This window comes from Triticum aestivum, chromosome 4B (assembly GCF_018294505.1).
Source record: "Triticum aestivum cultivar Chinese Spring chromosome 4B, IWGSC CS RefSeq v2.1, whole genome shotgun sequence".
Taxonomy (NCBI): Eukaryota; Viridiplantae; Streptophyta; class Magnoliopsida; order Poales; family Poaceae; genus Triticum; species Triticum aestivum.
Genome location: NC_057804.1, coordinates 392,592,113 through 392,664,201, shown reverse-complemented (window position 1 = coordinate 392,664,201; position 72,089 = coordinate 392,592,113). Strand labels below are relative to the sequence as shown.

At 46.4% G+C, this 72,089-nt stretch overlaps 2 protein-coding genes across 2 annotated transcripts; both read right to left on the bottom strand.

Annotated features, from left to right (window-relative positions):
* Positions 1-24,755: 24,755 nt before the first annotated feature.
* On the bottom strand, positions 24,756-26,838 carry LOC123094869 (transcription factor MYB2). The gene is made up of 2 exons (XM_044516745.1): positions 26,509-26,838; positions 24,756-26,005 (listed from the first exon to the last, which is right to left on the bottom strand). The coding sequence occupies exons 1-2, from the start codon at positions 26,663-26,665 to the stop codon at positions 25,206-25,208; spliced, it is 957 nt and encodes a 318-aa protein (XP_044372680.1). The 5' UTR covers positions 26,666-26,838; the 3' UTR covers positions 24,756-25,205.
* A 7,228-nt stretch (positions 26,839-34,066) lies between these two features.
* LOC123090125 (uncharacterized) lies at positions 34,067-36,589 on the bottom strand. Its single transcript, XM_044511568.1, has 3 exons — positions 35,195-36,589; positions 34,744-34,840; positions 34,067-34,413 (listed from the first exon to the last, which is right to left on the bottom strand). Exons 1-3 carry the CDS (start codon positions 36,587-36,589, stop codon positions 34,067-34,069), a joined length of 1,839 nt encoding a protein of 612 aa, XP_044367503.1.
* Between the last annotated feature and the right edge of the window lie 35,500 nt (positions 36,590-72,089).

Genomic DNA, 72,089 nt, shown 5'->3' with positions numbered 1-72,089 from the left:
GAAGCTTGTGACGGACCCGCCACCGCAGGGCAAGGAGCACCGCACGCCCGAGATGTATTATAAGAGTGTCCTGAAGGGTGCCCGCACTATTGCGGGTGAGTGCTCCAAAGATGTAATATTTGAGTAGACTCGCATTTTGTTATCCTGTGCGCTGAAAACTTAGTTCATATGCGCTAAGCAACGCTTGTTAATTTAAAATATTACCTTCTGTGCGGCCGTTTATCAAATCTGAGAGATGGCAAGTCGTCGGCTTCGGCCCCCATGCCACGAGTGCTGGGGTGTTCGGGATAAACTTGAGCACTCTTGTTCCCATTTTTGGGTCCATCTAGGGAGGCGCTCAACACGACGAACAAGGCAACCGGACTTATAATGCTTGAACACTCTCACTTAGCCATACAATTCTATAATTTTAAATTCCGGCGAAGCCCCTAGTCTTCGGAAGGCCGAATTTGGGGCGCTATCCACGCCTGGGCCGGACAAAAACCGGCTCCTTGCTCTAAGCGGCATAAGTCTTTAGGGACTCGCAAAAAACCTCTCGAACAGCGACCAGCTCTCGCCTCATCATGACGGTCAGTTTTAGCTTTCTCCACTGAGGCGCTCGCCCAGCTCAACTGGGGCGCAATCGCAGTGGTTCTCCCTGTGCTACCTTAGCCGATACAAGGGAACGTAAGCTACCAAAACATGGGAGCCAGGCAAACCCAACTATTGACCCAAGACATGATTCGGAGCCGATGCATATAATGCTATAAGTTCGGGGTGCCGCACTTATGAAAGTGTTCGGACTTATCACACCATGATGCGGGAAACATAAGCCCCTGGTGTATTTAGCCGTACCAAAATGTACGGATGCAACATGTCATAAATGAACATATGTATAAGAAAGAAATGCAATTGGAAGCAAGAAGGTGCTGCATTACTTATTTAATAAAAACTGTTGTAAATGCAGAACGATACAAATGGTGCGATAAGCAAGGGGTGGTACTATTAAACACGTCCCCCTCCAGGGGTAGGCTGCGGAATGGTGCATAAAACAGATTTAATGCTCGTAATGGAGACCACCTGGATATTCGTTGTAGCTTTTATCCTTCCCTGGTTGTTGCATCGTGAGTTCGGCAGGTCTGCTGCCGGACAGGACCTCTGATGAACGGAGTCCTGTGGGTAAAAAATAAATAAAAAGAGATAAAAAAGAACGACACACTTGAGAGCCCCTGGTGTGGTTGAGCCGCATTCTGGGCCTATCGTGGTCGTGCCCCTCTCCCCATGCCCATGGTATCTTCAGAGCGTAATGGTGTACGTGAAGGATCTGTCTTGACTTTTTACAGGGGCTGGGGTTGGGGCCGCACTGCTACGCGTGCTCGGAACGTGCCAGGTGGTCTTGTTGTAGGTTACTCCGGGCGCGTTTAGCCGTGTCCGGTCGCTTAACGGCTGGACTCGAGAATTGCCTTAAGAGGTTGCATTGTACTTCTGCCGCGAGAGCCGCTGTGTGTTCCTCCGTTCGGAGAGAGCGTTCAGTGTTTCCGTTGACCGTAATGACTCCTCGAGGGCCTAGCATCTTGAGCTTGAGGTATGCGTAGTGCGGCACCGCGTTGAACTTTGCGAACGCGGTACGTCTGAGCAGAGCATGATAGCCGCTGCGAACGGAACTATGTCGAAGGTTAACTCCTCACTTCGGAAGTTATCCGGGGATCCGAAGACCACTTCTAGTGTAACTGAGCCTCTACAATTGGCTTCTACACCTGGTATGACGCCTTTAAAGGTCGTCTTGGTAGGTTTAATCCTTGAGGGGTCTATGCCCATTTTGCACACTGTATCCTGATAAAGCAGGTTCAGGCTGCTGCCGCCGTCCATCAGGACTCTGGTGAGGTGAAATCCATCGACGATTGGGTCTAAGACCAATGCGGCGAATCCGCCATGGCGGATGCTGGTGGGGTGGTCCCTTCGGTCAAAAGTGATCAGGCAGGAGGACCATGGATTGAACTTCGGGGCAACTGGCTCCATCGCGTATACATCCCTGAGTGCACGCTTCCGCTCCCTTTTGGGTATGTGCGTTGCGTATATCATGTTCACCGTCCGCACCTGTGGGGGGAAACCCTTCTGTCCTCTATTGTTCGGCGGTCAGGTCTCTTCCTCGTCATCGCTATGCAGCCCCTCGTCATTGTTTTCGGCAATTAACTTGCCTGCCTGCTTGAATACCCAACAGTCCCTGTTGGTGTGGTTGGCTGGTTTTTCGGGGGTGTCGTGTATCTGGCACGAGCAGTCGAGTATTCGGTCCAAATTGGACGGACCCGGAGTAGTTCTTTTGAATGGCTTTTTCCGCTGACCGGGTTTAGAGCCTCTGAATCCGGCATTGACTGCCGTATCCTCACTATTGTCACCGTTAATGCGGCGTTTGTTTTTGTTACGACGCGACCTGCCATTACAGTCCTTGATATCCGGACTACCAGAATTTTTGCTTAGGTTGTTGCTGCGTGCTAGCCAGCTGTCCTCACCCGCGCAGAAGCGGGTCATGAGTGATGTGAGGGCTGCCATGGATTTCGGCTTTTCCTGTCCCAGGTGCCGGGCAAGCCACTCATCGCGGATGTTATGCTTGAAGGCCGCGAGGGCCTCCGCATCCGGACAGTCGACGATTTGGTTTTTCTTGGTTAAGAACCGTGTCCAGAATTGTCTGGCCGATTCGTCTGGCTGCTGAATTATGTGGCTTAGGTCATCAGCGTCTGGTGGTCGCACATACGTGCCTTGGAAGTTATCGAGGAATGCGGCTTTCAGGTCTTCCCAACTCCCAAGTGACTCTGCTGGCAAGCTGTTAAGCCAATGCCGGGCTGGTCCTTTAAGCTTGAGTGGGAGATATTTGATGGCGTGAAGATCATCACCGCGGGCCATGTGGATGTGAAGGAGATAGTCTTCGATCCAAACCGCGGGGTCTGTTGTGCCATCGTAAGATTCAATATTCACGGGTTTAAACCCTTCAGGGATTTGATGATCCATTACTTCATCTGTGAAGCATAGTGGGTGTGCGGCGCCTCTATACTGGGCGATATCACGACGGAGCTCAAAAGAGCTTTGTCTATTTTGTTCGGCCCTGCCGGACTTACTATGTCCGGTGCGACAGTTGTCGTCATGTATCATGGGGCGCCCACGCGATCCATGGATCGATCTTGATTGTCTTGCCTTATCCTCCAATATATCTCGCAAGTCCGGAGCGTTCCCCTGTGGCCTTGTGCTTTTCGAGCGATGCCGGGGTACGGTTCTAGTGAAGGGCCTAGAGGCCTCTCTGTCGCGACCACGGGGTGGTCGGTCAGCTTTATTGTCTGCTGGTGATGCAGGTTCATATGCCTCCTCCTCTAATCGGGGGAGCAACTTGCGTTTGGGGTAGCTTTTGGAGGGGCGTTCGAGCTCATGCTCTTCGGCCGCCAGGACTTCCGTCCATCTGTCGGCTAGCAGATCCTGATCAGCTCTAAGCTATTGCTGCTTTTTCTTGAGGCTGTTTGCCGTGGCCATAAGCCTGCGTTTAAAACGCTCTTGTTCGACGGGATCCTGAGGCACGACAAATTCGTCGTCGTCGAGGCTTGCCTCGTCTCCGGAGGGAGGCATGTAAATATCTTCCTCTACCTCATCGTCTGCCGCCCTCTTGTGAGGGCTAGCATCCCCGTCCTCCTGCGCTGAATCTTGCTAGAGGGGGTTGTCTTCGGCACTGTCTGGGGTATTATTGTCTCCGGTGCCGGAATCGCCATTCTTGCTGTGGCGGGATTTAGAGCGGCGCCGCTGACGCCGACGCTTGGGATGTTTCTTGGAGGGGTCTTCCTCCGCTGTTCCTTCGCCATTCCCATCCTTTGGGATATCCACCATGTATATGTTGTATGACGAGGTGGCTTTCCAGTGCCCAGTAGGCGCTGGTTCTTGGTCGTCTCCGGCATCGTCGTCCATACCGTCGATGTCGTCGGAGTCAATGTCTAGCATGTCGGTTAGATCATCGACAGCGACTACTAAGTGGGTGGTGGGTGGGTCTTGAATTTCTTCGTCGTTCGCATCCCAGCCATCCTGACCGCAGTCCGGCCAGGGCTCTCCTGATAACGAGAGATATTTAGCGAGCTCAAAACATCGCCAAAAGGTGAGTGTTGAAAGATGTCCGCAGCGGCGAACTCCATGATCGGCGCCCAGTCGGATTCGATTGGTGGGGGCGCGGGAGGTTCGGAGTCCGGCAAGGAGTCCGGCACCTTGGAGTCACGACCTTCAGAAGGGATAAAGTCAGTATTCTGCTCTATCGCCGTAGAGGTTGCAGCCCCCAAGGCGGTGTCTAACCATCCATCCTCGATCTGCGCAGCCGGCTCCGAATCGAAGGTCGGAGCAGACTCTTGTGCGGCCTCCAGGGCACTGTCCGGCAGCAGAGCTAAATCATGCCCATCATGACAGTGCGGCACGCTCGGCTGTGGCTCGAATCCATTGAAGATCAAGTCTCCGCAGATGTCAGCCGTGAAGTTCAGACTTCCAAATCTGACCTGACGGCCAGGGGCGTAGCTTTCGATCTGCTCCAGATGGCCAGCCGAATTGGCCTGAAGTGCAAAGCCGCCGAATACGAAGATCTGTCCGGGGAGAAAAGTCTCACCCTGGACCGCGTCGTTGTTGATGATCGAAGGAGCCATCGAGCCTATCGGGGACGACACAGAGGAACTCTCAATGAAAGCACCAATGTCGGTGTCAAAACCGGCGGATCTCGGGTAGGGGGTCCCGAACTGTGCGTCTAGGCGGATGGTAACAGGAGACAAGGGACACGATGTTTTACCAGGTTCGGGCCCTCTTGACGGAGGTAAAACCCTACGTCCTGCTTGATTAATATTGATGATGTGCGTTACAAGAGTAGATCTACCACGAGATCAAGGAGGCTAAACCCTAGAAGCTAGCCTATGGTATGATTGTTGTTCGTCCTACAGACTAAAGCCATCCGGTTTATATAGACACCGGAGAGAGCTAGGGTTACACAGAGTCGGTTACAATGATAGGAGATCTACATATCCGTATCGCCAAGCTTGCCTTCCACGCCAAGGAAAGTCCCATCCGGACACGGGACGAAGTCTTCAATCTTGTATCTTCATAGTCTTGGAGTTCGGCCGATAATGATAGTTCGGCTATCCGGACACCCCCCTAGTCTGGGACTCCCTCACACGCAGTAACCAACAACGGCATCAAGCACTACCTTGACAACAGACGGGCTGCGAGAAAGTTCTCCAAAAGCAACGCCTTCAGGATAAGGACACGCCAGTTTCATCATTGTCGATTCAGTCAAAGACTAAATCCCGAGTTTTCACCCAGAGAGAAGAACTGAGCAAAATTATGCATTGCCTTCAACAAGGTAATGATATTGAAACACCGCCATTGCCAGTTATGACCGACGAAGGACACACCATGGGTTTTCACCCTAAAACTCCAGTCCTGGTACTGAAGTAGCACCACCAAAACGCAACCTCGACATGTTGTTGCAACCGCTTGACAACCCCTTCATACCTTCAATCCTTAAGGATGCCGAACACAGACAAACACCCACATGCATCGTGTCCCAGACCACTCATCAACGAATATGCATAATCCTTGTGCACGAGGACCATGGAACATCACATCTCACAACGTCTTCGCCCTAAATGTTGGGCTTTCCAACCACTGTCCAGTGCTCAGACACATGGTTCTGATGTAAAAACTGTGCTTGTATGAGCTTGTTGACGGGTGACGACGTGACTGCCAAACACCGCCGGAACCCACGTTAAGGGCACCTCGACAGACCCGTGTTGTCCTCGCCATCAGCTGATGACGAACTTGGGAAAAGGATCCATTTAGTTGTCCAGCCGCAACCGTGGCCGCCCATGTCCCTAATCCGCAGACGGCAATGGCATGAAGTCGTATTATCCTGACTTAGATGGGAGCACAATTGTACCACAAGTGACCGTTGCCGCCGTGGTGGACATCTCCGTCTTTGAATTTTTATCCAATGACGCACATGTCGCCGCGGCCACCACTGCCAAGACCAAAGGCGGGCGTCGTGCTACCCTCGCAACTGCCACAGCCATGCCACCACCAAAAGATTCTAGGGTCGCCACCCCATTTCCGAGCTCCGCCGAGCGCAACGCCGTCTAGGGCCAGACCCCGCGCAAGGCCAGAGGTCCCCTCAGCAGGAGAGGACGAGAGCCCGCCACCGCCGTCCACAAAGCAGGCTTTACCCGTCGGCTTCCTCCGACGGGGGAGGGGGGGTGGATGGTGGAGAGGGGAGATGGGGATGGCGGCGGCTAGGGGTGGATGGCTCTGAGTATAGGTTGGTTCCTATTTGGAATAATAAAAGATAGGACAAGTATAGGTACCATATGGTCATATGGATAAAAAGCTGATCTACATAAGTATAATTTTGATAAAAATAAAGTGGGATGCATAGGCTAGGTTCTACTCTAATTTTTTAAGTTAGAAAAAAGTGAACTTACCAATCGAGGCGCAACGTTATATATAGAAATAGTGAAATACCATAGGTTCAACGGAAGGATTGAAATAACGAAAATCTTATCTGACTGACATCAGACTTTTTAGACTTTTCAGCGGGCGCCCTTTCCGCAGTTTGATCTGGCGGCATGGATCTTGGCGCAAATCAGCTGCTATGTCGGCTCTCCAGAATTTTTCGCTATTCAAGCTATCCTAGCGAACGCACCTTTTCTATTACTTCAAAAAATTGGCGCCCGGGGGGACTCAACTCGCGCCCTCGCACCTGAGCACCATGCAGACTCACCACTTGGGTTGAAGCGGACTTTGTGAACACTTCGGCACAAACAGGTTTATGTATTTCAGTTTATTTGTTTTAAATTTGTTTTTCATTTAAGAAAAAATCTAAAAGTCCCAACTTTTTTCATTTTCTAAAGAAGAAAAATTCCTATTTTAGAGTTTTTTCAACTTGCTGTGTGTATATTTATTATACATAGCCTGGCATTTTTTATTAATACCATGACATTTTTACTTTCTCACATGGCATTTTAATAATTAATAACACGTCATTTTATTAATAAGAGGATGCCAATTTTATTAATAAGAGCATGTCATTTTTATTTTCAATGGCATGGCTGTTCTTTATTAGTAAGCGCATGACATTTTTATTATTAATAGGATGGCATTTTTATTAGGAATAGGATGGAGTTTTTCTTATTGAGAGGATGTCATTTTTAATGTTGAGAGGATGGCTTTTTTACTTTTAGAAGCATGACAATTTTTCTTACTAAGCGTATAGTACTTTTATTAATTATAGGATGACATTTTTATTATTGCAAGGATGGCATCTATCATTGAGAGGATGAAATTTTTATTTTCAATGGAATGATAATTTTTATTCGGATTATATAGATAAAAGAAATTCTAGAGGATGACAGTTTTATAAAATTAGCATGGCAATTTTCAAATTTTTGGAGCATGGCATTTTATAAATTTATGTGTTATTTTCTTCATGGCATATTCTATCCAGAGGTTGGCAGTTTTTAATTATGTATTTTTGTTTCCTTTTTTTAGTTGAGCAAGGTAATTTTTCATGTAGAAACATCTAGCTCGAGATGAAATATATTTTCCGTGGCCCGTTAATATGTTTCTGGGTAGATGAGGTCACACTGGGAACCCATACAACGAACGTATGAGGGGAGGACTTTGCGTTCGCTGGTTTCGTGTGTCCAGAGCGAACGAAACGTTCATGTGAGGGTGGCTGTGAGCTGACGACAACTAGATATTAAGGTCCTTGAAACACACCCTTTGTTCAACTGCATGACTATACACATAATAACGATATGTATATGGAATGGCGTGCAAGTTAATACATCGATGTCTTTAATGTCTCCATGTTCCCCTTTCTCACCGGTTACTGACCTATAGTCGAGAAATATCAAAAGAGGTGACTGTAGCCCCCTCCCCCCTCCCACGCACATTGACAGGTGGCGGTGCCGTGGGTTCTTGCTCTTTGCCCGCCGCTTGGGCGACGAGAGGATTAGGGAACTCTGGTTTTCTCTAGCCTGGTAGATATGAGAATTGATAGACGTGTCACCATCATGGCAGGGACAACAAATCATCTTATAATGGCTTGATTCCCATATCGACGAGACATTAACCGACAGTGCCGATGAGCTGGTGACTAGGTTGTCTTCCCCAAGATATGTCGACATGGTCAGATTAGGGTTTTCGACGAGCTTCATGGTGGCAAAAGTGATCCCATTGCAGATCTTTTGACCTACACCTCTTTCATCAAGGTGGTGATTGATTTGGCACCATAGGGGGCTAAGGGTTTCTACAAGAACGTGGTCGGTGTCATTCACTCTCTTTTAGAGGGTATCAATGAATGGTATAAGGGGACAATATGCGATACTGGACATGATGAAAACTGGAGGCGCGTATCCGATGGTGGACGGGGGAGCAGGTGGTCTTCGGTGGCCTTCTCCGTTGCTCCAACCCTAGTGATGGCGGGGTTCATGTAGTCTTCATCGTTGCCCCCACGCCTCGTGACGGCTTCCTCCGGCGACCCTATACCCCATCAGCAACACCTCGCCATGTGGCACTTCCCTCACGACGGTGAAGGCCTAATTTCTGAGCACGCTGCCCATGGTGTACAAAGCCTCTTCCCCCGGTGTCGTCCTCTTTTTCGGTGTCTCCATGATCCTCATATGATATCGTTGATGGAAATAGTGGTGGTGGGGCTTAACTTCGCGGCATGTGACAAGGCGGCCGTCGGTATCGTGGTGGAGGCGCCATGCCGCAGCTTCGGGGGCGTCAGCCTCGATGCCCTGGTCAACTGTACTTCTCAATGTTCTGCAAGTATTGGTCACCACTATTATGCTAGTGTTGTCCCACCGAGTATTTCTTCCTAAATCCTGCTTTTTAATACTGAAATGTGTGTGATGTTTTTGGTGCATAGAAGAGTATATGATCCTACCGAGAAATTTTTCATTTTCTAATTATTGTTTTGGTTTGTAATCAACATTGATAACGCATGGCAAACTATTCACATAAATGTCTATGCCCTTTCCCCACACATTGCAAATTCCTGTTTTTGTCTTTTGTACATGTACTTGTTCAATTGGCAAAATCATATATTTACGTATTGGCTGTACTTCATGTTTTTGGCCATGGGAAAAACAAATCATGGCAAATACTCAATTTAGCTTATGGCAAACTGTTACTATTAGCGTACATGGAAAATTGTGTAAAGAAAAATTGTCGTGGCAAATTCCTGTTCTTGTCATGGGAAAAACTATGGCAAATAAGCTCAAGTTAGGGCATGGCAAATCCGTTACTTTTAGCATGACAACTTATGTCCATGGCAAATTAGTCCAGAAAAATTCATCAAAAATTGATGATGTATTTTCGTATACATACGATGGCAAACACAGGCAAGTTAATTGCACACACCGTGGCATCTATACTTTTGTTGTGTCACCAATGCATTCCTCCCAAAACTTTCCATGACATATATGGATTTTTTATCATTTTTTTGCCATTTTCACCTTTGTACTTTGTTTTCCCTATATTTGCCGTGAACCAGAGAACATTTTTTCCAAAGCATTTTATGCATTTGTCATGACCCATAGATCATTTGTTTTCTTCTAAACTTTGTCAGGTCACTGTAAGATTCCATGGCAAACTCTTTTCTTCAAAATGGCATGGCAAATTTTCTTTTACTTGCAACATGGCAAAAGAATTAATTTTTATGGGATCATGGCAATGTAGGTTCATGAAGCATGGCAAATGGAGTTTATGGATCATGACAAATTCTTTTCTTTTGCAACAATGGCAAAAAATTACTTATTTCTTTGGAACCATGACAATTTAAGTTCATGGAGCATGGTAAATTTTGTTTCTGGATCATAGCAATTTTTACTATATGAATATGTACATGACAATTTTAATTAATACTTCATCGCAAATTTTAATATGCATATGTCATGGGAATTTTGTTCATAATTTGTGTCACTTTACCACACGGCAAATTTCTCAGACAAAACATGGCAATTTTAATTCATAAAAACATATGATAAATTTTAATATGAATCTACATGGCAATTATCTTTATAACTTGTGTTTGCACTGTTCATTCTAGTTTCCCATGGAAATTTTAAATTAAACAACATGGCAAATTTCAATATGCATATCCTATGGGAGTTTTGTTCATAATTTGTGTTATTTTACATGCATGGCAAATTTCTCATACAACAAATGGAAATTTTCATTAAATACCATGGAAAATTTTAATATGAATCACGCATGACAATTTGTTGTTCATAAATTTTGTTTGTATCGTTCATTCTATTTTTTTTCCATTGTAATTTTTGCCATGTCAATTTCTGAACATCATTTTTTGCCATGCATTTCCAGAAATTTTCCATGTGAGCATTATCAGAGTTGTTGCTAAAATATATTTCCCATGCTTTTTTAGAAATAAAAATGTTGTTAAACTTTAAATTGTAAAAAAGTAACATCATGGAAAATCGTAAAATAGTTTGGTCAACTCGAATGGCAATTTTTTTTGTAATTTTCATTTGTTATAAAAAATTGGGACACTTTTTTTAGTAAAATGGGTGTAATGTAGTCACGTGGCCAAAAAAAGTTCCATTTTTTTCTTCTTACGCCTTGCATTTTGATGGCTCACCAGATTGCAAATTACCTTTTTGTACGTCATGGGCAATTTTGTTGGATTTTGTTCAGCTAGTCAAGTTGTGTTCCAAACACTAGTTCTTTAAGTCTTGATAGAAGTGTTGAGAAAAACTGTTTTTTGTCCAATTGGAGGCTATAATGGGGGATTAGAGTGGTTAATGTGGGGCCTGGGGCGAAGGGATCGTCCGTTCAACCCCACCCCAGATTTCTCTAAAAAGACGCCCTAGATTGAACATGTTCATTCGATAGGAAGAACTTTTTTAGGGGTGATTTGATAGGCAAACTGTTCCCTGCGGACTAATCGTACGTTATAAGATGGCTAGGTATCTGGCATCCTCTATTCTTATATTGTTGCAATCCATTACCTATTTTTTTCTCTTCATGCAACTATGCCACATCATCAAGTCATGCATATGGTCATAAGTTACAATTTGTGAACTACTGTATACATGCAACCATGCCACCTGAGCAACCATGCATGCTAAATAGATTTTTTTTTGAAGCCTGGACCGTAGAACAATTGTTCTACGATATTTCCAAGTATAATAATAATAATTTTTTTACAACAAATACAAAAAAGGGAAATCATCCAATGCCCTTTCTAGGAAACATGAGAAATAATTATAAGTTCTGATCTATCCAACTATCAATCTATGCTGCTTTGTGTTCCTTTGATCTGAGCCGAACTATCTGTAATCCTTCCTTGAGGTAGAACTTACATGAGTTTATGTGTGGTGCGGCATGTCTGAAAATCTTATCATTCCTAACCATCCAAGTACTCCAGCTTCCCATAATTATGATCTCCATAGCAATATCTTTAGGTAGCTCAACCATGGTCAGCACAACTTCATCATATGTAGATATCCCTCTATGCTTTGTAGGCACTATGCTAGTCCAGCAAGTCAGTGAGAAAGAGCAGTTCCAGAATAGGTGGATGAGTGTTTCATCAGATCCTTCCGCACACAAGGCACATGAATAGTAAGGAAGGAACATATTTCTGCATTGAAGGAGGTTCCTTGTGCTAACCCTGTCATGCAGTAATAGCAGAAGAAGATCTTGTGCCTGGGCCTACATGAGGTTTTCCAAATCTGCTTAAAGATGGAGTGGACTTCATTTTTTGCACAGATGTTCTTGTACATTCTCATCGAAGAGTATTGCGGCCTAGGCCAAGTGTAGCACCATTTATCTTGTTCAACAAATGGAGGGATGCTCTGAATGTGGGTCTGAAGGGATTTGAACTGGTTGAAAGCTTGGAGAGAAAGTGGTCTATGGAGGATGTGGCTGAGTTCTTGCTGCTCCATGACTTGCTTCAGTGTGATCTTTGTATTGATGACAAATGAAAAGAGCTCAGTAAATTGAAATTGCAGCGGCTCTCCCATCCATTTATCCTGCTAGAAGAGAGTAGTATCTCCTTGACCTGGTTTGCAAATGGCATGTTGCTTGTAGGTGTGCAGAGTTTTCATGATGTCGTTCCACCAAAAGGACCCAACCAGCCTATCTCCAAGCAGGGAGTCTTGATAATATGCTTCCCATATGATTTTCACCCATGGGGTGTTTTCTTTGTCAAAAATTTATGAAGGAATTTCATGAGCAAGGCTTGATTATGCAAATGGACATCTAAGACCCCAAGTCCACCTTGAGCTTTCGGTTTACACACTTGATCCCATAAAATCAACACTGATCATCTCTCCTGTGTTCCATATTTGCGCCAGAAGCAATTCATGAGATATGTGTTGATTTGCTTGATTGCTGTCTTGGGGATCCAGAGAGTGCGCATGAAGAATATAGGCATGCTGGAGAATACTGACTTGATAAGAGTAAGTTTGTCCCCAGTGGATAGGAGAGTGGAGCAACTCAACAGTCTATTTTCAATTCTCTTTACCATGGGCATATAATCTTCAACTTTGGGTTTGGTGTAGCAGAGTGGCAAGCCCAGGTATTTGTGTGGCAGAGTCCCAATGTTGCATCCTAGAAGGTGAGACAGCTCTGTCATCTTCTCTATGGGAGTGTTGATTGAAATGAGGGTTGATTTGGAATAATTGACCTTGAGTCCAGTGTATGATGCATAGTGGAGTAGCAAATTCTTAATATGCTCAAGTTACCTTCTATTAGCATTTGCTACTAAGATGGTGTCATCCGCATACTGAATGATAGGGTAATCCGGACAAGACTGGTGAACCAGAGGAGAATGGATCATGTTGTTATGCATAGCCTCATTCATCATGGTTTGTAACACATATGCAGCAATCACAAATATAAGTGGTGAAAGGGGATCACCTTGCCTGACTCCCTTCTTGCACAAAAATTGTTTGCCTAGTACCCCATTCAGTAGCACAGAGGAAAAACTAGTTCCATAAATAAATTTTATCCACTGGATCCATCTGGGCCCAAACCCCTTGGCCTGCATAATTTGGATGATGGTTTCATGATTTAACATGTCAAATGCCTTTTCAAAACCAAGTTTTAGTAGGACCAGTTCTTTTCTGCTATGGAAGCACTAATGGATGTATTCATATGACCAAGCAAGACAGTCCTGGATGCACATATTGTTAAGGAACCCATATTGATTGATATGCACCATTCTGAGGATCACTTTTTGAAGTCTGTTTGCCAAGAGCTTGGTGATAATTTTAAGAGTGCAGCGGAGTAGTGAAATGGGTCTGCAATCAGCAGGTCTTGAAGCAGCATCAACTTTGGGAATCAATGTGATGAAGGAGTAATTAATGCTCTGAATATTGACAGTGCCAGAGTGGAAATCCTGAAGGAGCTGATAGAAATCAAGAGCAATGATGTCCCAACAGTGTTTGAGGAAAGCTGCATTAAACCCATCTGGCCCAGGCGATTTCTCAGAAGGCATTTGACTAATGACCTTATCAATTTCTTCCTTGCTGAATGGGGCCTCTAGGTCAGATAGATCTCCAATAGAGTTGAGTATGCTATCCAATTGGAGAGGGTTTTCTGTTGGTGAACTGGTGCCCAATCTCTCTTTAAAAGCTCTATATAAAATAGCAGCTTTGGCCCGGTGTTCATAGTCTTCCTGTCCAGATTCATCTTGGAGCATGGGAATACTACTGAATTTAATTGTAGCTTTGGCTTGAAAGTATCTTGTGTTAGCCTCTCCCATCTGAATCTGTCTGATTGTAGCTCTTTGTTTCCAATAAATCCTTTGGTGTTCCAAAAGCAAAGCTTGTGATTCTTGAGTATTTCCCTTCCATTAGATTCTTCACTTGACAGAGCTCTGTAGTCCTCAAAGTAATCATAACATAGGATCATGAAGTTGGTATCAGCAATGATTTTCTTGAGATCAGATAATTGCTTGGACCAAATCTTAAGTCCCTTCCTAAGCCTCTTGAATTTAGCAGCAATGATCTTAGCACTGTCTCTTTCATCCACTTGTTGAGTCCAAATAGATTTGACCACATCTTTAAACTGAGAGTGCTGCAACCAGAAATCTTCAAATCTAAAGATTTCTGTTCTGGGTATGGAGGAGCCAATTTTTATATTGATGGGCACATGATCAGAAGTAGTCTTAGCCAAAGGATAGGAAAACGTGGCTGGGTATTTCAGGGTCCAAGCTTCAGATGTGAAGCACCAGTCTAGTTTCTCCAGCAGGGGTGCTTCTTGCATGTTACTCCAAGTATATTTCCTTCCTTTCAGTGGGATTTCAACCAATGCCCGCGGACTAACGGCTTCATTAAAACTGAGCATATCATCTAAATTTCCTCTAGCTCTACTTCTATTATGTGGGTATCTAATATAGTTAAAGTCTCCCAGAAGGATCCAATTGACTTCATCTTCCATATGGAAATTTTTTAGCCAGTCAATGAAAAGCTATCTTTCTTGATGCTCACAAGGTCCATAAACATTAGTGAGCACACATTGATCATTATTATGTTTGGATGTGAACTGCAAAGTGATGGCATAATTGTTTCTGTGGATAACTTGCCCATCAAAGACCTGGTCATTCCAGGCCACTAAAATACCACCTGATGCTCCAATGGAGGGAAGATAACCAAACTTACTAATTCTCTTTGGACAGAAGTTCTTTAAGTAGGAGCTGTTAAAAGTTTCTCTTTTAGTCTCTTGTATACAAATAACAGAGCAGTGAGTTTCTTCTATTTTATTGGCAATGGCTGTCCACTTCTTGGGGAAATTGATACCTCTAATATTCCAGTTAAGAATATTCCATTCTCTATTCATAGGGAAACAAGAAAACTGGACTGAAGGAGAACCTCTGAGTGTGTCTTGGAAGTGGGATACTGTGACAAGATATTGTGCTTGAGAGAGGTAGGATCATAAAGTTGCTATCCATATAGCAAACATCCCAGGATAAGATCTTAACAGTACCACATGTGTTTAATAAACCAAAAGAGAAACATCACTATCATCACCCATACTGCCTAACATTGCAGGTTCATTACAGATTGAGTTCATCATAGATTAAAAAAGAGACAAAAGAACTAAATCCACTTCTTGGCCTGCTCCTTAGTGGCCTCGCTTCCTGCCATACTTGAGCAGGTGTCCTTGCTCTTCTTATTCCTCTTTGCCAGGACCTCTTTAGCGGTGTCCTTCTCACTCACCTTGCAAAAAGAAGTTTTTAAACTTTTAACCACTTTGGCAGATAACGTAGGAGGTTTAACATTACAGGCCATACAGTCTTTGTCCACACAAACTGACTGCTTATACCCCTTTGCTATCTTTTGAACTCTGCAACTTCTTCTTACCTTTGTTTCCACCAGAGGAATCTTGCCTTTCCTCTTCTTATGATTGTGAGGTGCAGCAGTGGATGAAGCAGAGGTCACATCCTGGTCTATATCAACAGAAGGAGAGCCAATGTCGATGTCCTTTGAGCCCTGCTGAGAAGATGGAGCAGAGCAGAGTAGTAGATCATGAGATGGACATTTTTCAGGTATAGAAAAAGGAAGTGTGGTTGTGTAGGTTGAGCTCTGACTGATAATTTCCCAGACATTAGAGTGAACAAAATTGATGGCCTGTGCAAATTTGTCCGGTGTCAAGAAGTTAACTGACAGAAAACTAACCTAATCAGTTGGTACCTGGATAATCTCTTTGATGTCCAAAGTAGGGGCAAAATGAGTCTTCCAGACTTTTGCTCCCTCTTTGCCAATAAGCTCCACTATTGACTGCATCTTGGATGGAGCATCTGCACTTAAATGTTGATCAAGCTCCTGAATGATGGTAGGTTAGACAGTGTGGGCATGATTAAAGTAGGATGGGATAGGAAAACCTGGTGGAGCAGAGAGGTATGAGGTCTCCCCCTCAATTTCATTAGTGTTTGCCTCACTGACCAAGTTCTGAAATTGATTGTCTTGAGGGTCTGCCTCAGCTGCAGAAACAGTTTCAGTTTGAACAGTGTTAGTAGTATTGGGTTCAACCTGTGGAACTTCTAGATGGTGAAGAGAGGTCTTGGTGAATGACTGATATTCCAGCTGCATGGGGTCTAATTCTCTGTTGACATGAACAGATTCTTCCTTTTGCATAATGATCTCAATGCTTGGATCCATTATGGGAAGATACTGAAAAGCAGGTGGATGCAACTCCATATCTGGTACTGGTGGGGGAATGTCGGCTGCCTCAATGATTGGTTGTTGGGCATGAACTGGAAATGGGTCTGGCCCAACAGGTCCAATAGCCACATTTAAATCTGGCAGTCCTAGCTGAATTGGCGCCAATGATCCATTGGCAGAGGCATCAGTGCCAGCAGAATTATCATAAGGGCCATCAGAAATGGTAATGCTACTGTTAGCATTGTCTCCTTCGGCCATGACCTCTGCATCAAATGGCTCCATAATATCATTAAGTGCTAAAAATTCTCCCCGATGAAGCTCTTGGTCAATTAGTTCATGTCGCATGGCCCACTGGCCCCAACCTAGTAAGTTTACTTCCTCTTCTTCCTCAGCATCCTCTGCATCCATCATATTAGGGTTATTGCACTCATTATTCAGAGCCAACTGCAAGTTAACATTGGCTTCATGTTGATGTATGTCATCATGCTCATGTTGCTGCAAAGGCCCCAGGAAATGATTGTGCTAATTTGGATGTAGACATCTTGTGGTGGGATTGGATGTGGGTTGCCATGAGGTGGGATGGGGTCTTCATCAGGTGGGACAGCCCCAAGAATTTGTTGTTGCAGAATGACAACAGGCATAGTGAGTGAACCAGACTGAAATCTATCTCCTTCCCCAAAGACAATGCTGTTTGGAATGTCAGAAAGTTCCTCCACTCTAACATGAACCATGAGGTTAGCTATGGTACTACGAACTCTGTACCACAGGAGGAGCTTACCAAATTTGTTCACAATATTACTGACCTCTTGAATATTCCTTCTTTCAAAAGGGTACCCACAAAGCAGAATCCACACATCTCTGTTCAAACTAGGTTTCTCCTGTTCAGGCCCTGATTGTGTTTTTGGAAAATGACATGGACATCTGTGAACTGATGTGGGCTGTTGGATACAAGTGCATCTCTATCAAAGACACTATTCATCTTTATGTAAGCTTGGCCAAATGGGAAGGTTCAGTATCAGAAAACCCAAATCTCCTATCTGTGAGAAAATTAGAAAGTACCTCTCTGATGGTGTTGAACGCGACTGGCAGATCTGGCATCGGTACAACGTGGCAATCACCTAGTCCTCATGTGTAGGTTGAGCAGCTCCGGTAAGAACTCGAATCCTTGGTGGTCTCCCATCAACCTGAATGCTCTGATGATTTGGTGGGAGGAATGTGGTGGGATCGAAAGGGAAAGAGGCCATTGTCGTTGTCTCTGGTGAAGATTGGGAGGGGTTGTGTGGCGGAGGAGAGGGATGAACAACTGCGGCGTGCAGTTTTTGTGCGATGGAGATTTGGGAGGTCCGGTGATGGTGGCTACTCTCCGGGGAAGAGTGGGTAATAGCATTAACCGGAGGACTCCGGTTGGTCGGTTGATTGATAGCTTGGGTTGTCACAATCGCGGGAACAGTGACCGTCTACCTTGGAAACTGAATCGCCAAGGGATCCGTTGGGCTCGAAGTGATCTGTGGGTTGCGGTGGGCCGAAGAGAAGCAGTCCTTTTTGATATGGCCCCAGCGTTTACAAGAATGACATTTAATGCGATTGGGGCAGCTGGGCCGAGTATGACCATTGAGTAAACATCAGACGCAGAATGCATTTTGCTCCTGTGTTTGAATGTGCAATGATCCCACCCTCCTTGTAGTAACTGCATCATTAATGTTATTCAAACCAGATGAATGAAAGCTCCGATCTGATGCCGAATTCGTATTGCGTGGAGGGGGTGATCTGGAAGCAGTATGAGACTGGTCTTTGAAGATCACAGGCGATCTAAGAGCCTGAAGATATGATTTACTAGGATGCTTACGAAAGATATGAGTACATTCATCCTCCTTTCTTGCAAATATTGATCCATTTCCCAGCAAGAATTAGGCCCACCATTACCCCAGAGAAGGAAGTTGATATTGAGTAAAGATGTGGATATGTTACCTCCCTTGATAATCGAGAACCCAACTTCCTTAGACGAGACCGAAAATTTGAAGGACCAGTTCCGTAGGCGTTTCACCTTGAAGAGTGATGCTCGGCCCCCAAAGAAACCGAGAAGAAAGATTCTTCTGTTAGCCGGAGTTGCGATCTTTTGAATTCCGCAACCAGAAGGAATTCCTCTAGATCTTTGCCAGCTTCAAAGTTGATCGGGACCCCCCACTTCTTCCAAACCTCCGATGTGAAATCCTGACCAACGTCGAAGTTGAGATCGGCCAAAGCCATGCGTAGTCGTTGTAGGAGACCGAGAGATGATGATGCGTGGACAACGGGGCCGGAGTGGCCACCGGCGGGCTAGGAGCGGGGGCTTTGGTGGTCACAAACATGCATGCATGTTAGATACTCGCTCTGTTTCTAAATATTTGTCTTTTTAGAGATTTTAAATGGACTACCATATACAGATGTATATAGACATATTTTAGAATGTAATTCACTCATTTTGCTTCGTATGTAGTCACTTGTTGAAATCTTTAGAAAGACAAGTATTTAGGAATGGAGGTAGATGCTAGAAAAATAAAAACACGTCAGAAATTTAAAAAAGAAGTCATCAACGTGCAAAAGATAGAAAGGCACCGACCGAAATCAAATCATGCAAGTGCCAGATAGGGGTACTACTAAGAACACAAACGACGACGTTCTCCAACAAACCGGCGGAGGATGCACGAAGTACGAACTAAACGAACCCACGTTTCCATAGTCTAGGGAGTTTCTCCGCCTTTTACCAATTCAACAATCAAACGGTGCTCCCTCGTAGGAGTAGGACGCAGAAAAAATACCGACGCCGCCGCTGAAAAATCGCCGGTAGAAACTGACGTTGGCTCGCGAGTGGTGCGTTCTGCTAGGTCGGCCCAGCCACGACAATCGCGCGCGGCCAGACTCGGATGGCCGCATCCCTCGACGCCCTTGCTCGCACCCCCCCTTCAGCTGGCGCTATGGCATCGTGGACGGCGAGGCCCGCCCTCGTGACCGCCAGGTGGTGGGTGAGCGACGCCGGGACCGCGACGACCGAGATCGCCACGACGACGACCGCGACAGAGATGGTGACCGCGATGGGCGTGGCAGGCGTGAAGACCGCAAGGCTTCCTCTTGGCGTGGCCTCTTTCGGAGCCGCTCCAGGGCTCCTCGCCGTGAGGACGAGCGGGCAGGAGGCTCGCGTGATGATCGGCGACGAGATGACCGCGACTCCCGCGGCCGCTATGATGATGGTCGTCGGCGGGACCTGCCGGACGCCCGGAAGATCGACCACGCCAAGGTTTAGCGCCTTCCTGACGGAGCAGTGATCCCCGCTTCTGGTAGAAGGGCTCGGCACCGCGCGACGTGTCCAGAGCGGCGTTCCCGCTCTTGCGAAGCTATCTGCATCCGGCGCACCAAAGACACCAGGGGCAGATCACCACCACCATCCCCACGCACGACCTCCCGCGATGTGATCGAGCTACGACCTTCCTCGAAGCTCCCTGCCTGGCTGTGTGGCGCAGCCCTGTGCTTGGGCTCGCCTGTGACACCTGATGCGCCACCAGGCTGGGCCTCCCCTGCTCGTTTGGGGCTGCGATCGGGTTCGGTGCCCCCAAGTCCAGCCACTCCTATCCATGTTCATGCTGCTGCTGTTGGGGATGATGAAGACCAAGCAGTGGAGAGCCCCCTGGCTGTGGCACCGGCTCAGAGTGGCTCTATGAGCACTCCCTTGTTCGTACCTTGTCCAAGTGGCATCCTCCCGACGCCCAACTCCACCCCGCCAAGGCCGTCGACTGCCCGGAGGAAGACCCTGGCTGGTGCCACAGGACTGAACCTGATCCGAAGCAGTCCAAGGCTACAAGCGAAGAACAGAGACATGCCGATTGCTTTGATGGCGGAAAGGCTTCTCTGCCAACGCTTGGGTTTGGTGGATGAGGCGGAGATGGTTACTGAGGCTGCCATTGCCAAATATGTGGCTCTCTTTCATGGACAGCTCCCTGACTTGGCTGTTGCGGCGCTTCGGGCGCTCTTCAGGCTTGACTGCGACCTCGCCACTGCGGTGGAAGATGCTTTGCTTGATCACGGAGGAGGAGCTGGGCTGGATCTTCAAGGCCAAGGCAGAGAGGACGCGACGTCGGCCTGATGCTGCTACTACGTTTAGCTACTGATGTACCCCACTTTCTATGATTAGTTCACCACTTGTTGATGCTCTAGATAGGCATGTTTGTAGCTCTGTACTTCAGCTACCACCTGCTGTAGCCCTGGCAAGGCTCTTGTTTCTGCTCTATGTTACCTCTGATGTAGCCTGGTCTTCCAATGAATGAAAACCTTTCCATCCTAAATTGGAATGTTCGTGGTCTTAACTGTCCGAATCGGTGCACTACCGTTCATGAGACAATCACTGCTACTTCTTGCAACCTTGTTTGCCTTCAGGAAATGAAGCTGGCAGCGGTTGATCCTTTCGTGGCTGCTTTTTTGGGTGGCCAACGACTCAAAAGCTATGCTGAGCGGCCAGCGGATGGAACCAGAGGAGGTATCCTCATTCTCTGGAACGAAGACTTCATTAAGGTGGATAATATTTTCTTGGGCACCTTCAGCATCTCTGCTAACATCACTATTGTTAGCAACCTTGTTTCTTTCAAACTCACTTCGGTTTATGGTCCTACTAGAAGCAACCTTAAAGATGCTTTTTTCCAAGAGCTCGTTAGCCTCAAACCACAACAGGGTACACGATGGCTGGTTACGGGTGATTTCAATCAAATCTACCGTGCAAGAGACAAAAACCGCACAAACGTAGACCGCTCTCGTCTTGTGCGCTTCCGAAATGCCCTCAACTCCTGTGAGCTAAAGGAGATCCACCTCCAGAACAGAAAGTTCACTTGGAGCAATGAGCAAGCTAACCCGACCATGAGCAAGTTAGATTCCTTCTTCTGCAATGACGACTGGGACGTAGAATTTGGCTCTCACATCCTTCATGCTCTCTCATCCTCGCTCTCCGATCACTGCCCGCTGCTTTTGGCTAGCGACAAGGGACCAAGACAACCCAACACTTTCTGTTTTGAAAATTTCTGGACGAAGTTGCCCAACTTCAAGAGAATTGTCCAAGATGCTTGGAGCAAGGGCACAAGCCACTCCGAGCCCTATCAAGTGCTCTTTCACAAGATGAAAAGAACAGGCCAGTGCCTCAGGCGTTGGAGCAAATCCATCTTCTCGAATCACAAAGTGCAGCTCCACATGGCCCTCGAGATCATCCTCCGCCTCGACGTGGCTCAAGAGTCCAGGACACTCAGCTTGGCTGAATGGAATCTGAGGAAGGACCTCAAAAAGAAGGTGGTGGCCTTGGCGGTTCTTGAGCGAGCCAGGAAAAGACAATGTTCGAGAGTTAAGCTTCTCAAAGAGGGGGATGCGAATACCCGTTTCTTTCACATCCGTATCAACCATCGACGAAGGAAAAACTTTATCCACCGCCTTAAGCACAACAACGATTGGGTCACCAGTCATGATCACAAGAAGTACATTATCCAGAGACACTTTTCAAAAGCCATTGGGAAGGGCCTCCCGCGCTCCAAGGACTTCAATTGGGGCTGCATCCCGCCGTCGACTTGTGACCTCTCTGACCTGGGTGCCCTTTTCACCGAGGAGGAGGTCCGGGCTGCGATCAACAAACTTCCAGGGGACAAAGCTCCGGGCCCTGACGGTTTCACGGGAGTCTTCTTCAAGGAATGTTGGGACATCATTAAACCTGAGATCATGCTTGTTGTCAACAGTTTCTCCAATCTCCAAGTCAACAATCTTCACTGGCTCAACTCAGCCAACATTGCCCTCATCCCTAAAAAGGATGGAGCGGAGGACATCTCTGACTTCCGACCAATAAGTTTGATTGATGCAGTTGCTAAGATTATCGCGAAAATGATGGCCACTCGATTGGCCCCTCACATGCCCGAGCTAGTTTCCAACACGCAGAGTGCTTTTATTAAGAAAAGAAGTATTCATGATAACTTCATGTATGTCCGCAGCTTGGCCCATCGATTTCATCGTACCAAATCTCCGACCCTGTTATTCAAGCTTGACATCAAAAAAGCCTTCGATTCGGTCCGATGGGACTACCTCATGGACTTATTACGGCACCATCATTTCCCAAGTCGTTTCTGTGACTGGATTTCAGCGCTTCTTTCCACGACCTCTTCTAGGGTGCTCCTTAATGGTATCGCGGGTGATCCTATCAAGCATGGTCGTGGGCTTCGGCAGGGAGATCCTCTATCCCCCTTGCTCTTTGTCCTCGCCATCGACCCTCTCCACCGCATTCTCGCAAAGGCCACCGAACAAGGCAACCTCCGCCCACTGCATGGAAATCCGATTCGGGCATCCCTGTATGCCGATGATGCTGCCATCTTCGTTGCACCTATCAAAGAGGACATCCAGTTTCTAGCCTCGACGCTGAGCTCATTTGGTGAGGTCACCGGACTTGTTACCAATTGCAACAAAAGTTTGGTTGCGCCCATTCGGTGTGCCAACCTCGACCTCGATGGCATCCTCCAGGCTTTCCCTGCCGTCCGGACCTCTTTCCCTATGCGGTACCTTGGTCTTCCTCTGTCGGTCACGAGGCTAAAACGCATCCATTTCCAATACCTCGAGGACAAGATTGCGGGCAAGCTTCCACCTTGGTCGGCCATGCACGTGGCGGCCCCTGGACGCATCATTTTGGTAAAAGCGGTTCTCACGGCCATAGCAATCTACCATCTAACACCCCTTGATATCCCGGTCGAGGTGCGGAAGAAAATCGATAGCCTGAGACGTGCCTATTTATGGGCAGGCTGCGATAAGGTGTCTGGAGGCAAATGTAAGGTTAACTGGAAGCTTGTTTGCAAACCCAAGATTTTCGGCGGCCTGGGTGTGCTAAACCTCCAAAATTTTGCCACCGCCCTTCGACTCCGCTGGCTTTGGTTCGAGTGGGCTGACCCCCCAAAACTTGGGTTGGAATGGAGACACCCTGTAGCAATGCTGACAGAGATCTCTTTGCGACGTTCACGAGTGTGACCATTGGTGATGGTAAAAAGGCAAAATTCTGGGAATCGTCATGGCTTAATGGTCTCAGACCAAAAGACGTCGCGCCCAAGATCTTTGAGATATCTAAGAGGAAGGCGTGTTCGGTCAGCAAAGCGCTTCATAACCACTTCTGGGTCAGTCAGATCGACGCTTCTCAGGGCCTCTTTTTGGCCCATATCCAGGAGTTCACCAACCTTTGGGGAATGCTTCAGGATGTTACTCTCAGCCTGGATAGAGAGGACACCATACATTGGAAATTCACCTCCACCAATGAATATTCGGCGGCCACTGCTTACATGGCGCAGTTTGCAGGACAAGTTCTCAGCCCGACCTCTACCACGATATGGAAGACTTGGGCTCCGCCAAAATGCAAATTTTTTTCTTGGTTGATCATCCAAAATCGTGTGTGGACGGCTGATCGGTTGCAACGGCGGGGATGGCCGAATTGTGGCCTCTGCCCCCTTTGCAAGCAGGTTCAGGAGTCAGCTCCTCACATTCTCTTCCAGTGCAGATATAGTGCCCGAGTTTGGAACGATATCATCGCTTGGCTTGGCATTCATGGCCAATCGACGACGGCTTGGCGTCAGGAGATCTCTGTCCAGGACTGGTGGCTCAAGACGATCAACTCTGGAGGCCACATCAAGAAGGCCACTGCCTCCGTTATGATGCTTGTCTCGTGGGAAATTTGGAAGGAGCGCAATGCAAGAGTCTTCCGCAACACGGCCACCCCGACCACTATCATTGTCGCGAAAATCAAAGAGGAGGCCCGCCTTTGGTCGTTGGCTGGAGCGAGCCACCTGAGTAATCTTATGTCGCGAGAGTAGTCTCTCCTTTGTTTCTGCCGTTTTACGGCTTATGTCTAAACCTTCTTCTTAATTAATGAAATGGCAAGTCTTTTGCCTTGTTTCAAAAAAAAAGACAATCGCGCGCGGGGAGCTTTTCCCAGGAGTTGCCTTTTAGACAGATTTTTTTTCCTTTTCAGAAAAGAAAGGAAATGCAGTGTGAAAATACGGAAAATATCGTGCACTTGGTTTTCTTTTCTGGTTGCCCGTACGAAGGCAGGGCCCGGCCCATTGCGCAGCCGCATCATGCAAGTGTGTGTTAGTGACTGTAACTGGAGTAACTCGTCACCTGATCACGCGCGTGCCGTATGGTTAGTGCTGAAATTTTAAAGCATATCTGCCCGGCATGCACTTGGATTCATCAGATGAGCTCTGCTTTGCTACTCAATCCGCTCTCTAGTGAATGTGAACACGACGGAAGAGTTGTTACGAGGACAACACGTGTAATGCAGCGGCCATGCAGATCACATCTGGGAACTGTTGGCGCTGATGTAACGGCACCGCTCGTACTGAATTTCTGGTATAAAACATCCATGTCGGCATAAACAAATCTATCGACCCAGCGCGGTCGCCGTCATCGTAATCATAGCAAACAACCGCAGCCAAAAAGAAAAGGAGAAAAAACTTCTCGTCACTTGGAATTCAAGTGCGCGAGGATCACAATTAGCGGCGAGAAATGGGCGGAATGCTATGCTCGCAGTACGAATTTAACCATGACTTGACGTCGGAGCATTGCTTTTATTACCACTTCTAGAAATACAATTCCTATCAACAGTTCACTTCATATACTTCGTCCTTTATACTTATACTATGTAGTAATCACTCAGAAAGAATGAGTAAGATTAAACAGAACCTCACATAATTTACGGCGGCACAGCTAACACTAGATCATCTGCTTCTGCTACACTTTTACGTACCTTTTTACCCTTGTACGTAGTAATAATAAATTAACACGGGAGGGAAGACGGCACAGAACTGGAGCAGAAGACGGGGAGATCTTCACGTGCAGGGTAAATTAATCTTGTTTTAATCCTCCCAGTCCCAGGTGGTTCCTCTCCTTCTTCTAATCCGTTTTCCTCCGCTGGATCTGCTACGCGTCCCCGGAGGCCGCACGCCGCCCCGCGGGCACCGTCGCGGCTGTGGATTTCCATGCCACCGTATTGACTTTTCACACGAACTGCGGCTGCGTGTACCACAAGTCGTCCATGCTCCAGATGCTGTCCACGTCCAAGCTGCCGATCTCGAAGTCCGCGACGCCCAGCTCGGGGAACCCAAGGCTCGGCAGCGGCTCGGACGTCCACGCTCCCGCCAGCTGGGACGGTGCCTGCTGCTGCTGCTGCTGGATCAGCTGGTCCGTGTCGCACATGGTGGCGGCGGCGCTGGAGGCGTCGCAGGCGGTGGTGAACCACTCGGCACCGTCAACCGCTGCAGGCCAGCTGGGCTGGGCGCCGGCGCCAGAGTCCGTGGTGGACGGCGAGGAAGAGCCGGCGGTAGTAGTGCTCGACAGCTCCGCGACCGAGGCGTTGGGCAGCTGCCCGCCGGCCACGGCGGCGTACTCCGCTGGCCAGCACGCATCGACAGGGAGCTCTGGTGACTCGTAGAGAGCGTCGTCCGCGCCGTGTTGCCACGACAGGGGCGTGTCAGCGGCTGTCTGCACCGCCTCGGCCTGGATGCGCTCGACGAGGCGGGGCATCCAGAGGTAGCGCATGACGTCCTTGAACTGCTGGCTGTTGACGTCGCACTTGAGCTGCTTGGCGTGCTTCTGCACGCGCGTGCGCCAGTAGTTCTTGATCTCGTTGTCGGTGCGGCCGGGGAGGTGCTGCGCGATCTTGGACCAGCGGTTGCCCCACCGCGAGTGCAGCTCGAGGATGAGCAGCTGCTCCTGCGGCGTGATGCTGCCGCGGCGGAGGTCGGGGCGGAGGTAGTTGAGCCACCTGAGGCGGCAGCTCTTGCCGGTGCGCTTCAGACCTGGTACGCAAACGCAAGGCAAGATTAATCACATGGAATGGAATGAATGGAACATCACATCAGTGCTAGCTACTAATGAATATAGATTCGCCAACTTGCTGATTACTTATGCGGATGCGATGCGAGCATGTATGTGACGAGACGGGTGATGTAATGGAGGAGAGATTAGTAAATAAATATCCCTATGGCTGGGAATAATGCTAACCACTAAAAATTCTTCTTCCCCCCTCCCTCTATCTCTCTCATTCACTATAGTTGGGCGGCTGCTAGACAAATCAGGCAGTAGGTTCGTAGCTATCTGTTTCCATATATTAGCATGGTGATGCAGAGCGACAGGTTCGTTGCTTCCCCCTCCATGATATACGTACTACTAGAAATATCTAAGCCTCACGTCTCGCGGAAACAAAATGATGCAAGCAACCAATCTACTACGGAGTAGCTGGCACTTGAAAGAAAGACCAGCATGCATGCATGGATCGGACTGTGCAGTGCAATTATCCTACCTGCTGATCGGGCGAGCGAGTTCCAGCGGCCCTCGCCGTGCGCGGCGATGTAGTTGACGAGCAGGATGTCCTCCTCCACCGTCCACGGCCCGCGGCGGAGGTCGCCGGCCATCACCTCCTCCTCGCTGCTCGAGTCCCTCTCGTGCGCCATATCCATGGGTACGTTCAAATCGTCCGCCTCCTCGCCTCCAGATGAAGCTGGCGACGCCAAGGATTGATCAGGCGAGCGAGACAACTCGGGAGATTTTGGTTTGGTTTGCTTGAGACGGCCGGAGGTAGTGCTGCTGTGCTGCGGGGAGAAGAGAGGAGAAGCGAAGAGTATGCGCGGGGTGCGTGTGATGGATTGGGCGGGAGAGGAATGAGGAAGCTTATATAGACGGGCGGCGAGGGAAGCAGGAGGTGGGGGAGCGCTGGTGGACTTGGGAAGAAGCATGTGGGGGAGCACGCCGCAAATACGGAGATTAGTTTAGGCCTGGCTTATTTTATGTTTCAAAGCCAAAAGTTTGGGGTACAATTAATCGTGCTTTATTAGGGATGGATGAGGGCGTGGTGGGATATTTACCGGGCTAATTGGCCACGCAGCTAAAATTAAACCGGCTCGCGCTCCCTCGCGTACACGGATTTGAAGTCGTGGGAGTTTGACTAATTGACTCGCCTACATTTCAAGTGCTGCTACTAGCTCACTCGCACTCGCGCTGCAGAGAGAGAGTTCCTCCCCACGATGGCCACGCGCTCGCGCTGTGGACCTCTTCACTTCTCCCTTCTCTTCTCTTCGCTTTTGGGTGACAGCCAGGGTGATCTCGTTTTTGCCAGCCAGGAGTAGACAGCTCTGCTTCCTTTTTTTTAGAAAATGAAGATGACTCCCGGCCTCTGCATCTGGGAGATGCATACGACCACTTTATTAATTATTCTCGAGGACCTTATAAAGTATTACAGACAATATTCCTGAATCCACCATCTCGGCAACATATGCCGCTACTCTTACCCATATGATGAAGGGATGCTAGTTGGGCCACTACCCAAACCACTCACCTAAACCTAACATCAAAAGCCGGAAGCCCCAGCCGAGCCACATACCGGGTCTGAGGCACGATCCGGTCAGACACACTCTTGTGTCGTCGCAGCCATCTTTCACAGGTCCATCTTCAGAATATATTGAGTCTTCTACCTTGTGTAGGCCACTCCGCCATCGACGTCACCATGACGCCAGACAGCTACCTCCGCCTGCGCGAGTCCATCTCCGCGCATCGGGCGGCGAGCCTCCACAACGCCATGCCGCCGATCTTCGCTGCCATCAATGAATGAGATGAAGTACCGCTCCACCACGGCATGTACAAGGTGAGGAAGGGCGAGGTCCCCATCGGAGACACGGCCGGAAAAGAAGCACCGCAGCCACGAGACACTGCCCGGAGCTGCGACGCGGTAGATCAGACGGGCCGCCACCAGGAACCAGACAAGCTCGCCATGCACACCCAGCATCCCCATGCCCAAATCGGCGCCTTCAAGAAGGTGACGACGCTGTGGCACCGCCGCCGCTTAGCCACCGAGGCTAGGGTTTTCACACGGGCGCAGGGGAAGGGGGGAGTCAGGGGAGGTTTAGCCTCGGCGCCGCCACCAAGGAGGGTATGCCGTCCGGGACGCCATCGACGTCGTGACCGCCACCGGCGGCCAAGGGTTTCCCCCGGCCAAGCACCCTGCCGCCACCTCCGAACCAGCAACAACATCAGCAGGCGCGTGCACGCCGGAGATCCAGGCCGGCCGGAGGTCATGCATCACGAGCGGACCAGATCGCCTCCGATCTGACGAGGGGAGCCCGGGGCCTCCCGCGCCATGACCAGCGCCCACCGGAACCTCGCTGCCCGCGCAGCCGAGGGGATCCGGCCTACCTCACCGACGAGCACTCCCCGCCGCCGAAGGAGCGCCGTCCGCACCAGCGTGGCCGCCGCCTCAGATCCAGGCCCTCACCAGCGAAGACCATGGCAGCCAGAGCCGGATGCATCAGATCGGGCGGATCCGGACACCAGCGCCACGGCAACGCGCAGATAACCGGGAGACGACCCGCCGTGCCGAGTGCCCCCCAGCGCCACGAGCAAGGTCCCCCGCCGCCGCCGTCGGCCGCGAGGCTTCGCCTTGCGGCGTCCTCCGGCGGCGGCGGAGAGGGGTGGCTGGGATACTGGCGGCGGCGGCTAGGGCTGCAGAGTCCGCCCGTGTCGCTCGCACGGGAGCGACGCGGGGGCGTTTTCTTTTCCCGTCAACAGCTCTGCTTCCTGTGTAGAAAGGGAGGGAATACTACTGCCTCTTCTTTTTTCTTCTTTTTTTCAGGTAAATACTACTGCCTGTTCGACCGTAGATATTTTGCGTTTTTTTTTCCTTCTCCAAAAAGAGGGGTAAATATTCCCGGTCTCTGTATCGATTGTGGAACAAAGGAGCCAGCCTACATGAACTCTGTGAAATTTTACATAATATAATCCTTATTCAGTAAAACATGAATTTTTTTACTTCAGTTTGGACGTCACAAAAACATCACTATTTTCCTTTTGCTGGATAATACTCCTCTGTAAAGTAATACAAGACCTTTTGTATCACTATAAAGTAGTGATCTAAAAGAACTTATATTACTTTACGTTCATAGAGGGAGTACGTACTTTACCAAACCAAGCTATATATACGTACTAAAATTGTTCAACATTCATTAGACTGCATTGGCATGTCGCTTCATCAAAGGTGCTTCAGATCTATGCAAGGATTCAACGGCAACGATTGCGGCTTCAGGGCGCTGGTCCTTAGGGGCATGTGTATAAAGACTTTCTGTCTGTCGTCGACAAGGTCAAGCCGGCTCCGGTAGGGGAGCGACGACTGCGGGTCCAAGGCGCTGATCCTTAGGGGCACGTGCACAAAAACTTTCCAGCTGTCATCGACAGGGTCAAGCCGGCTCCGGTAGGAGAGCGGCGACAGTGGCGCGTTGGCGGCTCGTTCTAGCGGCAGTAGCGGCAGTAGTAATTTTTATTATGTTCAAGATGCTTTGTACTTCTGCTGAATTTTAATAATAGATCTGAATCATTTTCATAAGAAAAACATATCAACCCACAATTTGTTCTCCTACATTTACATTGTTTATAAACATTTCAATGTCTCTTCTTTTTTACAGGAAAAACATTTCAATATCTTGAGAGCCTTTTTCCGCAAATCGCATAGGCCGGACTTGGCCTGGTAATATGGAAACTGAAGGTGATGGCATTTCTTAAAAATGATATTATTAATCCAATAGATCAATAACCAACATTCTAAGCTTTGAAAAGGCATTTGACCTAATTGAGCATAAAAAAGTTATTGCTATTCTAAAAGCAGGAGGCTTTGGTGACAAATGGATCAACTGGATGAACATGATCTTCTCCTCTGGTAGTTCCTCTGTTCTTCTAAATGGTGTGCCAGAAAAAGTTTTCTTCTATAAGAAAGGAGTAAGAAAGGTGATCCTTTATCCTCCCTCTTATTTGTTCTGGCAGCAGGCATCCTCCAATCCATTCTGAACGAAGCCATGAGAAATAACCTTATCAAACCTCCAATCCCTAGTCAAGCCTGTCCTGAATTCCTAGTAATCCAATATGCAGATGATATCATCCTTGTCTTACCTGCCCAGTCAGTGCAACTCGCTCATATTAAAAACCTCCTTCTGCACTTCATTGCTTTCACTGGTCTCAAGGTGAATTATGAGAAATCTATCATGGTTCCAATCAATGTGCCCGAAGATGAACTGCCCACTCTGCTGTCACTACTTGGTTGCAAGCATGGAAGCTTTCCTTTCACCTATCTAGCCCTTCCAATGAGCACATCAAAACCTAAAATAGAAGATTTCTGCCTTATATTGCAGAGGATTGACAGAAGGCTGTCTGGATGCTCAACACTTTTATCTTATGATGGTAGATTGCTTCTGATTAAGTCAGTCTTTGCTTCACTGCCAATTTTCTACATGAGTACACTGGCTCTGCCAGCAGGAGTCATTGAGCAGCTTAACAAATTCCTCAGTCGGTTCTTTTGGAGAAAATATGGTATGGAGGATGGGGGCACATCACTTATTTCCCGGCAGAAAGTTTGCAAACCCAAAATGCACGGATGACTTGGCATTCTAGATATTGCAACCCACAATAAGGGACTTCTCATGAAAAAATTATATAAGTTCCTAAATATGGCAGATATTCCTTGGGTTAATCTGATTTGGGAAAAGCATTATCAACATGGGCCACCAACTGATGCTAGGGTTAGGTCCTTCTAGTGGAAAGCTCACATCTCTCTTCTGGGTGATTTTAAGAATATCATGGAATGTAAGGTTATCTCAGGTGCAACTACTTTATTGTGGCAAGACAAGTGGATGGGTGAGCCACTATACATCCAATTCCCACAGCTCCATTCCTTCTCCACAAATCATTCTATCTCTGTTCGGCATTATCATGAGGCCGATGATAGTACAAACAACTTCCAACTACCATTATGAAATCAAGCCTTTAATCAACTTCTGCAGCTGGATAATCTTTTCCCATGGTTGACAAATTCTGCAAATGATCAATGGAGCCATGAAGGGAAGGCCAAATTCTCCTCCATCAGAGTCTACAACAGCTTGATCCCAATCTCAGAGGAGCACCCAATTTTCAAGATGATTTGGAAAAGTAAAAATAGACTGAGACACAAGATTTTCTTCTGGTTAGCTGCGCATGAGAGAATAAACACTAGAGCCTTGCTTCAAAGGAAAGGAATGCACCTAGATGACCCTCATTGCCCAAACTGTAGGCAGAGTGCGGAAGAGACTGTAATGCATCTTCTGTGGGACTGCACTTTTGCTCAGGACTGTTGGAATTCACTAATTCCTGGAAAGAAAAGAGGCACATAACTTCATGAAGAACTTCTCCTTGCATCAGAGCATCTACCCAAGAAATTTTCCTCGGAAATTATAATTCTTGGATGTTGGAACATTTGAACCCAAAGAAATGAAAAAGTTTTTAGAAGCCTGCAGCAAACACTTCGAGGCTGGAGATATTTCCTTCAGCAGGATCTGAATCTGCTTCAATTCAAGATCAAAGAAAAGCATATTGACAGTTTCAAGCTCTGGATCAATAATAATCTGTAAAATGATTGGTTCTTTGCCTAGAGAAGGTGTAGGTTGACTTTTTTTCTCCTTGGCCTCCTGGAGGCTTGTACTTGTACTCTCTATTTTGGCTTAATATAACGCCGTAGAACGATTGTTCTACGGTTTACAGGTAAAAAAAAGTTGATCTACAACAAAACACCACCAAATTCATGACGTGGAGTGTCTACAATCATGGTTGATTAGTTTCCTTGTGGTTGAGCCTGCCCATCCTTCAAGTTTTAGACTTGTCACAGTGCCTAGAGGTGCTCAGGAGGCATTATGTACATGCGTGCAATTTTACTAATTTTCTAGAAAAAGACAATGGATTTTGCCGACAGTCAATACAATGCTTTTAAAAACAACTTAGTGGTTTTTGTTGTTGTTGCAAGTGGTTTGTAACGTAAATGTGTATGGCTAGAAACCATGTTTGTATTAATGCAGACGCTCGTACATATGCATATGCATTCGTATGAACACACGCATACTTTACTCGTATGAGCACCTTCAAAAGACTGAGCCGGCACATTGTCTTGAGATTAACGAAGTCATCACAAACGTCTTCGTAGTCGACGAAAATGTCTCCTACCATGTCCTAATACTTACTCCCTCCGTTCCTAAATATTTGTCTTTCTAGATATTTCAATAAGTGAATACATACGGTGCAAAATGAGTGAATCCACACTCTAAAGTATGTCTATATCCATCCGTATGTGATTGTTCATTTGAAATTTCTAAAAAGACAAATATTTAGGATCGGAGGGAGTAGTATTTATCTTTTGCTGTTGCATGGACGTCCATATCAAAAACCAAGACGAGATTACTTGTGCCAATGGATTTTACTGTACCTATCAGTCGGTCGACGAAGCTGATACCAAAAGTTGACTTTGCGCAAAACCGAGCGATCTAGTTCAGGGGCTCGTTGTTGGGATGTTTTGGGTCATCCTAAGCGGAAACGTTCGGTACATGTACATGTCAGAATCACCGACTCTTCCCTGAGTTCCTCGGTTCGAGTACCGAAGTCCTCTGCGCGAAATCATCACCCACAAAATCCCAAACTCCCGGTCGATCGCTTCGCTCGAGAAAGATCCGCACACGATGCTCAATAAACACATGCACGCAGGGCTCTCTCTTTCTTTCGTCGGACAGCGAGTTGTCGTTCCAAGCTTCAGGCGCGGCGGCACAACAATCCAACAGGCCTCCACAGTGTGAGTTTACACGTGCGGCCAGCTATACGTACTGATGTACACTTGTGTTGCTGTATTTCAAGCGTGCACAGCACAATAGTCTACAAACTACAGCACGTACGACCGCCCAAACCATACCAGCATCTACGCATCGCCCGATGGAAACGAGCAAATTTTGACCATTTTTTCTTCCGTGGATTTGAGCTCCGACGGATGAGCGCGGCACCGCAAAATTGACAGGCGCAACCACCAGTTTTGTCAAGACGTGAAAACGTTCCATACCAACGCAAAGGCCGAACGCTCCACCCGCAAAAAAAAAAAAAAAAAAAAAAAAAAAGGCCGAACGCTCCGGCTGTAGCAGTAGCGTTATTAATTGGGCGGGGTCGCCCAAAAAATTATTGGGTTTCAGGTCAACTCCACGGCGGTGCTCCTTGCTGCGGTGCTGTGTGAAATGATTTAAAACCCCAACTTGGCGCCATGTATAAGCGGAGTAAATGGTTTGAGGGACAAGGGGGGGCGATGTGTGGTCAGATTCCACACCCGGAGTTGAAAACTTTGGCAACCCCGCTTGTATTCTTCTTGTGTACTGTGTTTTCAACACATGGAGGTGCCGTGGGTTTTCCCTTTTATATTCGAGATACGTATTATCATGTCCGTCTGATATGGCTATTGCTTACTGGTCAGGCCGGCATGTGTGTTCTGGGGACTCCGGTTTGATTCAGCTCGACTGACAGGCTGCTGCAGTGCTAGAGACGAGTATACTATTGTTGGTCTGGGTTTTGTCCGTGACATCCGATTGGATTTAAGCGAGACCTGATCCAATCCGATGCCGTCCACGGTGGTACCATGGTATGATAATGGTAGGATTCGTGGCCAGCTCGGCCGGGTTTTGTCTATTGAAATGAAAGGCTGTGCTTGGACTACTAGTGTACTAGCTCGCTAGCAAAGGTCAAAGTGTTTGCTGAGTTGGAGCGGCGTGCTCGTTGACCCCCAACTGCGGCTGCGGCCACTTGTAGTTTTCTCTTCGTATTTTGTGCTAGATATCGATCGATGTCCATCCTCGCTGTCTTCATGTGACCCCCAGTGCGTATGCACACGGCCGCCCGGGGCGAAACTAGAATTCGGGGTCTTTCAGGGTCCTTAGTATAAATGACTAATTAATAATCATCATATGAACATATAATTTGTATCAAAGAAAATAATTAAGTGCATCCAAAATGATTGTGCATATCACATAATGTATTACATATTACCTTCAAAATTTTCTGCTAACATTCTGAGATGCAAAATCACTAACAATAGGATCAATATCAATTTCATCAAGCAAAATTTTCTCGATGCATAAAGTTGCCAAGCTATTTAACCTCTCTTGCGACATTGCAGATCTCAAGTAGTTCTTCAACAATTTCAACTTCGAAAAACTTCTTTCAGCTGATGCCACAGTAACAGGCATAATAAAGAAAATCCGGTATGCAATAGCAATATTTGGATAACAATCTGCTTCCCTCACAAACTCAAAAATCTCCATAGCAGACATTGTTCTATCGGGCAAAGTTGACTGCATAACAATTAACTCAGAAATCAGATCATTTAAATCAACATCAGATGAACCACCCGAAGAGAAAGCACTTGCAAATTTTGTACAACTGTCTTTAAGTTCAGAATGGTCCAATGACTTCAAGGCCGTTGAACTCATTAAAAATCCAAATATATTTTTGAATGACTCAAGTTCGTCAAATCTAATTTTCAGTGAGGTGGCCGCCTTATCAACCATAATCAAGAAATAATTGACTTTAAAATCCTTCTCAGGTTCCAATATCGCTTCATCACTGTCATCTTCATCAAATTGTTTCTTCCTAGAAACACGGCGCTTTACTGAAAATGATGGTTCTACACCCATTTCAGCTGCGATTTCTTTGGCAATGATCACACTAGAATCAAACCCTTCATCTCTATAAGTGTCAAAATAAGTCCTCATACCATCTATTTGCTTTAAGGCAGTCTCAATGCACATGGATGGTGATTGCAACTTCCTGCTTACCGAATCTACAGCAAATAGAATGTCATGCCAAATGACCATGCCAAGTATGAACTCATAGCTACCAAGCACATGAAACAAATTTTTAGCATCACTCCTATCCTTTGGTTCGGTACCACTATCTTCACTTAACTCAAGTAAAGCTGATCTTATGTTAGGAGCTTGAAATCTGATTGCTTTAACACTTTTGATACGACTCTCCCAACGAGTATTGCTCAAAGATGTCACAGTCAAATCTGTCACATGGCTAACAAAAACTTTCCATCTTTTTGTAGAACCACTGAATAATACATATATTCGTTGCACAATTCCAAAAAAATAAACAGCTCTACCACAAGATTTAGCCATATCACAAAGGGTAAGATTAAGACTGTGGCAAGCACATGGCATATACAAAGCTCTTGGATTTACCTCAAGCAACCGACTTTGCACCCCCTTGTATTTTCCTTTCATGTTGGATCCATTGTCATAACCTTGGCCCCTAATATCATCAATATTAAGATCAAAGGACTTCATAGAATCAACCAATACCTTGAAAATTCCCAAACCAGATGTGTCCTCCACTACCAAAAAAGCAAGGAAGTACTCCATAATTTGTATTTTTCCATCAGACATATGAACACATCGAACCAACAAACTCATTTGTTCTTGATGACTCACATCCGGGGTACAATCTAGGATAACCGAGAAATATTTGGCCACTTTGACAATCTTGAGAATAGAATTTGTAATGTCACCAGCCATAAGAGAAATCAACTCTTTTTGAATTTTATGGCTAAGATAATGGTGATGGATCTCTTTGTTTTGAATACGCCTAAGATGGTCTTGCATTACCAAATCAAACTCTGCAACCATCTCCACACAAGCTAAAAAATTTCCATTACAATCATCATAAAGTTGCTCACTGGATCCTCTAAAAGCCAAATTGCGCTTACCAAGAAATTTCACAATGGCAACAATTCTTAACAAAACTAGCCTTATGTGTTCCTTCTCCTTTGTGATTTGTTGCTGTAAGTCTTTGTCAATTGTTTCATGCTTGCTCAGTCTAACTCTCAATTCATTCCAAGAGTTCATGTTGGTAATATGGTCGACACTAGCTTCGTGCTCTTTCAGTCTCTCATTAATATGCCTCCAATCACAAAACCCATCATTCCCCATTGCACTTTTGCATTTATTAGAATTGAAAAGCTTACAGCAAAAACAAAACACTTTCTTTGTGTGTTTTGAAAAAACTAACCATTTTCTATCACGGACCTCTCCATTGCTCATCTTTCTTGAGTAATGGCTATATGAAAAATGTCTTAAATTCTCATCCAAAGGATATTTAGTGTTTTCTTCTTCCCTTTTAGGCCCCCTTTCCACTAATATGTCCCTCGCTTTGTTATCAAGATTACCCCAATTGCTTGGATCATAAATATCCACACTAATTGGTTCATCATCAACACTAGTAAATTCTGCCGCAGATGAATTAAATATGGGCTCATGATCACTCAGATTGCTATCATCCATGTTGACGTCAACATCGCCTTCTGTAGGAGTATGACCATCATCTTCCAGATTGCCATCAGTTCGGTCACCTGCAAGAACTATCGCCAACTCGTCTGGATCACTGGGCGTGCTCGTATCGCTCTTATAATAATTAAAAAGAGATCCGCTCAATGCTTCTTTCTCCTCATCTGCCTTCTTCTGCTTCTTTCTTTTATGACTTCCGGATGGATATTTTCTACCTGTACTCGACATGACCCTGCTGAAATTGAAAGGAACAATTCACTTTTAAAATTAGCGCAAAGATCATGCGAGGGAAGAGTACGCGCCGAGACATACTTGTTCGGTCGAAGAGATCCTGCTCCTGGGTTCCTGCTGCAGTTGTCGCGTAGGTCGTTTGTGAGGAGGAGAGTCGAAGAGACGAACAAGAACAACGGAACGACCGATCCTAATTCTTTTTTTAGGAAAGACCGATCCTAATTCCTAAGTTACAGGAAATCAATCCAGTTATTCCTTTTCCTCTCTGATCTACAGTTCTCCACGACTCCACGTGAGTACAGAGTACGTGCAAACATGGGCCAGGCCCAACGTACTGGTTTTACCCGTCCTAGGCTAGCATGCGAAGCTGAGCGAGGTGCTAATAATTTTTTTCCTGTCGAACCTTGTACGTACCTACGTACGTATACCTGGGAGGCCCCCCTGGCTTTTGGGGGCCCGAGGAGGCCGCCCCGTTCGCCCCCCTAGGACCGGCCCTGCATCCAACAACTCGTGACCACTGATCGCTACAGTAAATTATTCGTTTGGCTCTTATTCTTGCAAGATACCTATTTATGCATACAGATTTCTCTTACCAAATGAAACAACATGTGAAATACTCTATGTATTTGTTTGAATAAAAAACCTGCATCATTTCTGCCCATGTGTCATCGACATGTGGTCAAAGTAGGCGAGGGCGGTGGGCAGGCAGACGTGGCCGATGGCTTATTCAGCCCTTCGACGCGCGTCCTCCTCAACCCACTCGAAGTAGTCCCACGTCCTCTCACGGGACTCTCTCTCCCTCCCTCTCCCTCCCCCTTCCTTCCTCTCTCGGCACGGTCGTCTTCGATCTTGCCGAGGAAAGGCCCACAGGGAGGGCATGGCCGCACCGACATGGTCGATGGGTTGAGTGTTGCGGCGATGGGGAAGGGAGGGGAGGGGGAGTTGGCAGGGTGGCGGCCGGCGAAGGGGGTCGATGGCAGTGAGAGTGTGCCGGCGACGGCTGTCGATAGGGGATTATATACCTAGGAATGGGCACGCATTGGCGGGAAAAACAACGACCGATTTGTAGCGTGTGGGTGGCAAACGCGGCCACGGTCTTTAGTTGGCACTTTGCATGCGGGATAAGCGGCTGTTGGCAAACATTCTTCTGAGACTTGTTGACTTCTGCATTACACTTACACAGATGCTACTAAATTGGATTTATCATCCATTGTAAAGCGAATTACATCCAAAAATTAGCCAAATCTTGTGAGAATGTTCATGGTCATAGTTTATATATCTTTGAAATATGCATCAAATCCATCTTAATCATATTTCAACTTGTCTATTATTCATCAGGAGGGCCAGAAGAACTTTTATGCATGTTGTACGACAATTCTGATGATGTAAGCCATCGGATTTGAGATGGACATCCACTACATGTTATGTCGCCTCGCACCCCTTCCGGCCTAGCCGGTGGTTGCATGTCGTCGGCCCAAAGCCACATCGCTCTTGTATCTAGAAGCTTCCCACTGTGTTACCACCAATATGTAGCTGCTTCCCGTGCTCCCTTTCTTTCACGCCTGCCCAACGTATATAATACACCCCATTGACGGCCATTTATGATGAGTAACCATTGCAAATATCCCGGCCAACCCCTCCGTTACGTACTATCCCACATCGATCCAGCCATCATGGTTTGTCAAAGAATCACCACCTGCAACAACATCGACAACAGATAGAATCACTTGCATTCCAAGCATCCTTGTCCACCCCACAACACCACTCTACCTCACACCAATCTCTCCCATTTTGAGACATCGCCAAGAAGAGGAGGTCTCCATGGATGATGACTGGCAACGATAGAGATAAAGAACAAGGATGAGGATATGGAGATGGATGGCGACAGGGAGGATGGCGCGATTTTGAGTCAGTAGTCCTGGAGTTTCTTCCAATGATCGTGCCCAAGCTTTCCCCTATGGATGAGGTGGAGCTGCATCTGTCCGTCGCCATTCAGTCCTCATTTGAGACTGTCATCATGGAACAAGTTGACCGAGAGATGGACTTAATCATCCTTCGTCGAAGCTATGAAATCGCTAGGAAGGACTTCCTCGGCCCCGATGAGACAACTGAGAATTGTATTCTGACGAATGGTGTTGTCCAGGAGATCCGCGCGGTTGCGGACAGGGCTCCCTTGGAAAACGAGATGACGGCAATGACAATGAAAAATACTGCGATGCAGGATGAAGAGCTGTGGTGCATCATAAATGTCGACATCCCCCCTTCCGATGATGACAACTAGGAGTACTCGATGACGACAAATATGTTGGGTAACGTTGCAGAAAATAAAAATGTTCCTACGGTTTCACCAAGATCCATCTATGAGTTCATCTAAGCAACGAGTGAAAGGGGAGATGCATCTATATACCACTTTGTAGATCGCGAGCGGAAGCGTTCAAAAGAACGGGGTTGAAGTAGTCGTTCTCGTCGTGATCCTATCACCGGAGATCCTAGCGCCGAACGGACGGCACCTCCGCGTTCAACACACGTACGGTCAGCGTGACGTCTCCTCCGTCTTGATCCAGCAAGGGGAAGGAGAGGTTGATGATGATCCAGCAACACGACGGCGTGGTGGTGGATGCAGCAGAACTCCGGCAAGGCTTCACCAAGCTGCTGCGGGAGGAGGACGAGGTGTAGCAGGGGGAGGAAGGCGCCAAGACACAGGGTGCGGCTGCCCTCCCCCCTGCCCTACTTTATATAGGCCCCCAGGGGAGGGCACCGGCCCTGGGAGATCAATCTCCCAAGGGGGGCGGCGGCCAAGGGGGGTGGAGTGCCCCCCAAGGCAAGTGGTGCCCCCCCCACCTAGGGTTTCCAACCCTAGGCGCAGGGGGGCCCAAGGGGGGGCGCACCAGCCCACTAGGGGCTGGTTCCCCTCCCACTTCAGCCCACGGGGCCCTTCGGGATAGGTGGCCCCACCCGGTGGACCCCCGGGACCCTTCCGGTGGTCCCGGTACAATACCGGGTGATCCCGAAACTTTCTCGATGGCCGAAACAGCACTTCCTATATAGTTTTCTTTACCTTCGGACCATTCCGGAACTCCTCGTGACGTCCGAGATCTCATCCGGGACTCCGAACAAAATTCAGTTTGCTGCATTCTCATATTCATACAACCCTAGCGTCACCGAACCTTAAGTGTGTAGACCCTACGGGTTCGGGAGACATGCAGACATGACCGAGACAGCTCTCCGGTCAATAACCAACAGCGGTATCTGGATACCCATGTTGGCTCCCAGATACTCCTCGATGATCTCATCGGATGAACCACGATGTCGAGGGTTCAAGCAACCCCGTATACTATTCCCTTTGTCAGACGGTATGTTACTTGCCCGAGACTCGATCGTAGGTATCCCAATACCTCGTTCAGTCTTGTTATCGGCAAGTCACTTTACTCGTACCGTAATGCATGATCCCGTGACCAGACACTTGGTCACTTTGAGCTCATTATGATGATGCACTACCGAGTGGGCCCAATGATACCTCTCCGTTATCCGGAGTGACAAATCCCAGTCTCGATCCGTGTCAACCCAACAGACACTTTCGGAGATACCTGTAGTGCACCTTTATAGTCACCCAGTTACGTTGTGACGTTTGGTACACCCAAAGCACTCCTACGGTATCCGGGAGTTACACGATCTCATGGTCTAAGGAAGAGATACTTGACATTGGAAAAGCTCTAGCAAAATGAACTACACGATCTTGTGCTATGCTTAGGAATGGGTCTTGTCCATCACATCATTCTCCTAATGATGTGATCCCGTTGTCAACGACATCTAATGTCCATAGTCAGGAAACCATGACTATCTGTTGACCAACGAGCTAGTCAACTAGAGGCTTACTAGGGACATATTGTGGTCTATGTATTCACACGTGTATTACGATTTCCGGATAATACAATTATAGCATGAATAAAAGACAATTATCATGAACAAGGAAATATAATAATAATACTTTTATTATTGCCTCTAGGGCATATTTCCAACAGTCTCCCACTTGCACTAGAGTCAATAATCTAGTTACATTGTGATGAATCGAACACCCATAGAGTTCTGGGGCTGATCATGTTTTGCTCGCGAGAGAGGTTTAGTCAATGGATCTGCGACATTCAGATCCATATGTACTTTGCAAATATCTATGTCTCCATCTTGAACATTTTCACGGATGGAGTTGAAGCGACGCTTGATGTGCCTGGTCTTCTTGTGAAACCTGGGCTCCTTGGCAAGGGCAATAGCTCCAGTGTTGTCACAGAAGAGTTTGATCGGCCCCGACGCATTGGGTATGACTCCTAGGTCGGTGATGAACTCCTTCACCCAAATTGCTTCATGCGCTGCCTCCGAGGCTGCCATGTACTCCGCTTCCCATGTAGATCCCGCCACGATGCTCTGCTTGCAGCTGCACCAGCTTACTGCTCCACCATTCAACATATACACGTATCCGGTTTGTGACTTAGAGTCATCCAGATCTGTGTCGAAGCTAGCATCGACGTAACCCTTTACGACGAGCTCTTCGTCACCTCCATAGACGAGAAACATGTCCTTTGTCATTTTCAGGTACTTCAGGATATTCTTGACCGCTGTCCAGTGTTCCTTGCCGGGATTACTTTGGTACCTTCCTACCAAACTTACGGCAAGGTTTACATCAGGTCTGGTACACAGCATGTCATACATAATAGATCCTATGGCTGAGGCATAGGGGATGACGCTCATCTCTTCTTTATCTTTTGCCGTGGCCGGGCATTGAGCCGAGCTCAATCTCATACCTTGCAGTACAAGCAAGAACCCTTTCTTGGACTGATCCATTTTGAACTTCTTCAAAATCTTATCAAGGTATGTGCTTTGTGAAATACCTATGAGGCGTCTCGATCTATCCCTATAGATCTTGATGCCTAATATGTAAGCAGCTTCTCCAAGGTCCTTCATTGAAAAACACTTATTCAAGTAGGCCTTAATGCTGTCCAAGAATTCTATATCATTTCCCATCAAAAGTATGTCATCTACATATAATATGAGAGATGCTACAGAGCTCCCACTCACTTTCTTGTAAACGCAGGCTTCTCCATAAGTCTGCATAAAACCAAACGCTTTGATCATCTCATCAAAGCGAATGTTCCAACTCCGAGATGCTTGCACCAGCCCATAAATGGATCGCTGGAGCTTGCATACTTTGTTAGCATTCTTAGGATCGACAAAACCCTCCGACTACATCATATACAGTTCTTCCTTAAGATGCCCGTTAAGGAATGCCGTTTTGACATCCATCTGCCACATCTCATAATCATAGTATGCGCCAATTGCTAACATGGTTCGGACGAACTTAAGCTTCGCTATGGGAGAGAAAGTCTCATCGTAGTCAATCCCTTGAACTTGCCTATAACCCTTAGCGACAAGTCGAGCTTTATAGATGGTGACATTACCATCCGCGTCCGTCTTCTTCTTAAAGATCCATTTGTTTTCTATCGCTCGCCGGTCATCGGGCAAGTCAGTCAAAGTCCATACTTTGTTTTCATACATGGATTCTATCTCGGATTGCATGGCTTCTAGCCATTTGTTGGAATCTGGGCCCGCCATCGCTTCTTCATAGTTCAAAGGTTCACCGTTGTCTAACAACATGATTTCCAAGACAGGGTTGCCATACCACTCTGGTGTGGAACGTGTCCTTGTGGACCTACGAAGTTCAGTAGCAACTTGATCAGAAGTACCTTGATCATCATCATTAATTTCCTCTCCAGTCGGTGTAGGCACCACAGGAACGTTTTCCTGAGCTGCACTACTTTCCGGTTCAAGAGGTAGTACTTCATCGAGTTCTACTTTCCTCCCACTTACTCCTTTCGAGAGAAACTCTTTTTCCAGAAAGGATCCATTCTTGGCAACAAAGATCTTGCCTTCAGATCTTAAGTAGAAGGTATACCCAATGGTTTCCTTAGGGTATCCTATGAAGACACATTTTTCCGACTTGGGTTCGAGCTTTTCAGGTTGAAGTTTCTTGACATAAGCATCGCATCCCCAAACTTTTAGAAACGACAGCTTAGGTTTCTTACCAAACCATAAGGTGTCGTCTCAACGGATTTAGACGGTGCCCTATTTAAAGTGAATGTAGCTGTCTCTAGAGCGTATCCCCAAAATGATAGTGGTAAATCGGTAAGAGACATCATAGATCGCACCATATCCAATAGAGTGTGATTACGATGTTCGGACACACCGTTACGCTGAGGTGTTCCAGGCGGCGTGAGTTGTGAAACGATTCCACATTTTCTTAAGTGTGTACCAAATTCGTGACTTAAATATTCTCCTCCACGATCCGATTGTAAGAACTTTATCTTTCGGTCACGTTGATTCTCTACTTCATTATGAAATTCCTTGAACTTTTCAAAGGTCTCAGACTTGTGTTTCATTAAGTAGACATACCCATATCTACTCAAGTCATCAGTGAGAGTGAGAACATAACGATATCCTCCGCGAGCCTCAACGCTCATTGGACCGCACACATCGGTATGTATGATTTCCAACAAGTTGGTTGCTCGCTCCATTGTTCCGGAGAACGGAGTCTTGGTCATTTTGCCCATGAGGCATGGTTCACATGTGTCAAATGATTCATAATCAAGAGACTCTAAAAGTCCATCAGCATGGAGCTTCTTCATGCGCTTGACACCAATGTGACCAAGGCGGCAGTGCCACAAGTATGTGGGACTATCGTTATCAACTTTACATCTTTTGGTATTCACGCTATGAATATGTGTAACATTACGTTCGAGATTCATTAAGAATAAACCATTGACCATCGGGGCATGACCATAAAACATATCTCTCATATAAATAGAACAACCATTATTCTCGGATTTAAATGAGTAGCCATCTCGTATCAAACGAGATCCAGATACAATGTTCATGCTCAAACTTGGCACTAAATAACAATTATTGAGGTTCATAACTAATCCCGTGGGTAAATGTAGAGGTAGCGTGCCGACGGCGATCACATCGACCTTGGAACCATTCCCGACACGCATCGTCACCTCGTCCTTCACCAGTCTCCGCTTATTCGGCAGCTCCTGCTGTGAGTTACAAATGTGATCAACGGCACCGGTATCAAATACCCAGGAGTTACTACAAGTACTGGTAAGGTACACATCAATTACATGTATATCAAATATACCTTTAGTGTTGCCGGCCTTCTTGTCCGCTAAGTATTTGGGGCAGTTCCGCTTCCAGTGACCCTTCCCCTTGCAATAAAAGCACTCAGTCTCAGGCTTGGGTCCATTCTTTGACTTCTTCCCGGCAACTGGCTTACCGGGCGCGGCAACATCTTTGCCGTCCTTCTTGAAGTTCTTCTTACCCTTGCCCTTCTTGAACTTAGTGGTCTTATTGACCATCAACACTTGATGTTCTTTCTTGATTTCAACCTCTGCTGACTTCAGCATTGAGAATACTTCAGGAATGGTCTTTACCATCCCCTGCATATTGTAGTTCAACACAAAGCTCTTGTAGCTCGGTGGGAGCGACTGAAGGATTCTGTCAATGACCGCCTCTTCCGGGAGGTTGATCTCCAACTGGGACAGGCGGTTGTGCAACCCAAACATTTTGAGTATGTGCTCACTGACAAAACTGTTTTCCTCCGTCTTACAACTATAGAACTTGTCGGAGACTTCATATCTCTCGACCCGGGCATGAGCTTGGAAAACCATTTTCAGCTCCTCGAACATCTCATATGCTCCGTGCTTCTCAAAACGCTTTTGGAGCCCTGGTTCTAAGCTGTAAAGCATGCCGCACTGAACGAGGGAGTAATCATCAACACGTGATTGCCAAGTGTTCATAACGTCTTGGTTCTCTGGGATGGGTGGTTCACCTAGCGGTGCATCTAGGACATAATCTTTCTTGGCTGCTATGAGGATGATCCTCAGGTTCCGGACCCAGTCCGAATAGTTGCTGCCATCCTCTTTCAGCTTGGTTTTCTCTAGGAACGCGTTGAAGTTCATATTGACATGAGCGTTGGCCATTTGATCTACAAGACATATTTTGCAAAAGTTTTAGACTAAGTTCATGATAATTAAGTTCATCTAATCAAATTATTTAATGAACTCCCACTCAGATTAGACATCCCTCTAGTCATCTAAGTGTTACACGATCCGAGTCGACTAGGCCGTGTCCGATCATCACGTGAGACGGACTAGTCATCATCGGTGAACATCTCCATGTTGATCGTATCTTCCATATGACTCATGTTTGACCTTTTGGTCTCTTGTGTTCCGAGGCCATGTATGTACATGCTAGGCTCGTCAAGTTAATCCTAAGTGTTTATGCATGTGTAAAACTGTCTTACACCCGTTCTATGTGAACGTAAGGATCTATCACACCCGATCATCACGTGGTGCTTCGAAACGACGAACTTTAGCAACGGCGCACAGTTAGGGGGAACACTTTCTTGAAATTGTTATAAGGGATCATCTTATTTACTACCGTCGTTCTAAGTAAACAAGATGCATAAACATAATAAACATCACATGCAATTATATAAAGTAGTGACATGATATGGCCAATATCATATAGCTCCTTCGATCTCCATCTTCGGGGCTCCATGATCATCTTCGTCACCGGCATGACACCATGATCTCCATCATCGTGTCTTCATGAAGTTGTCACGCCAACGACTACTTCTACTTCTATGGCTAACGCGTTTAGCAATAAAGTAAAGTAATTTACATGGCGTTCTTCAATGACACGCAGGTCATACAAAAATAAAGACAACTCCTATGGCTCCTGCTGGTTGTCATAATCATCGACATGCAAGTCGTGATTCCTATTACAAGAACATGATCTCATACATCACAATATATCATTCATCATTCATCACAACTTCTGGCCATATCACATCACATGACAATTGCTGCAAAAACAAGTTAGACGTCCTCTAATTGTTGTTGCATCTTTTACGTGGCTGCAATTGGGTTCTAGCAAGAACGTTTTCTTACCTACGAATAACCACAACGTGATTTTGTCAACTTCTATTTACCCTTCATAAGGACCCTTTTCATCTAATCTGCTCCAACTAAAGTAGGAGAGACAGACACCCGCTAGCCACCTTATGCAACTAGTGCATGTCAGTCGGTGGAACCTGTCTCACATAAGCGTACGTGTAAGGTCGGTTCGGGCCGCTTCATCCCACAATACCACTGAAGCAAGAAAAGACTAGTAGCGGCAAGCAAGTTGACAAGATCTACGCCCACAACAAATTTGTGTTCTACTCGTGCAATAGAGAACTACGCATAGACCTAGCTCATGATGCCACTGTTGGGTAACGTTGCAGAAAATAAAAATTTTCCTACGGTTTCACCAAGATCCATCTATGAGTTCATCTAAGCAACGACTAAAAGGGGAGATGCATCTACATACCACTTTGTAGATCGCGAGCAGAAGTGTTCAAAAGAACGGGCACTAGTAGAAAAAGGGTCAAACGTGAAGCACATTAGTGCCGGTTTGTATTTGAGCCGGCACAAATGTATACATTAGTGCCGGTTCCAACGGCTAGCCGGGCCGCTCTCATTAGTACCGGTTCGTGGCTAACCTTTAGCACCGGTTCGTGCCACGAACTGGTACTAATGAGAGTGGTGGCAGGATGTTGTCAGTTTGGGCCCCCTCCAGCACCTTTAGTACCGGTTCTTGGCACGAACCGGTACTAAAGGTCATCCTACATAAACCCTTCGTCCACCCGAGCTCGCTCTGTTCTTCCCCTTTCCCCTCTCCTCTTTGTTCTTCCCCTCTTCCTCTCGAGCTCATCACACATTTTGCCCAAAATTTGTCAAGATTTGAAGGCCCCTATCCATTCAAATGATCACAAAGGTTAGCAACTTTGTCCTTTCATCTCTCATTGCTAGATTAGCTCTTGCAATGCTTTATATAGTTATTAATTTGTGAGTTTAGTAATTTGGGAGGAAATATATATATATGTGCTAGTATTTGATTTATATGCAATTTGAGGTTAAAATAACACTTAGTTTGCATATGTAGGTGTGGTTTACTTAGTGCCTTCTAAATCTCCGTCGTAACCACCGTCGATCGCCCGCACCGTCCCGTCGCCGGCACCACCTTGTGGTGAGCCTCTTGTTCATGAAATTTTATATAAAAAATTGATGTTTGTGTGATTTGGATATATAGTTACTCGTATAATAATTATCTTACCCGTACGTTATTTGTTATACATAGTGCCATGGTTTTGATATCCGTCCCCGTCGGCCCTCGTCCTTGTTATGATTCGGATGTGGTATATTCTCTTTTAAAACTATTTGTTGCATTTCATGTTTATGACAAATTATGCCCATCAAGTTGACATAGATATTTTTATCTAGGAGGTATGTGAACCGGAAATTCCAACCGACCCTATTGTCGAGAGGTTAAATTTAGTTGAAAGAGAAAACGAGTACTTGAAAGAAAAATTGAAAAGAATTGAGGGGGAGAAGATGGAATTGGAGTTGCATGTTGCCGATGTCGTCGATGATCACAAGATCAAGAAGGAGAAAATGCGCTTGAAGATTAGAAAGATTAGAAAATATGCCATCGATAGTGAGGCTTGGTATCATTATGCTGTTGGATCAATTGTTACCTTAGTTGCGATCTTGATCGCATTTGTTGTTGCATTTAAATGCTTTAGCTAGAGAGTTATTTGTTTGTTGCATTTAAGTGTTGTATGAACTTTATGTATGAACTTGTATTAATTTGGTCTATTCGGTGTTGTGTAATGAAGATGAGCCGGCAATGGATGTACGATGACCGATGCTCTCCCCAGTTCGTTGAGGGCGTGCATACTTTTCTGCTTGCGGCTGAGGCAAACAAGCGGGCGGATGGTTTTATGCCTTGTCCATGTGCTGGCTGTAAGAATGGTCGCAATTACTCTACGTCAAGAACCATTCACGTCCACCTGTTTGAGTCCGGTTTCATGCCCCACTATAATGTTTGGACCAAGCACGGAGAAAGAGGGGTTATGATGGAAGACAATGAAGAAGAAGAGGACGACGACAGCTATCCTGGCCATGGGTTCCCTGAATACGATGATACAACAATGGGGGAAGAAGCTGAGCCGGTAATGCGGGAAGAAGCTGAGCCGGCAATGCGGGAAGAAGCTGAAGAAGAGGCATCAGATGAGCCCGTTGATGATCTAGGTCGGGCCATTGCCGATGCAAAGAGAAACTGCGCAAGTGATTTGGAGAAGAAGAAGTTGCAGCGCATGTTAGAGGATCACAAAAAATTGTTGTACCCGAATTGCGTAGGTGACAAGAAAAAGCTGGGCACCACACTGGAATTGCTGCAATGGAAGGCAGAGAATGGTGTATCTGACAAGGGATTTGGAAAGTTGCTGGTAATGATAAAGGATATGCTTCCAAAGGACAACGAATTGCCCGAGAGTACGTACGAAGCAAAGAAGGCTGTCTGCCCTCTAGGGTTAGAGGTGCAGAAGATACATGCATGCCCTAATGATTGCATCCTCTACCGCGGTGAGTACGAGGATTTGAACGCTTGCCCGGTATGTGGTGCATTGCGCTATAAGATCAGCCGCGATGAGCATGGTGATGTCGAGGGCGAGCGCCCCAGGAAGAAGATTCCTGCCAAGGTGATGTGGTATTCTCCTATAATACCACGGTTGAAACGTTTGTTCCAAAACAAAGAGCATGCCAAGGCGATGCGATGGCACAGAGAAGACCGTAAGAAAGACGGAAAGTTGAGAGTACCCGCTGACGGGTCGCAGTGGAGAAAAATCGAAAGAAAGTACGGGAAGGAGTTTGCAGATGACGCAAGGAGCGTATGGTTTGGTCTAAGCGCAGATGGCATTAATCCTTTTGGGGAGCAGAGCAGCAACCATAGCACCTGGCCTGTGACTCTATGTTTGTATAACCTTCCTCCTTGGTTGTGCATGAAGCGGAAGTTCATTATGATGCCAGTGCTCATCCAAGGCCCTAAACAACCCGGCAACGACATTGATGTGTACCTAAGGCCATTAGTTGAAGAACTCTTACAACTGTGGAATGGAACAGGTGTACGTGCATGGGATGAGCACAAACAGGAAGAATTTGACCTAAAGGCATTGCTGTTCGTGACCATCAATGATTGGCCTGCTCTCAGTAACCTTTCAGGACAGACAAACAAGGGATACCACGGATGCACGCACTGTTTGGATGATACCGACAGTATATATTTGAATAGTTGTAAGAAGAATGTGTACCTGGGACATCGTCGATTTCTTCCGAGCAGGCATCCCGTAAGAAAGAAAGGCAAGCATTTCAAAGGTGAGGCGGATCACCGGACGAAGCCTCGCCACCGTACTGGTGCTGATGTACATGATATGGTCAAGGATTTGAAGGTGATATTTGGAAAGGGTCCTGGCGGACAACCTGTTCCAAAGGACGCTGACGGACGCGCACCCATGTGGAAGAAGAAATCTATATTTTGGGACCTGCCATATTGGAAAGACCTAGAGGTCCGCTCCGCAATCGACGTGATGCACGTGACGAAGAATCTTTGCGTGACCCTGCTTGGCTTCTTGGGCGTGTATGGGAAGACAAAAGATACACCTGAGGCACGGGAGGACCAGCAACGTATGCACGGAGAAGACGGCATACATCAGGGTCATGCAAGCTACGCTCTTACCAAAGAAGAGAAGGAAATCTTCTTTGAATGCCTGCTCAGTATTAAGGTACCGTCTGGCTTCTCGTCGAATATAAAGGGAATAATAAACATGGCAGAGAAAAAGTTCCAGAACCTAAAGTCTCATGACTGCCACGTGATTATGACGCAACTGCTTCCGGTTGCATTGAGGGGGCTTCTACCGGAAAACGTTCGATTAGCCATTGTGAAGCTATGTGCATTTCTCAATGCAATCTCTCAGAAGGTAATCGATCCAGAAATCATACCAAGGTTACAGAATGATTTGGTGCAATGTCTTGTCAGTTTCGAGTTGGTGTTCCCACCATCCTTCTTCAACATCATGACACACGTCCTAGTTCACCTGTGCGAAGAGATTAACGTTTTGGGTCCTGTATTTCTACACAATATGTTCCCCTTTGAGAGGTTCATGGGAGTCTTAAAGAAATATGTTCATAACCGTGCTAGGCCAGAAGGAAGCATCTCCAAGGGCCATCAAAATGAGGAGGTCATTGAGTTTTGTATTGACTTTATTCCTGACCTTAAGCCGATTGGTGTTCCTGAATCGCGGCATAAGGGCAGACTGGATGGAAAAGGCACGCTAGGAGGGGAACAAATAATATGTATGGACGGACATTCTCTCACTGAAGCACACTACACAGTTCTACAGAATTCCGCCTTGGTGGCTCCGTATATGGATGAACACAAGAATTTGCTACGCTCCAAACACCCGGAGCGGTCTGATGACTGGATTACACGTGAACAAACCAGGAGTTTCGCCAGCTGGTTGCAGACACGTACCATGCATGACACCTCTATTGAAGATGACCTGTACTTGCTGTCCCAGTTACCATCTTCGAATATAATGACTTTCAAAGGGTACGAGATAAATGGTAATACATTTTACACGATCGCCCAAGATAAGAAGAGCACCAACCAAAACAGTGGTGTCCGCTTTGATGCAGAAACCAAGACGGGAAAGGAAACATATTATGGTTATATACAGGACATATGGGAACTTGACTATCGACGTGGTTTAAAGGTCCCTTTGTTTCGGTGCAAATGGGTCAATATGACACGAGGCGGGGTAACGGAAGACCCGCAGTACGGAATGACAACAGTGGATCTCAACAATCTTGCGTATGCAGACGAACCATTCGTCCTAGCCAATGATGTGGCACAGGTTTTCTATGTGAAGGACATGTCTACCAAGCCAAGAAAAAGAAAAGATAAGGAAGCGAATGCATCGTACGATGAGCCAAAGCGGCACATAGTTCTTTCTGGGAAGAGAAACATCGTGGGAGTGGATGACAAGACAGACAAGTCAGAAGATTATGAAAAGTTTGATGAAATTGCTCCATTCACAGTGAATATTGACCCGAGCATCCCGTTAAATGATGAAGATTTTCCATGGTTACGGCGCAAAGGGACACACGCGAAGAAAAAGTTTCACACCCAAAGATCTGGGATGTGATCGGCTTCACTAGCTATCATCACTTTCTTCTGTGTTTCGCACCGAGAGGGGAATCTCTGTAATAGTTAGGGTAGTTATGTGTTTTGGCATTTGAAACGCGAAGAAATTTTATGTGCAAACAAATTCACACTAATTTCAAATAATTCAAAATTTAAACTATTCAAATTTGAAAACTACGGGCACTAACAGAAAAAATAGCAGAAAAGAAAGAAAAACTATAGCTGAAAAGAAAAAACTATATAAAAAACTACTCAAAAATAAATAGAAGAAAATAAATATAGCAGAAAAGAAAAAACTACTCAGAAATAAATAGAAGAAAAAATAAAGCAGAAAAGAAAAAAATATATTTGCTATTTTTCAATCGTTTACAAAATGACCGTGAAATTGAAAATCACTACAAAATGAACTCTGAAAATGTTGAATTTTGGCAAACTAGATGAAAAACTACTCACAAATAAATAGAAGAAAATAAATATAACAGAAAAGAAAAAACTATACAAAAAACTACGCAAAAATAAATAGAAGAAAATAAAGCAGAAAAGAAAAAACTATAAAAAAATTGGGGCGCTGCCCTGTGGGCCTGATAGGCCACAGGTGTGTAATTACAGGCCTTAAAGGCCCAGCAGACTCACAGGGCAGCGCGCAGAGTTTAGGCCCACAAGCCTGCTAGCTATATAGAGGAGTTCGAAGTGATAGCCGTGGCTGGGTTTATAAACCAGTGCGGCTGCCCTTCGCCCGGTGAGGTGGGACTAAACTTTGGGGTGGCAGCGCGACCCCTTTAGTACCGGGTCGTGGCACAAACCGGTACTAAAGGGGGGGCCTTTAGTACCGGTTTGTGCCACCACCCAGTACTAAAGGGGGCCGCTTCCCGCCGCTTGGCCTGGCCAAAACAGGCCTTTAGTACCGGTTGGTGGCTCCAACCGGTACTAAAGGTGCCTTCTATATATACAACAGCTACGAAAATTTTAGTTTCCCTCTCTGTTTGTTCCTCTGTTTCCGTCTCCGTCACCGTCGCCGCCGCCCTCGATCGTCTCCGTCGCCGTCGCCGCCCTCGATCGTCTCCGTCGCCGCCCCGTCCCGTCGCCGCCCCCGTCCCCGTCGCCGCCCTCGTCTCCGTCGCCGCCCCGGGCCCGTCCCCGTCGCGCCGTCCCCTCCGTCGCCGCCCCGGCCGTCGCCTCACCGTTGCCTCGCCGTCGTCGTCGCCCGCTGTGAGCTCTCCCCCTCTAACCCCTCTCCCTCGCCCCCGGCGGCCACCATGGGCGCCGCCCCTCCCCGAGCCCATACACACACACACAAGCATGCATGAACACACACACACACACGTACATATGTATTTTGTATGTTTAATTAGTTTAGATTATTTAGTGTTTAATTAGTATATACGTATTTTGTATGTTTAATTAGTTTAGATTATTTAGATTATTATTTTTTCACTATTATATATGTATGAATGCATGTTAGATGGATATAATTAGTGTTTAATTAGTATGGAAATTTTTTATATAATGTTGTTTTTCAGTTTTTTAATGGATGTATAGAAGTTGTGTTTTCTGTTTTTAGTGTTAGATGCTTAATTAGTATGAAATAGTATATAGATTTTTGAAATAGTAGAAATGTTAGAAATTTTAGTTATCAAAATCCAATCATTAAAAAATATTACTTTTTGCGGGCATATAGCTAGTATTTGTTCTCGACGATGCCCGGCCCGCATCCTCGCCGTCGACCCGTCCGCGACGACGTCCAGCCGACCCATGTCCGGGACTGGGCTCCGCCGGGCTGGCACTGGGAGGTGCTGCCTGGAGGGGCGCGCCGCTTGATGAGGAACCCGGCCCCGGGTCCCGTCGTCGACCCTGATCTCGTTTGGTGGCGTTCGCGTGGGCCAGTTTCGGTGCGGAGGGACCCGGCCCCGCCGGAGGTGGTACGTCGCCGTGTCAGGGAGGAGGACGAGCACGTCCATCGCTACATGGTTGCGTTAGAGGGCGGCAGGTTCTCCAATACCTGGCAGTATCTTCGGGGATCTCACTTCAGCTATGATCCTGTGAGGGTTCCTTCTCTTTGGGTGTCCACCGCCCGCGCCGCAGGAACCGCGAGTGTCCTAGATTCTTCTGTAGTATTCGATCTTTAATTAGCTAGCCAGTGATGTACTATTCAATATTATATATTATTCGAGACGATGTATTCGAGATTATATCTATTATTCTAGACGAAGTATTCGAGATTATATCTATTATTCGAGACGATGTAATTTGAATACTAAATTGTTTTATATTTCTTTTGAATTAGTTAAATAAAAGCTATGGCAGACAATACCGACAGAGAGGGAGAACAGACCATGTTCGATATGATACGCGGGCCAGATGATGATCAGAATGAAGAAGATTATGACGGCTCCGAATTTCTAAACAACACCGGAGAGGGTGATATGATATTCGATCGCGACGACCGAATTGATGAAGTCATGAACTACGATTATGACGATGACGAAGAACATGTTGATCCTGAAACAACAAAGACCGGCGAGGTATATATATTTATATAAGCAGGTATCTGGTGATCATCACATGTTTTAAATGACTTGAAGATATATTAACGAATCGATCTTTGTTCTTTCAGCCATCCGGATCGAGCAAATCTTCAGGCAAAAGGACGAAACGAGGCCCGAACAAAAAGTTGAAGGAGGGCGTAAAGTACAATATCGAGGCAGTCAGACCTAATGGCGAACCATTAGCGCCTAAGAAGATTGCGGACAAGTTCATTCGTCAGTGCGGAGTTCTTGTGAAGGACCAACTCCCGATCTCCCTTCAAGAATGGAGAGAGCCAGCAAAAGACAAAAGACAAAAAGGCAAAGAGGACGCTGCTCCACGTCCAGATGTTACTTTTGTCGACAAGAATCAAAAAGATCTGCTTTGGGATACTCTCATGGAACATTTCACCCTACCAGATCATTTCACAGAAGCAGATGTGCAGAAAGTCAAGGACGCTGCTCTTAGGAAGATGGCGGTTGCATTCAAGAACCACAAGAATCGTGAATGGGACAAGTACGTCAAGGGAGGAAGGAAGACTCCAGTATTCGAGGGAACACTAGAGAACCAACGTGCTCATTGGGACGATTTCGTGAAATTCAAGGATTCGGAATTAGCTAAGGAACGGTCGAGAATAAACAAGAAGAATGCCGAAAAAAGGATAAGTTCCATAAGCTGGGGCCAGGTGGCTATGCGGTGGCAATGCCTAAGTGGGATAAGTCTGAGAAAGAGATGGAGGATGCAGGTGCCACTCCGGTTACTAAGAGCTGGCCCCCCAGGGTCAGGACTTGGTTCTATGCGCATGGGGGGGAGTTGGACCCGAAGACAGGCAATGTTTCGACGAGGGCAAGTCTGAAGGGAGCCGACGATGCGATACTTGTTGCAATAGAAGAGGCACGATCGGGGGTGTTCCAGCCCAACAGAGAGAACGACGAGCTTACGCGTGCCCTGGGAAATCCTGAACACCCGGGAAGAACACGAGGCAAGGGCGCTATTCCGTGGTATGAGGGGTTCTCAGACTGGAACACCGACTACAGAACCCGTGCGAGAAAGAAGATTGCGGAGGAGAAGAAGAGGAAGATGGAGGAGGAGCAGAGGAAGCGGGACTATGAACGCCTTCAAGGCCTAGAAGCAAGTCAAGCGGAATTGGTAGTCAAATTCCAGCGGCAGCAGGAGCAGATCGACTCACTTACCCAGCAAAGGGGGTCTCAGCAGCTGCAGCAGCTAGCGAATGATCCAGCATTGGATAGCACCGCCCCATCCATGCCGAGAAGCAGCGTGGGTTCCGCCCCGGACGATGCAATGCTGGGTAGATACCCCGTGGATGACATCACGGAGAACACTAGCTGCGAGCTACACGTCAAAATGAAGAACATATCCATGAAGGTGGCGGACGCCGTTGCTTTTACAAATCCCCCCGAGGCAACCTTCCATTGCAACCCGATTCCAGCGGGCTATGCTCGTGTCTTGGTTGATGAGGTGGTGGACCCATATTCGGAGCTAGAGCTTGACTATCCTGGAGGTGACGACGAGCGCTTTCTCGGAGACGCCAAACATCGTATCATCCTATGGAAAAAGGATTGCATCATCTTTCGAAGGCCACCGACACCGCGTCAGCCGACTCCTCGTCGAAGTCCGCCACCGAGTCAGCAGTCTCCCGCTCCTGCAAGTCCACCAAGTCCGGCAAAGTGTCAGGCCACTCCTCCTCCAAGTCCGGCAAAGTGTCAGGCCACTCCTCCTCCTCCAAGTCCGCCACAGCGTCAGACATCCACTCCTCCTCCAAGTCCGGCACAACCTCAGGCCACTCCTCCTCCAAGTCCGGCACAGCTTCAGGCGGCCACTCCTCCTCGTCCAACTCAGCCCCGTCAGCCGTCTCCGCCGCCTCAGCAATCACAGAAGAGACACCCCGCAGCTATGGTGCGTAGCGGTACGAGTCGAGGTAGTACAGGAAGTACAGGCGGAGGCAAGCGATATAAATATGGTCCAAGCCTCACGCCTCTTCCGCAGAGGGCTTATGACAGGTCCGAGGAGGAAATCGCAGCCATATCGAAGTCCGAGGTGGAAGCCCATTTTGCACCGAAACCGCCAACGCCGCCAAGGGAGAAAGTGCCTGAGGAAACGATTGACCACTTCATTCGTATGGCTCAACCACCAGCTCCCAAGCCTGTTGACACAGACTATGAGCGCCACATCAGGAAGTTAAATCGAGCACGTGTACGTAAGGAGGCGAGCTCGGGATCGAGCAAACAAGAAGCAGCTGTCAAAAAATGCGGGAAAACCATTCCCCAGCTGGGAGAACAGGCGGCGCAATCGATCCCCTCGCTTGTTGTGCCAACAACACGTGACAGTACGCGCGCCCAATATTATTGTGGGCAAACAGTTTACGTTCCTGAGGTGGGCAATGTGGTAATAACGGAGGAGCATATAATGCAGGCTGAAGTTCTCAAAATCACTGTTGGACAACTCCTCGAGATCGAGCCCATGCCTGTGCTTAGAGAGGATGAAATAAAACGGAAATATGTCCGGGGCCAACCTTTGGTCGAGCCAGACAAGGTCAAGAACCTCCCAACGAGAATGTATGAATTGCATCAATGGTACATGAACATTACCAAGATTTCCGATCGATTGTCCCTCATGGTGAATGTCAAGGAGGAGCATTACTACCATGAGAAAGCTGTGTCCGTTGAGTATTCTGAACTGTTTCAGTTATACAATCAAGACGCACTCGACAAATCTATCGTCAGTTGCTATTGTCTGTAAGTGATTTCTTTCTGTAATTTAAGTCTCAAGCTAGCTGTAGTGATCCTTTTGATCAATCATTACCTGTAATTATCCTCACTATATTCTTTTCTGTGGTATTATATGCAGGATGAAGATGTATGAAATGAGAAAAGGTGGACGCTATGGCATTGGGTTCATTGACCCAAACACCGTTAATGAATACACATGGAAAATAGATGAACGTCATCAAAAGGCCGTAGAGGACAGCATGCTAGAGTTCTTGAAGCGCCTCAAATACAATGAAGATATACTACTTCCTTACAACTTCCAGTGAGTCACACTGTCTTGTACTACAAATTCTCTGTTTTTGCCTACTAGCTAGCTACATGTTTTTGCTTACATATGCCCGCTTAATTAAGACATGCAAACGTGTGTGCATGCAGATTTCACTGGGTCTTGTGTATCATTAAAGTTGACGCCGGAACAGTTGAAATACTGGACTCACTACTCAAAGAAAAAACTGACTATAACATCTTGTTTGGGATAGTCAACAGGTAATTTCAATCATTATTAATTATATATCTCGGCCTATTTAGTTCGTCATTTCATGATATGAACTATTTAATAACCCCTTTATTCATTTTCTTTGTCGGCGGGCAGGGCTTGGGCAAGGTTCATCAGGGTCACGGAAGGCGAATGGAAAGAAAAGCTTAAATGGGGAAGACCCAAGGTAAGTAATTAAGTAGTACTAGCTAGCTAGCTAGCTGCCATCTCTTTAATTATCATGCTTGATTAATTATTATCTGATCAAATTCCATTCTCGTAAAGGCCCTGAAGCAGGCGTAGGGGACTGATCTGTGTGCATTCTGCGTTTGCGAGAACATTCGCATGATGGCGTCCGAAAGGAGCAGATCTCAAAGACAGGAATGGGTACGCTTGTCAAAACACTATTCACAATTTTTACACCATTATCGATATCTAGTCACACAACTAATACACATGCATATTGATCTCCTTCTTAACAGTTCAGAGAGGTGCGGGCGAAGCTCCTAGAAACGGAGCGCATAGAAGCACTTCAAAAGGAAATAGCGGGATTTTTGCTCGACCAGGTCATAAATCCGAAGGGAGAATACTATTACCCGCTACCGCCCCAATGAAAACCACTTCCAATTGTCATCGTGCTCCGAAGGCACCAATTAGGCTATAATGCCACTGGCTCCGAAGGCAACATGCATATGTAGGAGAAATTGTATATAGCTATACATGTGTGTATGTGTGAATTAATTAATATGATGGTTTGTGAGACATTGATGATATATATATGCATGATTGGTTCTACTAGAAATTATATATATATATATATATATATATATATATATATGCATAACGTGTACAATGTGTAGTATCGTAAAATACCAGCAAACGAAAAAGAATTAAAATGGAAACACAAAATTAAATGAAAAAGAAATCATAAAACTAAAACCCCCCAAACCTTATAGTACCGGTTGGTCTTACCAACCGGTACTAAAGGGCTCCAGGCCCCTGGAGCTGGCTCGTGCCACGTGGTTTCCCTTTAGCACCGGTTCGTGCTGAACCGGTACTAAAGGGGGGGGGCTTTAGTGCCCACACTTTAGTGCCGGTTATGGAACCGGCACTAAAGGGCCTTATGAACCAGTGCTATTGCCCGGTTCTGCACTAGTGGGGGTTGAAGTAGTCGTTCTCGTCGTGATCCTATCACCGGAGATCCTAGCGCCGAACGGATGGCACCTCCGCGTTCAACACATGTACGGTCAGCGTGGCGTCTCCTCCGTCTTGATCCATCAAGGGGGAAGGAGAGGTTGATGATGATCCAGCAGCACGACGGCGTGGTGGTGGATGCAGCAGAACTCTGGCAGGGCTTCGCCAAGCTGCTGCGGGAGGAGGACGAGGTGTAGCAGGGGGAGGGAGGCGCCAAGACACAGGGTGCGGCTGCCCTCCCCCCTACCCTCCTTTATATAGGCTCCCAGGGGGGCACCGGCCCTGGGAGATCAATCTCCCAAGGGGGGCGGCGGCCAAGGGGGGTGGAGTGCCCCCAAGGCAAGTGGTGCGCCCCCCCCCCCCACCTAGGGTTTCCAACCCTAGGCACAGGGGGGCCCAAGGGAGGGCGCACCAGCACACTAGGGGCTGGTTCCCCTCCCACTTCAGCCCACGGAGCCCTCCGGGATAGGTGGCCCCACCCGGTGGACCCCTGGGACCCTTCCGGTGGTCCCGGTACAATACCGGGTGACCCCGAAACTTTCCCGATGGCCGAAACAGCACTTCCTATATAGTTTTCTTTACCTCTGGATCATTCCGGAACTCCTCGTGACGTCCGGGATCTCATACGGGACTCCGAACAACATTCGGTTTGCTGCATACTCATATTCATACAACCCTAGCGTCACCGAACCTTAAGTGTGTAGACCCTACGGGTTCGGGAGACATGCAGACATGACCGAGACAGCTCTCCGGTCAATAACCAACAGCGGGATCTGGATACCCATGTTGGCTCCCACATACTCCTCGATGATCTCATCGGATGAACCACGATGTCGAGGGTTCAAGCAACCCCGTATACTATTCCCTTTGTCAGACGGTATGTTACTTGCCCGAGACTCGATCGTAGGTATCCCAATACCTCGTTCAGTCTCATTACCGGCAAGTCACTTTACTCGTACCATAATGCATGATCCCGTGACCAGACACTTGGTCACTTTGAGCTCATTATGATGATGCACTACCGAGTGGGCCCAGTGATACCTCTCCGTTATCCGGAGTGACAAATCCCAGTCTCGATCCGTGTCAACCCAACAGACACTTTCGGAGATACCTGTAGTGCACCTTTATAGTCACCCAGTTATGTTGTGACGTTTGGTACACCCAAAGCACTCCTACGGTATCCGGGAGTTACACGATCTCATGGTCTAAGAAAGAGATACTTGACATTGGAAAAGCTCTAGCAAAACGAACTACACGATCTTGTGCTATGCTTAGGAATGGGTCTTGTCCATCATATCATTCTCCTAATGATGTGATCCCGTTGTCAACGACATCTAATGTCCATAATCAGGAAACCATGACTATCTGTTGACCAACGAGCTAGTCAACTAGAGGCTTACTAGGGACGTATTGTGGTCTATGTATTCACACGTGTATTACGATTTCCGGATAATACAATTATAGCATGAATAAAAGACAATTATCATGAACAAGGAAATATAATAATAATACTTTTATTATTGCCTCTAGGGCATATTTCCAACAAAATAGTAGTAGGCGAAGCAGTTTATACACTAAACAAAAATTTTGTTTTGTGGTATGACTACCCAAATGTGTTAGCAACTGTGAATATTTCCGACCCTGGCCCGTTAGTTGTCCATTTTCCGAACTTTCGAAAGAGGGAATGATCTTTGCTTACAAACTTCTAGAATATCGGTGAAACCTCACATAAACTTTTAAATGAAACTATGTTCAAATATATTTGAATAAATTACACTAAAGTTCACACAACCAATCGCACTAAAATCTATTTGATATGCTAAAATGAAATCGATTCGTTCTTAATAATGGACACCAAAATCTAAAAAGCAGCATTTGTTCAGATTTTTTTTAGAAAGGAACCGATGTTTGGTTAAAGATTGTTGGTATAAAGTTTTAAAGAAATTCATGCTAGTTAGTGGGAAGCTAATGACAGTTTATGTTTTATTTACTAAATTATGCACCAAAATACTACAAACACACTGAAGAATGAGGCATGCTAGGACATAATACATAGCGTGAATTTCATAAACCACATTGGTTAGCCCAAGCATATAAACACTGGGAACATGACATCACTAGCAGAGTTGCATGCATGAATTGGCATACTTCCGGGTTTGAATACCAGGGACCCGTTTTGTTCATCTTTTTATGTCATAAATTTTATTTTGTTGTACTATATTGATTAATATTCACTTCTCACTCCTCTACTCTAAATACATGATATAGTCAAATTTTGAAGTTACATGAAAAAAAGTGTTTGTACTACCTCCGTCCGAAAATACTTGTCATCAAAATGGACAAAAAGAGATGTATCTAGAACTAAAATACATCTAGATACATTCCCTTCTATTAATTTTGATGACAAGTATTTCCGGACGGAGGGAGTACATTATAGACCCATATATTGAGATTGACATGAATAACAAAAGGCACATGATTATAGATCCCCCCATTTCACAGAAAAAGCAAAACCAAACATTTGTCATTTCTTCTGAGAAATTTTCACCACCCCATATACCGAAAGCATGACCCCATGTAAAATTCCACATTTTTCCCCATATTTAGGTTGGTTGTCATTTTAATGCATACTATACCTAAATACAAGGAAATGACATACATAAATTGATTAAATTTGAAATAATCTATAATACGTTTCCTAAATTATGGACAAAAGTTTTAGAGTATGTTGTAATAATATTCTTACTAGGTGGTTCAAAAAGTCCCATTTATGAGATGTCCAAAGGGTATATGAAGAGACATCACGACATGGAAAGTCCCAATGGGAGGTACTAATTGTGCACATCAGTGATAGAATACATGATCTAGATCATTCTTCAAGTGAAATGTACAAGGAAAATGATTGTTCGTTGCAAACTTCTCTTATTGACTTGTGCATAACACAAACATCATGGTAGATCAACCCACTTCCAAGCATAACAGAACCAAACAACTTCCATTTGTTTTGACACATTATCACCAAGCTAATATGCCCATAAAAATACTGCATTCTGAATTCCACCTTTTTTACCATATTTAGGCTGGCTTTTATATATTTTTATGAAAAATGCTAAAAATGCATATATGGTACCTAAATACAAGCAAATGAGATCTAATATCTGATTAAATTTTTAAATCATCTCTAATAAATTGCCTAGAACATGGTCAAGTGTAGATTATACTGTAATAATACTTTTAGTAGGCGATTTAAAAGGTCCTAGTTATGAGTTGTCTGAAGGGTATACGAAGAGACATCACGACATGAGAATTTCCAATGTGAGATACTATTGGTGCACATTAATGTACTATTAATTTCTACACATCAATGATCGAATACATGCTTTAGATCATTGGTCAAGTGACATGTACAAGGAAAATGACTGTTCACTGCTAACCTCTCATATCGACTTGTGCATAACACACACATCTTTGTAGATCCACCCATTTCAAAGCGAAGCAGAACCAAACAATTGCCATTTGTTGTGACACTTTTTCACCAACTTAATGTACCCATGAAATTACCCCATGCCAAGTTCCACACTTTTTACCATATGTAAGTTGGATTTTTATTTATGAAAATGTAAATTGTACCTAATAAATACAAGCAAATGATATTGTACATAATATATCCGTATAAAATTCATATAAAAGCATGTTACTCATATTCTTGAAAGTGCAACCGAATATTTACGGAACTGCTTGCATATTTTCCGAAATGCTTACCCCAAATTTCCAAGAATACATGTTTATCGCAGCCTCGATATTTTCGTGCACTCCCAATTTTTTGCCCCCTCAATTTTTTGCTCAATTATTCCCATCCCTCATAAATACCTTGTTTCCGCTCCACAACATTTTCCCACAACCTTTGCTCCCTCCAGATTCAATCCCCTTCTAGCGGTTTATGGTTCCCTCCCCAGCGTATGATATGGTTGGCAAATCTCAAAGCGTGAATGTCCACAAAGCACCTCCACCTACCCCAAAACCTAATCGAAAACAACCAGATCACAATTATATACCCCTCCTTCCTCATCCCACCCCCAAACCTCAGGTGACTAAGCATTACATCACGATGTGAGAATGAACAACATGTGCAAGTCTATACACAAGTGCAAATCTTAGAATTCTATCCATGGTTCTAGTAAATTACTTTGCATGTTCTTATAAAAATTACTGTACTATGGTTTATTCTATTTTAGGAAATGTTGTATTATTTCTTCTTTAAGTAACATGTTATAGCTTTAAAAGTATATGATTATATCTTGTTCTAGTTTAGGCAACCTATGATTATATATTAATAATGTGTACTTATGAATTATGTGATAACTTACACATATATATATTGATATCAATAACAAATGTGCGTATTAACAAATCATGATTGATTTATAACTACTGCCACCAAGTTAGTACATGACTATGAGACGATTAAGGAAGAAATAATAAAGGAGAATGCAACATGTATAGCTGAACGTATGATGAAACAAGGTGGTGTACCATTGATATATGTGAGCGCAAGAATCTCAACAATGGCTCGTATTATCTCATTGATATACATGAGCGCAAGAAATCGCATACTTCTGAGCAAGAGACCAGCAGGTTGTGGAACATTACTCACCTTCGGCCTTACTACACTTGAGTCGCTGACTCTCATCATTGTATATATCTTCATTGATGTACATACCTTTTATGATCAAAATAATAAAGCCGGCATCCCCAAATTTCGGGGGCTCTGTCGTTTCATCTCAAATTTTCTGAGCAAGAGTCATTATTGACGAGTCATAAGATCACTTGGGGGCTTCCTGCTCAATGAGCATAGCTTTAGAACCCTCTTGATCGGCTTCGATGCAATGTTATAGGTCACTTGGGGGCTTCCTACTCAATGAGCATAGCTTTATAACCCTCTTGGTCGGCTTTCATGCCATGTTATAGGTCACTTGGGGACTTCCTGCTCAATGAACATAGCTTTATAACCCTCTTGATCGGCTTTCATGCCATAGGTCACTTGGGGGCTTCCTACCCAATGAGTACAACTTTATAACCCACTTGACAGGCTTTCATGCCATAACCGAGTTAAACCTTCCTGTTTGCAACTTGCTACTCCGCCAGGTGACCCGCCGTACTCTTGACAGTCAATCTTTTACATAAGACCTTGAACTCATCAAGGTTAAAACGACGGCTTATGTCACGAGAGAGCCGGCTTACAGTGAGCTAGGATAAAATCACTCGAATGTTGTAGTTTCTCAACTATGTGGCCCGTTCGTACTCTTAATAGTTAATCATTTCAATAATACCCTGATCTAGTTAAGGTTTAAATGACGGATTTATGTCACATGAGAGCCGTCTTACGGGATGACAGGCTTTCATGTCACGCTTCTTTGAAGCAAAAAATTGAAGTTTTTCTTTCGAAAACCAATCTGTCTTGGTCGTGCCTTACAAGCCTGCTTCACAAATATTTGAGTTATACATACTCGTTATCTCTGTTTTGCAGAAATTTTTGATAAGTTATTGGATCATATAGTTCTGGGTTATAGTGCTCTATGTTGAGTTTCATGAGGCTATAAGCTGCCGAAGTAATGTTTGCAAAGACTGGATATGACTATAAGTCGCCATGGATTGATGGATTATTGAACTCGCCCTAGATTGTGAGTATAAGTCGCCAGTACAAGACAATGATGGATCTTCTACAGATCAGCACTTTGATAAAAGTTCAGCAATATTGAAGGACCAGATTGTTAGGAAACGTAGCATACAATTTCAAAAAAAAATTCCTACGCTCACACAAGATCTATCTAGGAGATGCATATAGCAACGAGAGGGGGAGAGTGTGTCCACGTACCTTCGTAGACCGAAAGCGGAAGCGTTTGTTAATGCGGTTGATGTAGTCGAACTTCTTCTCATTTTGACCGATCAAGTTCCGAACGTACGACACCTCCGAGTGCTACACATGTTCAGCTCGATGACGTCCCTCAAACTCTTGATCTAGCAAAGTGTCGACGGAGAGTTGCGTCAGCACGGCGGCGTGGTGACGGTGATGGTGAAGTGATCCACGCAGGGCTTTGCCTAAGCACTACGTGAATATGACGGAAGGCGTAAACTGTGGAGGGGGGCACCGCACACGGCTAGGAATCAATGATGTGTATTCTAGTGGTGCCCCCCACATATATATAGGTTGGAGGGCAGGAGAGGCAGCCAAGGGGGCGCCCCAAGTAGGAGGAATCCTACTTGGGTGCCTCCCAATTTGTCCTCCCCCCATACCATATCCACCGGAGGGGGAAAGAGGAGGAGTGGGGAGAGAAGGAAGAGGGAGGCCGAATCCCTCCCCTTCCTCTCTCTCTTCTCCTCTTTCCTCCCCCCTATTTCGGCCTACATGGGGTGCACCAGCCCTTTAAGGTGTGTTTGGTTTATGTCATCAAGTGGAACGGCATGGGTCGATTCGGTCCCCACGACCCATTCCCATGTTTAGATGGTCGAAGGAACCAGAACCACCCGATTCCAGGGAACGACATATTCGCTGATTATGTCGTCCCAAGAGGTCTCTCCGATTTGAGTGGACCACGCGGAACTACTCTCTCCCATGACGTCCCCTCCGCCTCACGCGCCGCCAGGAGAAGCCGCTCCAAGCACCGGGAGCCGCGATCATGCGCTGCTAGGAGCTGCTGTCAGGAGCAGGCGCTCCGAGTGCCAGGAGCAGCCGCTCTACGTGGCCGCCACGCTTGAGCAGCAGCCGCCAACGGAGGCAGCGCAAGTAACCATCCGTCTCCTCGAGGAGGCTGTCCATCCGGCGAGATTCGAGACCACCGCTCCCAGTTCTGCGCCACCAAGCCGCCGTCATTCCGCATTAGCGGGCAAACAACTGGACACCCAGGTCATGGCGCCCGTCGTGGTCAGTTTGGAGTTCTTCCACAAGTCTGGCGCCACATTAATTTTTGCCATTCTGACCCCAGGAATGGTTCCATCCTACCTGATTCTCTTCTAGCCAAACACCAAGATGGAATCATTCCATTCCTTTGGAATGGACGGTTCCATGACATTCCACTTGGTTCTAGAACCAAACACACCCTTAGGGGCTAGTCTGTCCCACTCTTGGCCCATTAGGCCCATGTAGTTGCCGAGGGGATGCCCGGAACCCCTTCCGGTGACCTGATACGTACCTAGTACCCCCGGGACACTTCCAGCGTCTGAATACTATCATCCTATATATCGATATTTACCTCTCGATCATTTCAATACTCCTCGTCATGTCCGTGATCTCATCCGGGACTCCGAACAACATTAGGTCACCAAATCACATAACTCATATAATACAAATCGTCATCGAACGTTAAGCGTGCGGACCCTACGGGTTCGAGAACTATGTATACATGACCAAGACACCTCTCTGGTCAATAACCAATAGCGGAACCTAGATGCTCATATTGGCTCCCACATATTCTACGAAGATCTTTATCGGTCAAGCCGTTATGACAACATACGCTATTCCCTTTGTCATCGGTACGTTACTTGCCCGAGATTCGATCGTCGGTATCATCATACCTAGTTCAATCTCGTTACCGGCAAGTCTCTTTACTCGTTCCGTAATGCATAGTCTTGCAACTAACTCATTAGTTGCTTTGCTTGCGAGGCTTCTTATGATGTGCATTACAAAGAGGGCCCAGAGATACCTCTTCGATATCGGAGTGACAAATCCTAATCTCGATCTATGCCAACCCAACAAACACCTTCAGAAATACCTGTAGAGCATCTTTATAATCACCCAGTTATGTTGTGATGTTTGATAGCACACAAGGCATTCCTCCAGTATCCAGGAGTTGCATAATCTCATAATCTCATAATGTCATAGTTGCAAGATAAATAGGTCAAGTTGGCCAAACAAAACCCAAATATCGGAGAAGAAATACGAGATAATAATATATCATCCATATAAGAGATCAAAGAAACTCAAATAACTTTCATGGATATAAAAACATAGATCTGATCATAAACTCAAAGTTCATCGGATCTCAACAAACACACCGCCAAAAGACTTACATCATATGGATCTCCAAGAGACCATTGTATTGATAATCGAGAGAGAGAGAGAGAGAGAGAGAGAGAGAGAGAGAGAGAGAGAGAGAGAGAGAGAGGAAGCCATCTAGATACTAACTACGAACCCGAAGGTCTACAAAGAACTACTCACGCATCATCGGAGAGGCACCAATGGAAGTGGTGAACCCCTCCGTGATGGTGTCTAGATTGGATCTGGTGGTTCTGGACTCTGCGGCAGCTGGATGAATATTTTGTCGACTCTCCTAGGGTTTCTGGAATATTGGGGTATTTATAAAGCAAAGAGGTGGTCCGGGCCTCCTGCGCGCCCTGGTGGGTTGTCCTCTCCTCGGGACTCCCCCCAGGTGCAACCAGGGCCCATCTTCTTCCTTTTGGTCAATAAAAAATCATCGTAAATTGGCGTGGCATTTGGACTCCGTCTGATATTGATTTCCTGCGACGTAAAAAACATGCAGAAAACACCAACTGGCACTTGGCACTATGTAAATAGGTTAGTATCAAAAAATGATATAAAATGATTATAAAACATCCAAGATTGATAATAAAACAACATGGAATAATAAAAAAATTATAGATACGTTGGAGACGTATCAGTGATACATAATCTTTCTGCTTCAACTTGTGAACTTCTACTTATGGATGACAGGTAATACTTAATTTGAGCTTCATTTCATACAAAGAGCCCTCCCGTCGGCAAGAGCCGGGATCCACCGCGCCCCATAGCTCAATGGCCACCAGAGATGAGGCGGACCAGAGGCAACGCTAGCGGGGGAACCCTAATATTTATTGGGGAGGAGGCAGGAGGCGACAATATTTTAACTACCTTAATGTGAATCCTATATCATATATGCATAGATGATACAGGTACTAATTTCAGCATGTGCTAATTCTTCTATGAGGCCAAGGACATCAATGAGAAACCATCCTTTGCGGACTTTACTAAAGATACCCACAATAGAAAGAATGATCATACAATGAGTCAAAGTGCACAAGAGCATACAAGCGTATTTTTTAGTATTTGGACTTCAAATCTATTGTGCAAACCAAAATATATTAAAAATTTCTAACACTATACTAATAATGTTTTGAATCATATTGCATAATGAAATGAGAAAAAAAATAACACCACAACAAGACGATGCACCGCGAGTACTTGATGTACAAATTATTGAGAAATGAGCTCTACAAGCATGTTAGTTTCAAGCATGGAAGCGATGCCGCTTTTCTGCTCTCAGCTCTTTTGCTCAAGAAGATGTGATCTGATCGATCAGTCTAGAATATGTAACCAATTGGCTAAGCGTCACTATAGGTAGCTCTCCATGTGTCTTGGGCAAGACGACTTTGGTTCACACGTGAAAGTGCTTTGAAAGGCACCGTCTCCCAATGGTGAAATTCTTGCTGAAAGCACAACTACGTGTTGGTTCTCAATCAAGTAGTAGCGCTGGCACGTCACTCGCCTACTCGACTCACTTCGGGATGCATCACCCCCCCCCCCCACACACACACAAACTTAGATTTGGGTTTAGCATTTACTAGTTTCCTTTCCATCCAACCTGGGAAGGGATCCCTCCTCCAGGAAGACTTCAACCTCTCTTGAATGCATTCGAGAACTAGAAGAGAGGATTATAATTCAGGAGGCAGACTAAAAAGTGACAAACGAAAGGTTTTAGAAAGATCTAAGTGCAGTATTTCTTGCCTAGAAACAAGACATTGAAGAACACCAAAAGAAGCAGCTAGGAGAACTTGAAGCTGTCATGATGGATCCACAAAAAAGTTATTTAAAAAAACAAGAAATTTAGGCAATGCTTAGTCACCAAGGAAGTCATTGCGATCATCCCAGTACAACGTCTCACAACCATCCATGTCCTGATGGTGCATTATTGTTCCTCATGATACTTTGTCATGCGAGATACTTTGTCGCATGATTGCTCATTGTAATGTGTTATGTAATTCCGTGACAATTGTCAGGTTTCACTATCAATGAAATTTTGGCCGTAAGGTGAAATATTATGGGAATGAACGCCATCTTCAATCTCGGATGGTAATTGTGACGAAAGTGCATGTCGTCACCAGCATCTGGACCCACATGTAAGCAGTCACATCAGCAGCGTCTAGGCCCACATGTAAGCAGTCACGTCAGCACCGTGTCGACCCATATGTCAGAATCACTGACCGGTCCAACCCGGCACATCAATTGTTAGTGACGATTTACTGTTATTAAAACGCTATTCGATGACATATCGATTGAAAACGGCATCAATTTTTGCCGTCACTGGAAATAGACTTCAGTGACATAACAAGAATTGTTACCAAAGAGACGATCTTATGTGATGGAAAAAGAGGTACCAGGAATAAAAAATATTGCAACGACACTTCAGTGACGGAGAACATGACGATGAAAAACCGCCACAAGCCTATCTTTTATGATGACAATCGATTTTACGTGATACAAATAATCCGTCACAAGAAAACCCTCATTTTGTAGTGTACTCTATTGTCCTGGATGTCGATGACGACCTCGACGGGTCCCTTCCCATAGTTTAAAAATCCCTCCCCCCCAAATTTTTTTGGAGCAGTCAACAACTAATGGTTTGTGTGAAGACGAGTCTTAATTTTTTTTAGAAAAGGAGGATGACCCCTGGCCTCTGCATCTGGGCGATGCATATGACCACTTTATTAATTATTCTCACAAGACCTTACAAAGCCATACAACAGCAAGACTAAAGCCACCGTCTATGCAACAATTGTCGCTACACCTATCTAATTGATGAAGGAGCGCAGATAGTCTGGGCCTAATACCAAACAGACATCGCAGCCAAATCTAAACATCTAAGACCTGAGGTCCCAACCAGGACGCTTGCCGGGTATGGAGCACCTACCTGTCCGGCGCACTCCTCAACCAGGACGCCTACCGGGTATGAGGCCGCCGCAGCCACCTGCCACCAATCCATCTTCAGAGCTGTACTATTGCATGTACCGTGTCAGGTCTCTCTGCCATCGACGCCACCACGACGCCCGATAGCGTCGTCCTCCTGCGTGAGTCCATCCTCCCAAAGCGAACTACGAATCTTCACTGCGCCACGCCGTCAAGACCCGTCGCCATCAGTGTGTAGGATGAAGCACCGCTTCACCAAAGAATCCGTCCTCTGATCCCTCGATCACGTGTGTACCTCCAAGAATGACGCCCCCAAGGAAGGAACGACACCAGAGCGCCGCCGTCATCCGATCATCCGATATAGGGTTTCCCCCAGAGGTAGCAGAGAGTGGCCTTGAACTTCTCCACGGTGATGCCTTCACGAAGGGAACGACGCAGATAGCGCCGCCACCGCCGGCCTTAGTAGACGCCAAAGGCAAGTATTCACCCGGATCAGTTTGAAGGGATCCAACTCTCGTGCACGGGCCGCCGTCACCACTAGCACCACCAGGCAGAACCCTAGAGCACCGGCAGATCAGCGAGCCGCCGGCACCACCGCATCCAGATCGGCCACGTCGGGCCGCCGCCATCCCCCGCGCCTTCCAGGTCAGAGACGGAGCCGCCGACCGCGCACAGGGACCACCGCCGCCTCCACATGCCGGAGTGCCGCCGAGAGCCCAGCGCCCGCCACAGCTTGCCGAGAGCCGCCGCCGCGCGCCCCGAGCGGACTCCCACGCACACCAGGGGAAACCGTTGTCGCCCCCAAGCCCGCGCCGACGCGCCTCGCCTCCAGCGCGCCGCCAACCACCGCCGCGATCCGCCCGCGCCAGATCCAGCGAGCCGTGGGAGAAGAGATCCCGCCGCCGCTGACGCCGACCGGGCTTTGCCATCTTCCACCATGTCAATTTCTGGAAAGAAGAAAGTTTTGATGCAAAAAGGAAAGGATTTGCCATCTTCCACCATGTAAACTTAAAAAACGTTCGCTTGCCACCCCTTCACAGCTAACGTTTGTCGGATAACAATACTGCTTAATTAAGGTTCAATGCGCAGGTTGTTATCCGTAAGTTTATCATCTTTACGTGTAACGAGGCTAGGGTTAGGCTGGGCTGCACGAGGCGTACACTGTAGTGAAAGCTTCATTCTCGACAACGAGCAATACAACTAGTTGGTACTAGATGGATATACATGGAACCTCTGTTCGCATGGGAAGAACACCAGGAGCTACTAGACGAGTGGAAATTCTACATATCGCACATGGACATGGACGCAACGGAGAAGCAGAGTCAGTTATAGTGTTATATACGGTCATTGACTCGTTGTAGTCGCCGACGCCGAAATTGAGTGTCGTAACCAATTTAATTGCACTTTTCGGCGCTGAGTGTATCTTTTCCGGTACCTGTGATCATTAACGTAGCACTACGGAGTAGTACGTCGCAGGAGGAGGAAGTGGAAATTCAGCCCCGTTGTTTTCCTCTGTTATATCGCCTGAAAAAAAATTTTAAAAAAAAGTTTCCTCCTGTCATATGGAATGGAAACGCTGTTTACTTAGAAGCGTGTATAGAATTTTTTCGACAAAGGTATAGAAATTCCGATGCCTGCATGCACATTGTCAAAGAGTGTAGAAATTCTATTTTACGGATGAGATTCATAACTCCCAAACAGGGCAAACAGGCAGCCAAGCGGAGTGAAAGCACACACGTACGTACTAGTAAACTCCGATGCCGGCATGCACATTGTCGTCACGAGTTTCATGCACTCTACGATACTTGCCAAACTATAATACGGCCTATATATCTAAATAAACATAAAGAAATGAGAAGAGATCAGTTAGCCACAATGTTCACAACACCAAGCTAGCTATATCAAGTACAAACTTGGAGATTCGTAGTCTTAAACCAAGGAAACGTCCCGCGTATGGACTGTCTTTTGCACAACATAGCTACTTCTTGTTCTTCCATAGCCAGGCAAGGGGGCACGGCGACAGATCTTGTCTCAAAAGTGCCCTTCAGGGAGGGGTTAATGGCTATAGAATAGTAGGACAGAGACGCCATTGGCAAAGTCCTACCCTACAGATACGGTGCTACCATGGCTAAACCTAGTTAATCAGGGTCTGTCTTCTCATGCACATCACTCGTAATGCACGTTTCCGAATCCTTCTGGAGTAGTAGATGTAGTGTAGTACCTCCAAAACCAAAAGGCACAAACACACTGAAAAACTAATCATCGTGGCCGCGTATAGATCAGACACGATCGCGTCGGCCACGAGTAAATTAAGGATGGTTGCATGGGTTATGCCTAGCCCTTTTTCTCATAGTTTATGTATACCAAGGTGCATGCTCTGTAGTAATGGCTAACGGCTTAGTGGGAGACACGTAAGATTAGCGAGTGAGTGGAAAAGCGAAGGTATAAGCGTGTTAATGTTCGATCATGGAAGCACTTGTTCTTGGTGTGGGTCAGTATTTGTAGGCTTCAAAGGGCTCAGGGTACAAAAGCCATCAGTATAATAGACTGTTTCAGGTTGTTTTGGCCGAGCACTTTACGTGTTCCAATCCATGAGGCGGCTCCAGAGAAAGTAGCTGTAGTAGAATTGTCATGGGACATGCATGTAGTACGACATAATATGCTGGTCGTATCTGACTGTTGTTATGTACCGGTCTTGCGTGCATGCATGTGTATGTTTTTTCTGTTTGGTGAAGCAAATATTAGCTACTCCCTCCATCTGAAAAAACTAGTTTTTCCAGACGGAGGGAGTACACGTGTATGAGTTTATGTGCTAATTTGTTTCGTACACAAAATCTAGCTTAATAAAGAGCTGAGATCATGATGGGTAGGTGGTCCAAAATGTGATAGAATTTGTAGTTGGGCACTACATATATAGCATAGGGCCTTGCTTCGGTAGAACCCCCCCCCCCCCCCCCCCAACAAAACGTAGAAGGGCAGAATTGGCATACGAAAGAAACATATGCCCACCTCGTATTGTACAGCTCTGCCGGGCATACGTATACCGCGCGCATGAAAAAAAAAGTACCCATGATCTGGGCCCGCCCCCATCTTCTCGCCCGCCCATCTAGTCGCCCGCCCGCTAATCACGGTATTTCCAGAGTTGGCGATCGCCGCCGCAGCGGATCGCCGCCGTCCGAACCCCGTGCGAGGCCACCCTCGCCGTCCCAACGTCGCCCGTCGCCGCCCTCGGCGTCTGGACGTCGCCCGCCGCCGCCCCCGTCGCCGCATCTCACCGTCCCAACTTCACCCGTCGCCGCATCTCACCGTCCCAACGTCGCCCGTCGCCGCATCTCACCGTCGTCCGACGACGCGGACGTGAAGGGCCCGACGTCTGACGCTGCCCTCGCCGCCCGAACCCCGTCCGACACCGCCCTCGCCGTCGCA

What these genes read in the sequence shown, in the direction of transcription:
- LOC123094869 (XM_044516745.1), bottom strand. Translation starts at nt 26,665, where the DNA reads ATGGATATGGCGCACGAGAGGGACTCGAGCAGCGAGGAGGAGGTGATG. An exon ending in CTCGCTCGCCCGATCAGCAG is followed by an intron (nt 26,006 to 26,508) that starts GTAGGATAATTG and finishes TTTGCGTACCAG; the next exon opens with GTCTGAAGCGCACCGGCAAG.
- LOC123090125 (XM_044511568.1), bottom strand. Translation starts at nt 36,589, where the DNA reads ATGTCGAGTACAGGTAGAAAATATCCATCCGGAAGTCATAAAAGAAAG. An exon ending in ATCTTACCCTTTGTGATATG is followed by an intron (nt 34,841 to 35,194) that starts GCTAAATCTTGT and finishes GTAAGCAGGAAG; the next exon opens with TTGCAATCACCATCCATGTG. An exon ending in AGATGAAGGGTTTGATTCTA is followed by an intron (nt 34,414 to 34,743) that starts GTGTGATCATTG and finishes GTGGTTCATCTG; the next exon opens with ATGTTGATTTAAATGATCTG.